The 71,674-nt window shown below is 41.1% G+C and overlaps 2 protein-coding genes across 9 annotated transcripts; one reads left to right on the top strand and one right to left on the bottom strand.

Moving 5' to 3' along the window:
• Positions 1 to 14,136: 14,136 nt before the first annotated feature.
• On the bottom strand, positions 14,137 to 27,640 carry Thap6 (THAP domain containing 6). Of its 4 annotated transcripts, none has more exons than XM_042257627.2 (5): positions 27,501 to 27,640; positions 26,638 to 26,740; positions 25,049 to 25,256; positions 23,524 to 23,646; positions 14,137 to 15,389 (listed from the first exon to the last, which is right to left on the bottom strand). In XM_042257627.2, exons 2-5 carry the CDS (start codon positions 26,715 to 26,717, stop codon positions 15,234 to 15,236), a joined length of 567 nt encoding a protein of 188 aa, XP_042113561.1. In that variant the 5' UTR covers positions 26,718 to 26,740; positions 27,501 to 27,640; the 3' UTR covers positions 14,137 to 15,233. The 4 variants fall into 4 exon arrangements, with proteins under 4 accessions (XP_042113561.1, XP_076402732.1, XP_006993568.1 ...); XM_076546617.1 differs by lacking the exon at positions 27,501 to 27,640 and adding an exon at positions 26,887 to 27,088; XM_006993506.4 differs by lacking the exon at positions 14,137 to 15,389 and adding an exon at positions 17,819 to 20,244.
• Positions 27,641 to 27,753: 113 nt separating this feature from the next.
• Positions 27,754 to 43,938, top strand: Rchy1 (ring finger and CHY zinc finger domain containing 1). 5 transcript variants are annotated; one of them, XM_006993505.4, is made up of 9 exons: positions 27,754 to 27,881; positions 32,343 to 32,462; positions 32,687 to 32,802; positions 38,187 to 38,265; positions 39,503 to 39,547; positions 39,646 to 39,704; positions 39,792 to 39,818; positions 40,831 to 40,951; positions 43,215 to 43,938. In XM_006993505.4, the coding sequence occupies exons 1-9, from the start codon at positions 27,786 to 27,788 to the stop codon at positions 43,341 to 43,343; spliced, it is 792 nt and encodes a 263-aa protein (XP_006993567.3). In that variant the 5' UTR covers positions 27,754 to 27,785; the 3' UTR covers positions 43,344 to 43,938. The 5 variants fall into 5 exon arrangements, with proteins under 5 accessions (XP_006993567.3, XP_076402730.1, XP_076402727.1 ...); XM_076546613.1 differs by lacking the exon at positions 27,754 to 27,881 and adding an exon at positions 28,181 to 28,301; XM_076546615.1 differs by lacking the exon at positions 39,503 to 39,547.
• The last annotated feature ends 27,736 nt before the right edge of the window (positions 43,939 to 71,674 follow it).

Genomic DNA, 71,674 nt, shown 5'->3' with positions numbered 1-71,674 from the left:
AATTAATTAAAAGCAGACTGGTGGGACCTTGCTTAAGAGATCCACCTTTTTTGTTTTGTTTTGCTTTTTTTTTGTTTTTTTGAGACAGGGTTTCTCTGTTGTAGCTTTGCGCCTTTCCTGGAACTCACTTGGTAGCCCAGGCTGACCTCGAACTCACAGAGATCCGCCTGCCTCTGCCTCCCGAGTGCTGGGATTAAAGGCATGCGCCACCACCACCCGGCTGAGATCCACCTTCTAAAGGTACCACTGCTTACATGGGGAGGGACCCATGATGGTCTACATGTGGCTGGCACTCTGCAGAATCATCTAACTGAATGAATGCATGGGCCTGTGAACACACAAATGTGAATGACTTTGGTCCACAGTGAGTGTGTCATTGCCACAAGACCAGGAATATCACTTAATGTCTGGGCTCTGGGCCAAAGACAGTGAGTGATAAGATGATTCTGTGTACTTCCAACTGGTCCCAGGTATGCTTTTAACTGTTCTTATTCTGATGGGGACATGTGTGTGAAGAGGTTTCCTAACGAAGCTTCTCCTCGCGCGGTGCTCCCACTCTGGCTCACAGGGAGCCAGTGCTCCTCCCTCCACTGCGTCCATTGCCTGTGCTTGCCCAGTACAGCACACAGCTGCTCACTTGGGATTGATTACCTTACTCTGGCTTCCTTCAGTGAAATCACCATTTTTTCCCTATGCTTCTGGCTCTACAAACCGCACACAGCATACTGTGTACAGCTTCAAATGCAGCTTGTTCTAGAAGCTCCAGTATCGGAATCTAGTGTGTGGAGTAACCTAAGCCCACCAATCATAGCATAGCATTCCTATGGCCAGAGGAATTGATTTAGGAATAGGTGTAGGGCTCAAGCCAAGTCCACCAGTGCCAGAAAAATCTTGTTCTAAAGCTGGGCCGGTTGCCAGGAGCATGTAATACCAGCTACCCAGGAGGCTGAGACAGGAGGACCCTAAGTTCAGGGCTGGTGTAGGCTATAGGATAAATTCAAGGCTAGCCTGGGCCACTGTGAGACCCTGTCTCAAAATTAAAAATACAAAAAAAAAAAAAAAAAAAAAAAAAGTTGGGGATGTAGCTTAGTGGTAGAGTGCTTGCCTAACATGCATAAGACTCTGGGTTCAATTCCTAGTACCACAAAACAGACGAAGTCTTGGTATTTTTGTATGGGTGACAGGAAAGGAAGCATACATTTTGCCTTTGGACTTGAAGTCGTCGAGAGACATGCCCCCAGGAAGGCAGAGGCTGCTTGATTAACAAATGGAGGGGTACTAGATTCCGATACCGGAGCTTCTAGAACCAGCTGCACTTGAAGCTATACACAGTATGCTGTGTGCGGTTTGCTGCCACTGATGGTGAAACATCACCCAGGCAGGCGGTCTGTAGTAGCGAGTCACTGGGCATGAGAATCATGTATGTGAAAGATCAGTAGGAAGAGATGAAAGTTTCTATTTCCGAATTTATAGATCGGGACCATGTATCGCTCCACGCATCCCTTCTGAGAGCGCAGAGCGGCTATGGTATGAGACAGACACCTGTGTAGCAGAAACACACGCATGCCTGCTTGTCGTGCCTGCGGGGGGTGGGGGGGATGTGACTTCACCCTGAGTGCTCTGCCACCCTGGGCCTGGGGGTAGCATCAGACAGATCCAGCTTGTGGTAATGAGTAATTGTGGGCTTTCCTCCTCCTTAGACCAGGATGACATCACATTCCTTCCTCACAATCACCCCCTGGGAGCTTCTGAATGGAACGGGCTGAAGTCTGGCCAGTAGGACACTGTGAATAATTCAACAACTCAACATCCAAACCTCTGGGTCTGGCATTGCAGGTCAGAGTTGACAAGAGTGAGATTTCTTCTTACTCCTTATTCTTCCAGCGGTGAGGCTTGGAAGGGGCAAGTTACTTTTCTCTGTTCAGTTTTCTCAGCTGTAGAGTTAGAATGACTGATGGCAGCCCCTGCCTTACAGGGTGGTTGTGAGGTCAATGAGTTGATAGACTGGAATAGAGATCGGCATCTTGTAAATGTTAGCTGTCTTTTCTATTGAAAAGTAAATCTCCCTCAAACAAGCATTTCTTCTTGAACATAGATGTCTAGTGCAAATCGCAGGAAGGGCAGAAACATAAGAATTTTGTTTGGTGATTGATTCCATGAGAGTGAACCAGTGACACTTCTCGATGTCCCAGACTGTACTACGTTCTGGCTTCTCCGGGACATTGAGCAGGCTGGAAAGCTATGTTTGAATGTTCTCGACAGGGTTGGGTTCTGCTAAGTGACTAGTTACTGACATGCTAAGTAAAACCTTCCGACCACACCTGCACAGACAGTGGTTTTGAGAATCTCAGTAGTTAAGCCTATACAGCTTGGGGAAGTTCCTTGAACTTTCCAGGTGTCACTGGAAATAGTAATTCAGGACAAGGACTCCAGGCCCTGGGGAAATGATGAAGGGAATGATAACAAGTTACCCCTATTTTTCACAGATGAAGTGATTAGATTTTAGTTTGTAGAATGCTTAATCTGTTTTTCTGTTACTATAACAGAATTCATGGAACTGAATAATAGTGTAAAGGAGAGGTCTGTTTAGTTCATGGTTCTGGGCTGGGGAGGTTCAAGATCTGGTGGTGGCTCCAGGGTCGCACAATAATGGGGGACAGATCACCAAAGTCTATTAAACCAGAAGCAGACTTTATTCCAGAAAAAAAAAGGGGGGGGGGAATCACTGTGGGGCACAAAAGCATATCAACTAGCTGAGACCACAGCTGGTGTTTGGGATACTGAGGCTGTGGCAATGGAAGCGGGTTCTGGCCCCCTTTTTATAGTAAAGTGGAAAGCATCAGGCATGGGGTGCATGCTAGGAGTCACGTAGAAACGTCTATTAAAACTTAGCTTGGGTCCAGGCAGTTGTTGGCTGTAAGGTGTAGTGGGTAGCCATTCCAGCTTGGATCTGGAAGTTCCAACCCCCATTGAGACTCTGGCAACTGTCACACCTATGAGACGGGGCCAAGGGAGGCGTCTGGAGACCCAAGACCTGGATGGGCGAGTGCTCTCTCTGTTCCAGGACCCTAGACAGTGGAGGTTGACTGAGCAGCGCTCCAGAGAACACTGCTGGACTGCGATACACCTTCCCCAGACCCCCACAATCTACCTATTCCTTCATTTGTAAGTCACCCACTAAATAAATCTTCCTTTTAACTACGTGGAGTGGCCTTAATAATTTCACCAATATCTGGCGCCCAACCTGGGGCACGAACCCACGACCCTGAGATTAAGAGTCTCATGCTCTAACGCCCCTTCTTCCTTAGGTTTCATATTTCTCAGGGTTATGGATGATGGTTATAGGGTTGGGGGTGGAAGAAAATATTAGACTCAGTATTCTCCTTAAAAAAAAAGGAAAAAGAAGAAATGGAATGGATAGGTATAAGATATTATGGTAGATCATTGTATATACTAGTAAACAAATTTAGTAAAATAGTAACCTTAGATAATTTTCACTGTAACTTGTACTGTTATGGATTCTTATATGTTGATACAAATGTAAACTATTTTTATATTCCTGTTTAAGGTAATTTGTATATTGATACAAATACAGAACTATATTTGTTATAATGTACATATATTTCTACTCTTATTTGAAATATTTTTATATTGATACAAATGTAAATTTATATCTGTCATACTTTTTTATGTATGTTCTACTTCTGTTTAGGATATTCGGTATATTGATATATATTTAAGATTATTGTCATATTGCATATCGCACTATATATTCCTACCTCTGTTATAAATATCTTGTGTATTGTCACAATTTTGAAGTCATCGTTCTTCACCATACATTTGCTTATAGACTGTTTACCTTGTTTACATGAAGCCTTAGTCCTTAGGTTATTTCAGTAGATAAGACTTATAGATTTATAGTCACCTATGCCTGTCATCTCTATAGTTATGTTAGTTAGGTTATCCAGATTTACAGATAGATAGGTCAGATGGACAGGTAATCTTCAAACACTTCATAGACCTAGAGAATATGGCATTTAAATAACTTAGAATTCTGTTGACATGAGACACAATTGCTCCTGGCTGCGCCAATTTGATCCCTAGAGAATGATGGGCTTCTAAGACATTTCCATTTGGAAGTTTGTCTTCTTGGCACAAAATGGCCTACTGGGCAAAGAACTGCCCTTGCCTTGATGGCTGACAGTACAAATGCTATGCTGTCCTTCCTGGACAAGTGGGACACAAGGAAAGCGACTACTGTACTCTGCCAAGACAGGGTAAGATAGTCTTTCAGAATTCCTGCTTCTGAAAATGGTCTGTCAGATACTCTAGGCCTGTAGCCAATTTGAATGCACCAACAATGCTGAGAAACATTAGGTGACTGTCCAGGCTGCCAGCTGTCCCTGTCTACTCTTGCAAGACTCCCGAAAGTTGCTTGAATCCATCTTTCATTTCTCAGGTACCATTATGCTCCTTCTCAGGTCTTTGATGGGATTGAAGACTAGCAGTTATAGTTACAAGTTAGTATATATAATATCTTAGATAGAACATATTAAATATTAGATTCAGGTTCTTTAGGATAGGACACCTTTTGGAATGATCTTTATAACATGCTATTTACCTATGCTCTATACTTCTCTGGATTTTAGTATGTGTTTCTTGCTTGATATTGTTTGCATTGATTGTAGTTACATCTTATCTAGGTCATTACCCCTCATTATTCCTGGACAATATTTGATAACCATTCCTTTGTATATAGTCTTATACTAGTTTAGAAGCTTCTTATTTAGACAAAAAAGGGGAGATGTAGTGGGTAGCCATTCCAGCTTGGATCTGGAAGTTCCAACCCCCATTGAGACTCTGGCAACTGTCACGCCTATGAGACGGGGCCAAGGGAGGCATCTGGAGACCCGAGACCTGGATGGGCAAGCACTCTCTCTGTTCTGGGACCCTAGACAGTGGAGGTTGACTGAGCAGAGCTCCAGAGAACACCGCTGGAGTGCGATACACCTTCCCCAGACCTCCACAATCTACCTAGTCCTTCATTTGTAAGTCACCCACTAAATAAATCTTCCTTTTAACTACGTGGAGTGGCCTTAATAATTTCACCAATAGTAAGGGACGAGGGGGTTAAAACTCCTGGCTGTTGACAGAGGAGCTGGCTGTAAGCAGAGAACCATTGTTAGAAGTTAACCTTCAGAGTTGATGACTGTCAGCTTTGATTTTTTTAGGTTTCCAATTTTATATTTCTGTATTCCTGGACCCTTTACTGGCAGCTGCATTTTGGGGAGAGCCTCATGCTGCATCATCCCACCTGTGGAGCCCAGCAGCACTGCGCAGCTTTAGAAAATCTACTTTTGAAATAATCATAAGTAGACTTCATTTTTATTGACTTGTGTGTCGAGTATACTTTATTTCTATGGCTGAAGGCCTGTCTCCACAAGGTATTCATTTCTGATTTTTGTGGTTGGCCTCCTGCATAGCCTATATACCTCATTCTTTATTTAATAAAAGTACTCTGTCTTATAAAGCACAAGGCCTCAAACTGCTGAGTCAGATGTGATGTCACCTTTCTAATGCACATGGTCTGCCACAAGGACCCGGGGGAGTTGATTATCTGACACAGATCTGTCGGGAACTCCTCTGCTGTCAACTGACCACAAATCACAGCTCTGGTGTGGGTCAAAGGCTGTCTAGCAAGCGACTCAATAGGAGCCAGACTTTGAGCTGCGACTCTTCCACAATGAGGTAAGGCACTTCTTCCAGGATGTCAATTAACAAACTGCTCCATTCACGAAAACCTATCATTGACTGAATCAAACTGTGCTTCATGATAGGATGGATCTACATTCTGGTGCAAGTTCACTTGAACAACAGTCTGTGACTATTTAATTAACATAATCTCGGGGTTCACAGTGTGATCAAATATTCCACAACAGGCTCTGATACTGCTTGTCTAGGTATTAGGTTCCTGCTTCTGTTTTAACAATATACCACTATCTTAGTGGTTAAAAACATGACAAATTTATATGGAAAACTATGTGGACTATTAGTTTAAGTTGTGTTACATTCATTTATACTGTGGAATGTTTGTTTAATGATGCAAAGTTGTGTTGTATTCTTTTATGTTGCACTTGTTTAACTCTTTAAAACTGTGTTACTTTGTCTGCCTAAAATACCTGATTGGTCTAATAAAGAGCTGAATGCCCAATAGCTAGTCAGGAGTAAGGATAGGCAAGGCTGGTAAACAGAGATAATAAATAGAAGAAATCTAGACTCAGACAGGAAGAAGAGGAACAAGAAAAGAAGAAAAGGAGGAAGTTGCTGGGGCCCAGCCACACAGCCACACAGCCAGCCACAGAATAAGAAGGGATGAAAGACACATAGAATAAAGATAGGTAAAAAAAGTTAAGTGGCAAAATGTAGTTAAAGAGAAACAGGATATTTTAAGCTACATAATAAAAACTGAGTAGAAACAAGCCAAGCTAAAGCTGGGCATTTATATGTAATAATAAATTTCTGTGTGATTATTTGGGAGCTGGGTGGTGGGCCCCCAAAAAGTTAAAAAAAAAAACTACAAAACTAAAATGAGATGACAGGACTCCATTCCCTGTGGAGCTCTGGGGTTGAATTTATTGCCTTTTCTTTTCCAGCTTCTAGAGCTGTCCACATTCCTTAGCTTGTGATTGTATCACTCTAGACTTTACTTCTACTGTTGTACTTCTCTGACCCTTCTGTCTCTTTTATAAGTATTCACATGCAGAGTCCAAGATAATTCCCAATAGCAAGCTCTTCAAAGAGCTGTAAAGTTCCTTCCACCATGAAAAGAACACATGGTATTTACAAGTTCTGGAGATTAGGATATTATTTTATCTCCCAGGGTCCCCATTGATTTTGTGAACTCCTGGACTTTGAGATCATGGTCTTTCCTCCCTTCAGGACTTTTTCTACTGCTTTTACACATATGTTGACAATTCTTGTATATATTTATCCATTTCTCTGTGAAGTTCTCAGTTTTTAAGCCTTATTTTTAAGTATATAAATATTAGGATTGTTATATCTTCTTCATTGACTTGTTATGAACTTCATTATTCCTATTTATATGCTTTGCTCTGAAGTCTGCCTTTTATTAATATAGCGATTACAACTTGGTTTTATTGGTGTTAATGTAGTATATCTTTTTTTAATTGAAAAAAAATTCTTTCATATAATGTATTTTGATCATGTTTTTCTCCTTCACCAATTCCTCCCAGATCCTCCCTATGGTGTATCTCTTTATATTGTGTTCCTTAATCTATTTGTATATGTGTAAAGTAGTTGCCTATATTCAGTATATTTGGGTTTTAAGCTTACCTGACAACCTCTGCCTTTTAATTTAAGTGGGAAGTTTAAAATACTTTAGGCATTTATCTATTTTTGAGACAGTTCTGTCTTGCTATGTAGCTCAGGTTGGCCTTTGAACTCTAGAATACAAAGGAAATTCCTGTCTCAGTCTCCTGGGTAGCTGGGACTATAGGTATGTCTTAGTTTGGGTTACTATTGCTGTAACAAACATCATGACCAAATTGCTTTTGGAGGAGGAAAGGGTTTATTTGGCTTATATATCCTGAATTCATAGTCCACTGGGGGAACTCAAACCAGGTGGGAACTTGGAAGCTGGAACTGATGTAGAGGCCATGGAGGAGTACTGCTTAGGCTCGTTCCCCATGGCTTGTTCAATTTGCTTATAGAACTTAGGACCACCAGCTCAGGCTTGGTGACTGGGTCTCTCCACATCAATTACTAATTAAGAAAATGCCCTACAAGCTTGCCTGCCTACTGCTCAATATTATGGAGCCATTTTCTCAGTTGGGGTTCTCTTCTCTCAGATGACTCTAACCTGTGCCAAGTTGACACAAAACTTGTCAACATAACATGTATGCCACTGTGTAGTTGAACTTTCTTTATACCACCAGTTCCTGAATAATGACATGAAGATTTTTTATTGATTATGAAAACTTGGTCTTAGCTTAGGCTTGTTCCCAATTAGCTCTTAAATTTTAATTAATCTGTTTAATTAATCTACATTAATACATCTACTTGGCTCATTACCTTTCCTCAGTACTGTATGTCTGACTTGCTCTGTGTCTCACTGGTGAATTTCTGCCTTTCTGATTCCTTCACCTGAATTCTTCTCTTTTACTACAAGTCCTGTCTATCTTCTCCTGCCTAGCTCTTTACTAAACCAACCAGAAAGGTGCCTTAGGCAGGTGAGGTAAAACAGAGACATCTTCACACAGTGTGATCAAATATCTCACAACATTTCCCCCTTTTTGTCTAAACAAAAAGGGAAGGTTTTAACTCCAGCACAGTAAAACTATATACAATAAGAACAATTATCAGATAAGTATTACATTCACAATTTCCAGTCCATTTGTATTTGGCAAGTTTGGAGAGAGTACTCTATTATCTATCCTATCTTTTTTTTTTTTTTTTTTCTGGAGCTGAGTACTGACCCCAGGGCCTTGGCTTGCTAGGCAAGTGCTCTACCACTGAGCTAAATCCCCAACCCCTATCTATCCTATCTTGTTGAGTCCAAAGTTTTATACTTAAACCACTTTCTATCAGAACTTGTATTACCAACCTAAATATATCTTTTTAGACTTTAAAACATTTTTAAACAACTTAAGCTTTTATGTCTCTCAACTTTACATATCTTTTGTATTTTTTTTGAATTATGTCACAAAGAAAATGGTAAAACTATAACTATCTAGTGTTCAACCCCATCAGAAACCCGAGAAGGATAAAATATTACCTGAGTAAACAGAAAGTGCAGAGCAAGCAACTTCTAAAACTATAGAAATGACAGAGACATCTGGCTGCCTGGACAGTCACCCAAGGTTTCTTTGCAATGATGGGTCATCCATCTTTGGCCTACAGGCCTAGAATATCTGACAGACTTTTCTGTGAAGCAGAAGTTTTGAAGGATTGGCCTACCTTGTCTTGGCAAAGTTTGGCACTCAACTTTCTTTGTGTCCGGCTTATCCAATTTGGACAGCAAACTGTCAGTAGTTAAAGCAAGGGCAGTTTCTTGCCCAGTATCCAGCTTTGCCACATTGAAAGCAAATTCCATATGTAGGTTCTTTGATGTCCATCATCTTCTCTGAAGTAGATTGGTGCTGCCAAGAGCAGATGTACCTCAATGTTATGAAAAGCCTTATGTTATTGAAATACTTTAAATGCCATATTCTGTAGATCTCTGAAGTGTTTGAAGACTACATATCTAAAATATATCTGTTTAACCTTGAAAACATACCTAACATGACTACAAGTTTGATTGTTATAGATGACTAACTACTGACCTGCATTTCTTAATTATCCTAAACATTTTGTAATAATAACTTTCAAGGACTAGAACTTTACATCCTAAAATGAGCTGCATAGGTACAATACCTTAAACAAGAGTAGAAATATTTATGTTATAACAAAAATCACTTTAAATTTGTATCAATATTCAAAAATTCATACCAGTGTAAAAATATTTGAGACTAGTAGTTGCTTTTTAGTAGATTCAATAATCTACCCCTTTAGCCTATCATTCCTACCCCCTTTTTTTACTAGATAAGAGAGAAAAAGGATAGAGGAAAGAAAAAGAATGAAATCCCTAAATCCAGCCTCCTTGTTTAGTTTCCTCCCTGACCATGACTAATAACAACCTGCAACTAATCCCCCTAAACAATGACAAACATCCATAACCCACTGAATGACCAAAACCTATCCATCCTACCTCTTGGGAATGTGGGTGTTGTGTTCTTAAAATTCCTTCCTGTTGTCTAGGGGTGACAGCATCTTTAGGAAACCCTGAGAAAACTAGGATAATGATCAAGTCCTGGGAGAGCTAGCTGTATTATTTGTTGTCCAGTCTCTGTGTGATGGGAAAGTGCAAGGCTTATCTGAAGTTCTGGCTAGAGTAGTCTATGAGTCTGGACCATCTTAGCTAGCCACTTTGAAGTTGTTCTGGATGCAGATTTTTGAGGAAACTGCAACAGAGGTATTCTGAAAGGCTGGATCACCTGGGCTACTTGTCTTCATTCGTGTCTGGTCCTTTTTTCTGAAAACACAAACTTTTAAAGTAACATACACATCTGCATTAACACAAGTATGGAATGTACAGTGTGCACAAATCAGCTAAAGATGATTTTCTGCTCTATGTTTGAGCAGGTAAAAGACATCTGTTAACTTTGTAGTCTGTTTGGACAGCATAACCAATCTGTAATATAAAATCTCCATCCATGCCATATGAAAGGATGGCATGTAATAATAAGTCATGATGTGTCATGGACTGGCCCATTGGGGGTACCACGACCGTAGCGGGACAAGGCCTTGGGTAGTCGGGAAGGCGAGGATTCGACGAATGACAAACAGGCAACACACTCAGAAGTGGTTTGAATCTGCTGCAATTTTACTTCTGCAAATCAGTAGTTTATATACAGAAAAGAAAACTGTCAAGTCATACAAGGAACAACAAGAGCTTGGCAATAATTCAATTACATCATCTTTAAAAAAACAGCAAGCACACAATTATTGATCGTCACTAGATATATCCCTTCATCCACAAGAACTTTATGACCCAAAAGATCAGTCTGTGTTTTTTAAACTTAGTACAGTCCCTAGACTTGTGAAGGCTTCTTTGTGGTTGCGGCTGTGTCCTTCATCTTTATCTCAGCTATTCACTAGTTTATTATGCTCTTCTACTTTTCTGGTTCTCATGACCCACTTAGCCAATTTGAATGCTGCAGATCCTCCCTAAGTCTTTCTTCAGTTCTTTACCATATATCTCTTCTAATATAAAACCTTTTTACCTGCTGGAATATGGACTCTTGTACTTTTACACCTGTAAGGGGAAGGGGTTCTGCTGTAGTCCTTAAGTTTCCCATGCTGAACTTCCTCAACAGAGGGGCCCACCATCTGCCTCCTACAACGTTTTCTGCCATAAATCACTTTAGTTGGGATTCCTAAAGGATTCCTAGTGGGTGAGTGTTCATTCCCTAGAAGTGCCTGAACTATTATACTTTCTATTATCTAGCGGCTTGGAGTCTTTAAAAAAATAGCTCATTTTGCTATATCTAAATAAGGTCCATGTCCAGCTTCCCCTCTCCTCCATAGTTCACAACCCAAGCATTCATTAATTTTGGCTGTGCTTCATAGATTAATTAGAACATTATCAGAAAAGCAGTTATTCACAACCCATAGCCCAGGGATCTCATGATCCATGAAGCACGTTTCCTTCGAGAAGGAGGCATAACACGGGCACTCTGCCAGGGACCTCCAGGGAGCTTAGTCCGGTGGGACATGTATCTCCCGTCTGTTATTATTGACATAATTGTTCATGTCACACGGATGACACTGGAGTTGGTGTGGCAATGATGACTCTACCCAACAAGATTTATCATGTTTCATCCAGTCTCAGAGCTGTTCCCGTGTAAAGGGATCCACATATACATCACCTGTCTTGTAGTTTTTCCTTCATGTTTTTTTGTAGCTGGAGAGCTTCTCTCCAGGTCCCGCCAAGCCCCAGCAGTCCCATAGCCCACTTATAAAATAAACACACAGGCTCTTATATTACTTATAAACCTGTATGGCTGTGGCAGGCTTCTCATTATCTACTTCTTCTATCTTAAATGAACTCATTTCTATTAGTCTATAACTTCGCCATGTGACTTGTGGCTTACCAGTACCTTACATCTCCCTTGTCATGGTGCATGTTTAAGCTACTATGGTGGGTTCCTGGTGTGCATGCTTGACCTGCAGTATGGCAGGAATGAGGCCTCTGCAAGTGGCACATTATGCTGCCTGGTGAATTTAGCCTTTGCTAATACAAAACAAAAAAAGAGGTTTCTGGGCTACACACTGCTTTGATAGAAGCATAGACCCACTATTTCTGAGAGCTGATGGCTCCCAGAGCTGGCGGAAAATGTACCACCGCCATGTTGGGAAGCTGAAATAGGTGGAGCCAGCAGCCACAGCACCGTTTCAGTCTAAGAATGCTGCAGTTTAAAGCAATAGGTTCACAATAACACTGATTCAGATGGAATAGTTTGCAATGTATATAAAAATGTACGAAGGCTTAAAAGAGAGAGAAAAAGGGATATATGCAGTTATATAAACAAATAGTTTTTAAAAAACAAAGTCTTTAAAGAGACAGTAAAGGTAATATAAAAATAAGCCACATAAAGATGGCTATCACACAGAGAATCTGGATTATGTTCTCTTTGATATTCATAACTGAAGAAAAACATTTGATTGTAAAAGCTGTTGAGTTATGCCAAAATGTATATTTTAAAAGTACCTTGACTTCAAAATTTGGATATAAGGATATGTTGCTTTGGAAAAGAGGCTCTGCTTTTATTTCCACAGAAAGCCAGAGGCTATGGATTTATTCCAGATTAAGATACATCAGGTTTAACCAGCCAAGACCCCCTGAAAGGTCCCTGATGACACCAAGACCCAGATGATCCAATATCCAGAACCATACACCGTCATGGACTACTCCATAATCCTAAAATTTTCTTTGTCTCCCCATAAGATACAGCTCTCCCTTCCAGCAGGAAGTAGTAAGAGAAGCTATGCCCAAATTCCCAAATACACTAAGCTGACTTTAGAGATGGAACTGGCTCACTCCTCTAAACCCAGGCATATTGCAAAAAGAAAAGGTTAAGAGATTCTTGTGTCCCAAATCAGAAGAGCCCTCTGGTGTGGGACAGAGAAAAACCAATATTTTTATTTAAAACACGTTGATTATAAATTCAATCTCTTTCTAAAAAAGAAAAGGGGACATGATATAGATATGATAGGATAAAAGGGTAAATTGCTGAACCTATTTTAAAGAGCAACAACTTGTTTGAAAAGTTTTACATTGGAATAGATTTTAGTTTATTGATACAAATTTAAAGTTAATTTTGTTACACTGTATATATATTTCTATTCTTGTTTGAGGTATTATGTTTAAGTAACTCATTTAAATTGTAATGGATAATTAAGAAATACAGATTAATAATTAGTCTTTCATGATAGTCAAACTTATAGTCATGTTGTTTTCTAGGTATACATAGATATAATTCAATTAGGTAGGTAATCTTCAAACACTTCAAAGACCTACAGAATATGGCATTTAAAATGTTTTAAAAATTTAGACTTTCTGGATATTGAGACATATCTGTTCCTGGCAGCATCAATTTACTTCAGAGAGGAGAGTGGGCTTTGAAGACACTCTATATGGAGTTTATCTTTGCCTTGACAAAAATAGCCATTTGGGCAAGAAACTGTTCTTGCCTGGACTGCTTAATCAACTGGACATGCAGGACCCATGAAAAGGTGAACACTAAACTTTGTTTGGCAAAATGGTTATTCAGGTTCCTGCTTCACAGAGGAAACTGCCAGACATTCTACAGGACATAGAGAGAAGTGACTCTAGGCCTGTGGGCTGAAGACAAATGCTCCAACTTTACAAAGGAATATTAGGTGACTGTCCAGGCTGTCAGCTGTTTCTGTCTGCTCTCGCAAGACTCTGGAAAGTTGCTTGCATCCTTTTCCCATTTCTTAGGTAATATTATATCCTTCTGAGGTCTTCAATGTAGTTGAAGACTAGAGTTACAATTTTCCTTAGTTATGATAAAAGATAAGTTAAATATGAAACCTTAGACTCACAAATATAAGATAGATAGAATATCTTCTTTAATTTTGCCAAATACAAAGACTAGTTATTATAAATAGACTAGATATTATAATTGTAATTCTTGCTTGATAATTGTTTTGTTATCTGTAATTTTACGATGTGAAAGTTAAATCCTTCCTTTTTGAAAAAAAGAAAAGGGGAAGTGCTGTGGGATGTTCTGTATGTTAAGTGTGTCGCTCTGATTGGTTAATAAATAAAACACTGATTGGCCAGTAGCCAGGCAGGAAGTATAGGCGGGACAAGCAGACAAGAGAATTCTGGGACCAGGAAGGTTGAATCGGAGAGATGCTGCCAGCCACCACCATGACAAGGGAGATGTAAGGTACTGATAAGGCATGAGCCATGTGGCAAAGTATAGACTAATAGAAATGGGTTAATTTAAGATAGAGGAAGTAGATAATGAGAAGCCTGCCACAGCCATACAGGTTTATAAGTAATATAAGAGTCTGTGTGTTTATTTTATAAGTGGGCTACGGGACTGCCAGGGCTTGGTGGGACCTGGAGAGAAGCTCTCCAGCTACAGTTTATAGCCAAGATTTTCAGGTCTCTCATAGTCAAATCTGGTCTCTATTAATTTTGAAGGAATCCATAACTTTGTTTTCTGTGGAAACAAAGGCATAATCTCTCCTTCAACACAACACATTTCCTGACTTCCATTCTGAAGTTAAGACAACCTTAAAATATGTAGGCTGGTTTAATTTAGTAGTTTCCCCCCCACAATCCAGTATCTCTCAGTAGCTGTTGTTTTTCATTCATTAGCATTAAAAAATTGAATATTAATAGAGCACTATATAGTGTCCAAACGTCTTGTTTCCCATCCTTAGATGGCTTATTCTTTTTATATTACTTTACTCTCTCTTTAAAAACTTTGCTTTATTATTTTCAACCTAATTCTTTTTTTTTTTCCTATGATCATCTTTACCCATTTTCTTTTATTTCTTTGTGGGAGCCCACAGAGGTTTCCAAGTAAGATCTGAGCTTGCTTTACCCAGCAGGCCTGCAAAAGGGGATGGCTTGACTAAGTGCATGATTACCAGGTGTGTGGAAGGGTCTGTACTTGGCTGTGTCGTATGCTTTGATCTAACAAGGGGGAGGTCTTTTGCCCCACCCCTTGGCATTGTTACAAAAATCCCTTTTGAAGAGACAGAAGGGACCAGTAGACTTTGATCCAAGTCCTTCCGAAGCTATCCTGTGTTTCTGTCCGTCTCATCTCTACTGTCTTTCTACCTACAAATTCCTTATTCCTCTCTCCTCCTCATATGAATGCTTTAAAAGGTGGGAGCTGGCCTCCCACATTTCTTTAGCACCTCAGGGTATTTTAAAGCATACTGTCCCTGTTCAGAGGTTTTCTTAGACTTGGCTTTCTGCACCCAATGGCTTCAGAAAATTGTTGCAAAAATGTTGCAAAGCCTTTCTGTGTGTTTGCAGGCTCCTTTTCCGACTCTGCTTAGCACATGGTGCTGGTGGCTGGCTCTGCCGCGCTTGGGTCCATGAGAGCCAAACTTAAAGTCCACAGGCATCAGTCCACCCCAGCTCTGTCTGGGAAGTTGCTGGTCCTGCATGGTGGCAGGCTTTTCTGTCTGGTGTGCCAGCTGCTCACAGGCACTATGCTTGGATATACAGGCTTGCATATTGGACGCCAAATGTAGTAGGACAGAAATTGGACCACCAGCTCCTGAAGAATGACACAGAGACTTTCTATTAATTATGAGAGCATGGCCTTGTTCCCAACTAGCTCTTAAAACTTAAATTAACCCATTTATTTTAATCTATGTTCTGCCTTATCTCCAACTTGCTCCACATCTCGTTGGCAAATCTCCATCTCTCTGATTCCTCCCCCTAGTTCCTGTCTCTCTCTGAAAGTCCCACCTATCCTCTCCTGTTTAGCTATTGGCCATTCAGCTCTTTATTAAACCAATCAGAAGGTCCTTAGGTGGGTGAGATAAAACAGAGTTATCTCACATACTGTGATCAAATATCACACACCACAGCACTCAGCTTTAGGCTACTCGCATTTATTGTAATTGATGTATGAAGTTTAGATAAGACTCTTTTGGTTATCATTAGAACAAAGGAAAACCAAAGAATCTTTTTGTAGTAATCAAGAAATAAGGGCTATGGCTCCGAGGGTAAGAATGCTTGTGATCATACATGGCAGCCTGAGTTTGGTCTCTAGAACATACGTGGAAGGAAAAAAACCAAACCAAACCAAAACAACAACAAAAAACACCTAACTCTCAAAAGTCTCTACATGCATGCTGTGGCATGTGTATTTCCATACACATACATAACCCCTCCCCCAATAAATAAATAAATAAATGCAAAAAGAAATAATGGCTTAAACCAATGAAATTGTCTAGGAGAGGGAGTGTGAAAAGAGCAATCCAAAGACATGGTGTTTGGACAGATTTCTAGTTACTTTGTTGAATTTCAAGACGTGAAAGATTATACACTTAAGGATAGGGAGGAGAACATTTTAAAGACATTACAGACAAAAAACATAAAAAATTAGAGACCAGCTGAATAGTAATGCCAGGTGCATTGAGCACATTATTTTAGGACTGTGGATAGTTTTATGGATCGTCTGTTATACCACTTCAGCTCCAGTTTCTTTATTCTCTGTGACAGACAGTTCTGAAGGAACATCTGGGTTGGAGTCTCCAAGAGCAACCCTAGAAAGATTCACAGGACTCAGCATATAGTTGTCCTTGCGGGTATTCCAGGAAAAGAAACAAACCCCCAAATCAACAAGGAGAAGACATACATGACATGAACTTAGGGAATCAGAAGCTTGCGAGAGTCCTCCCCCGGTGTAGTCAGGCATGACCCACAATCCCTGTGGAATCAAACCGTGACAGTAATGTAGGAAAGAGTGCATAGCAGGGAAGTGGATTCAAGTATCTGAGGTTCTATCGCAGGCGAGTCACACAGGCACACTTTGTCTAACACGGTCCCACATTTCAGATTCCCAGGAAAAAGGGAGGTATTCCATGTAAGTCCCTTTGGCTCTCATCCTATTTCCATTTCATCCATCACTCTGGCTCCTGGAAGAGTTTGATCTGTTCTGCAGGATCACAGCAAATTAAGGCAAACTGAATGAAGCAGTAGCCCTGGGAAGAGCTGGAGTATGGACTACTTGATCTTTGCTAGAGGTAGTAACACAGCTATGTGCTACGCAACTATTTGGCTGGTGCATGCTCTCCCACCCCCATTAAGGATCAGAAATATTCATATGCAATAAGCAGTAATATACAGTCTTGCCCCAAGGCTACTGATACTGTTGCTTCTGTTATAATGAGATCTATACTGCACAGACATCCTAAACAAAATTATATAATTGAAAACATGGATGAGGTTAATCCAATGAGATAAGCAAATACAAACGTAACATGCTAGTGCATGCCTATGATCCTAGTACTCAGAATGCTGAGGCAGGAGGGTCACATGTTCTGGGCCAGAATGGGTTACACAGTGAGACATGCCTCTAAAAGGTCTTTAAAAGAAGGGCAGGGACATGGCTCAGTTGGTAAGAGCACATACTGCTCTTGTAGAGGACCTAGATTTGGTGCCCAGCACATACCTTAGGCAGCTCACAGCTGTCTCTAACTCCAGCTAACATCCTCTTCTGGATTCTACAGACACCTGCACTCATGTGCACACCCTTTCTCATAAACACACAATTAAAAAGAAATCTTTTATAACTAAGTGCCTAGTAAATTCTCTTCAAGGCTTCCATGAAATATATGTGCTGTAAAGGGTGGGGCAAAAATCTGTAACACTCAGGAGACACAGTGATTTGGGGCGAACCAGGACATTCCCCTGAAGTAAAAGACAAACCATTCTACCTTGCATGCTTTACTCTGAGTTAGGGTGCACAAGGCCTGCCAGTCTTCTGGGTTCGAACCCAGCAATACTGCTCTTCCCCACACACTGGGGAACATGAAGAGCTGCCAGTTTGAAAAGCTAGCCGAAAGCAGGTCAGTTCATACTATGCTAAAAGCTGGGCTGATGAAGACAAAGAAAGCACGACCCCTGTGGATGTATGTGCTTTTAATCTTTCCCTGACCGTTTTATTTAATCAAGGTATAAGAAAACCACAACACATTACTAGACAAAGTTTTTATTTTTCAAATAAATAGCTTTCATTCCTCAATTATTTGTCAGAATTTTACTTTTAAAAACTAAAACTAAGTATATATTGAATACATTTTCACCTTTTCTCAAATTAAAGACTTGTATAATTATAGGTACCTTCAGCAACAAAGTCCATTTTCAGAAATTTAAACTTGACATGGAGAAAAGGCCACATCAAGGGCTTCATACCTTCTTTGGAAATCAAGTGTCTTCCAGGGTCCAGAGGCCAGTCTAGGTTTAGAAACTAGAGTTCTTCGGTCAGCTTCGGCTGCCTGAGCCCTTCAGGATAGCTCATGATTTAGCTTGTCTTTAGACACAGTTCTTCCCTGGAAGACTAGGCTGCAATCTCTGGGTGGAGGACTGAGGTAGGAAATGTGTCTAGGCATTTGTTTTAAGTGGCAGGTGGTAGGGATCCTATATTTTAAGTCTGATTTCTACTGGTAACCATTTCTCCAAGAGTAAAGAGCTCCTGATCCTTACTGATATTTCACCCAGTTACCAATGTCTCAGTGATACTAGACACAGTGAAAGAGGACAAAGACTGAGTTCACCATGACACAAGCAGCCAAGGTGACTGTGCAGCTGTAACAGGGCGGAGTCTGGAAGCTTCCTTTGGAGAGTCTTCCAGGCTTGCTTTACTGCAGGCAGCCAGGGCAGGGCAAGTCTGGAGTCACTGCCATGCTTTTCCTTCTCCACTGCCCAGTCACCAGCTTACACATACATGCTCACAACCAGGCTGAGGGCTTAGACTCCACCCACACTTCTCGTTAGAGTACCCACTGGGACTTAGAAATTAAACAAGGCAAATAAATAACAGGCAGACAATTAAAAAAAAAATCTGAGGGTAATCAAAGAACTTCAGTCATTTCAATCTCTTAGCACAATAATTATCTTTCAAATGTGGAGAAAAATCCATTTTAGCAGGAAGATTTACAATCCTACATGAAAATACAATATCTTAAATACAAAAATCTTCAACTGACCATATCCTTATGATACTAATATGAAACAAATAAAGTTACAGTGAACAAATAAATAAAAACCGGACGTGATGTTAAGACAATGAAACAATTGCTGAACACAGTCTAACGACTATGCACAGAGCTCTGAAGAAGGTTCATTTGAAGACCTGTGATTGTCCCACTTGGGTGGGACTTTGGCTAATACTTTTTATTCTAACTTACAGTATTTATGATTCTTAATTTCAGTCTTTTTTGGAAGAAATCAGGGGAGAAGCAAAATTTCTCGCATTGGGCTCCATCAGTAAATAGCTAAGACTCTTCTTTTGTATATTGGGTAAGAAGTTTTTAAACAGCTCTTTTGCATGTTCATTTATGAGTAATCACTGCCACTGGACAGTCATTGAGTCTCTGTTTCTATTTCCACTGCAAGATCCGCCCATTTTAAACAGCTTTCCTTACGTCTTACAGTTTTCAAAGTGCCGGCAATATAACCTTAAAAACCACAGAACAGCACTGCAAAGCTTTGCTGGTAGCAGCCCTGTGCATGGAGAGCTGAGTGAAAACAGCTGGAAAGTCACATTCTCGTGGAGTCCCAACTGCTCACCTGAAGTCAAACTTCTGCGCCTGCAGTCTTTGGTGTTTGAAGCTATTCTGACTAGTCCCTGTGAGGAGGAATGAAGTACTGTACCGAAAAACTGACATCCTGTCAGGAGTCGTCTCTAATTGGCTCTTAACTTAAAAGCCAATAAATCTTTTCCGTGAGCTATTCTCAGGGTCAGTGCTACAGAATGCATTAAAAAAGTATTCTTTAGTATGATCAATAACTAAAGCACCTTGGATTGGATGAAAGATGAATGTGTGTTGTAAACAAAATTCTGATGTTCCAATTGCTATAACTAATGTGGCCAACTTGATATATAGTTCCTTACTTTTGTGAGATCTAACCATCTTACAATAGTGACCCAGCACTGTAAAAACATAATTGTCACCAGTCACACAAAAGCATAACCACAACATATGTCTGCACATCTTCAGTGCGTTTTTGGCTAGCAGGGATCATGCATGATGCTGCCAGGTATCCGAAGTGCTGTCAGTGATGACAGGACTTAGTGATGGTGTGTGAGGATCAACTGAGGAGCATCATCAATGTCAACTGCAGATGGAACACATAAGACATCTTCACAAAATCCAGTCTTAGTCTGTGTTTTCACGACGACACCCCCAACAGAAAGCATCCAGTCTCCTGGCTGTTTCCTGGCTGATCAGACATTCGTCCTTCAGTTCCCTGATCGTCTTCCTCAGTGATATCTGAAAGTGTTTTTCTCGGTCCAAAACATTCCGTAGACTCTCCTTGGTATTCTCTAGCTCGATGATTACATGATCTAATTTATGCTTAAGTTTCTTTGGACTGTCCATAACACTATAGCTATGTTCCTAAAATATAAACAGTGGGTTTTTAAATAAGAAAGACAAGTGGTTAGACAAAAGCTTACCACTAAGTTTCAGTTATTTCTTCATTTATGAAACTTAAAGGAGACCATCAGAAGTTCAAGCACACAGGAAGCGGAAGCAGTATTAGGTGCCCAAGCCTCTCTTCTTTCTGAGGCTGAGCATATATCAGGAACATGGAGCATTGCTGATGAGAAACACTCTCATCTGGGGGTTCCTGCCTGCTATGATAAGCATGGCAGATGAAACTGCAATGGCTGCCACAGCACTTGCCAAACCTATACAGCTTTCATTCCTTTGTATGGTGCTGATAGACAGTTTATCGTTATCAAACGAATGAGTTATTTTTATTTATTCTTTTACACAAGGTTTCATGTATTCGAAGCTGGCCTTGAACTTGCCATATAGCTGAGGATTACTTTCTCCAACCTCTGCCTAATGCACGCATCCCCCGATGCCCAGTTTTACAGTGCTGGGGTTCAAATCTTGGGCTTTGAGAATGTTAGGAAAGGACTCTATGAACTGAGCTACACCCCCAGCTCCAAGATTTAGTGATGGTGTGTGATATAGTAAATTTTCCTTCATTTTGATGAATATTTTACTTCATAAGAGGTTCAGGAAAGGACCACTAGAGTGGCTGTTCAGGCTGAGTGCTGGGGATATGGAGAGGACTCCAGTCTTAGAATTTAAAAAAGATAATTTAATTCCCATCAGTGTTTATTTTGGCTGTGCTTAAGTATACAGGCAATACACTTTTTCATGTTCATTTGAAAACAAGGAAAATAACACTGACATAGAAAGGTACTATAAACTAATTCTGTAAAGTTATTTAATATTAAAATTACTGAAGAGGACTTGTGTGTCTAGCCAAGATGAAGTAAAAGACATGAACCAATGTGTGGTACAAAGACCTAAAAAATATTTGAGGACTATGGGTACTACACAAGAGAGGCAGCTTCATGGATGGAGAGGAAATAGAGGTAAGGCCTGCAATGGCTTCAGCTTGTAAGCCCCAGTGCAAGAATGAGAAAACCATGCAGAGCTTGGCATACAGGAGTGAAGAGATTAGGCAAAGCATCAGGGAAGCCAAGAAGGCCATTTTTGTCCTCTATTTTTACATGTGTGCACGTGGAAGCCTGAGGTTACTATCCAGACTCCTCCTCTATTGCTGGCCTCTAGTCATGGAGATAAGGATTCTCAAACAAATCCTGAGCACACCAATATGGCTACTCTTGCTAGCCAGCTTGCTTTGGGAACTGTGCCTGCCTTGTGAAGATGGAATTCCCACACTTATAAACACTGGGCTATCTCCTCTACCCCAAATAATACACTTCTAAATAACCCATGGGTTGAAGAACAAATTGAAACAGAAACTGAAAATATGAAAGACAATGAAAACACAACTTATTGTGGGATGTAATACTTAGGGAGAAATTAATACCATTGAATGCCTAGACTAGAAAGATACAGATCTTAACAGCAGTTTTCACCTTACTAGGAAAAAGCAAGAACAGTTTACTGAAATAAGTAGAAAAAATATAATCACAGATGAGCAGAAATTAGGGAAGTATAAAAAATGAACTGAAGTTGAGTTCTATGACAAGATGAAGAAAATAGTTAACCAGCAATGTGAAAAGAGAAACAAATGTCAGGAGGGAGAGTGGAGCATCAGAGCCTACAAAAGGGTCAGGAAGGAGGTATTACTAAATACCTTACCCTAATATATGGTGTAGCTGTGATGAAATGGACAGTCCTTGGAAGACAGAAGACAGAAGCTCCTATTGTTTCCTTCAACAAGCAAACAACAACAACAACAACAAACCCCTAACGTCCACAGTACTTCACTAGACAAGCCTATCTAATATTTATACAAAAATTTATCATTCTACAAAACTTTTTCCAGAAGTTGGCAAGATTTTCTCACTTTTCTGGAAGGTCAAAATTATTCTGATCTTAAATTTGGACAAATGAAACATTACAGAAGGGGAGGAGGGGAACCCTATAGACTAAATATCCCTCTTGAACATCCAAGGAAAGATTAAGCAAAAAAATTCCCAAGTTGTAAACAAAATACATGAAAACAACGATGCATTATGGAGTAAAAGGTTAGTTAGGCACTTGAGAAGTCAGCTGACATAACTTACCATATTAGCCTAAAAAAGAAAACTCGTTAGGATAGGGGATTGCCTGGGTACTGGCTCTCAACACTCTCATCACAGCCCTGGAGGCCAAGCAGTTCAGTAAAGAAAGGAAAGGCAACGGAAGACATTTATAGGAGAAAGGAGGAATTAAAACTGTCCTTAGCCCAGAGAACATGATGATCTGTGTGGAAAATCTGATGGTCTTAAAAAAACAAACCCTGCTACAATTAATATTTGAATTCAGCAAGTTTGTCAGATACAAGATCAACATAAATCATATTTCCTTTATTTCCATCATCTAGGAGCAAACAAAATGTAGCATTTAGATCGACAAGCAAACACAGAAAATACTAGGTCAAATCTGACAAAGCAAAACATCTGTGTGCTGAATGCTAGACGACGACGACAGTGCTGGGAGGTTACAGGCCATCAACGGGGGCACTCAAGTGCCGAAAGACTTCCTACTCTCCTAGGCTCTCAGTTCTCCCTGCGCTATCTCCAGAGGCAAGAGCAGACTGGTGGAAATCCCGGCATGGTTTTCTACATGTAGAATTTTACAAAGTAAGTTTAAATTCATATAAAAAAGCCAAGAATTTATAATAGTCAAAACAACTCTGATACACAACCAAGTGAGTAGACGAATAGTACCCGACTTTAAAAATTATTACAAAGCTGCTGCAGTAAACAGTTTCTGTTCAATGCCTGGCATTTATATGAACAAGCAGTCTGCAAATAAGAAAATACAAGCTTGAATACTCTGTATTGTGTGTGACTGTTTTTCAAGGAGACCTAAAGATACAGCTATTTTTTAAATTAGATATTTCCATGTAGGAAATATAGTACTTAAAGGGAAGAACTGTTTTATTGGTAGAATCACCCTTGTAAAAAGTATTCTTCAAACTAAGTTCGCAACTAAAAGAGTAACTACTTCTATATTGCTCTTATATACATTCCAATTACAATGATCCTGGGCAGCAAGCTTGTTTGGAAACATTATATATTAAAGACCCTCCTCCCCGACAAGTCTACATTCTGTTTTTTGCTATGATTCTGACATACTTGATCCTAGTGGAGAGACCATATTCATCTTAAAACAATTAACTCAGCAAATAATTTTACTTACAAAAATGAACTGAGATTGGAATTCTTCAATGCATGAGGCATCAACAAGCTGGTGACCATGGTTGGTGACGGGAAGGGTTTTGAGAATAAAGTTTTTCCTACAATGAAGTTTTTCTCTTTTTTCCTGTTAGGAACAGGTAATTAAAACCATTGAGATACTGTATCCATTCTTACAATTTGATTCCTTCATAACGTTGTGTAGTGAAATACCATATTTCTTTTCATGGAAACTGCCCAAGGGTTGGTAAATTTCATTCGGTATAGTTTTTTAAAAGAGCACCCTCCCCAAGCAACTGTAGGGTTCAACTATATACATAAAATTTCCCTAAAAATGAAAAGAGAGGAAAATGAAAGATATGTAGGCAGAAATTCCTGTAGCTGCTCCCAAATAATCACCCAGAGGCTTAATATTAATTACAAATGCTCAGCCAATAGCTCAGGCATGTTACTAACTAGCTCTTACATTTTCAGTTAACCCATATTCCTTATTTACACTCTGCCAAATGGCGGTACCTTTATTAGCAAGGCACTTTCATCTCCTGCTCCTTCTGCATCTTGCCGTTGACTCCAGACTCCGCCCTTCTTCCTCCCAGCATTCTCCTAGTCTGGCTCTCCTCCCTAACCTTACTCTGTTCAGCTATTGGCCAGTCAGCTTCTTTATTAAACCAATCACAGGGACACATATTCACACAGTGTAAAGGAATATTCCACAGCAAGGATACTTGCTACCAGCTGAGAAAAAGATGACAGAAGACCTGAATAAATAAGTTACAAGAAATAATAATGGTCCACAGTTCTTGAAGAAAATGCATTCTCAGCTTTATTAAGAGATATTATGGGCCAAGTGGCCAACTCACAGCACCGTCATTGAGAAAGAACAGGATTAGCTAGGTCTACTACTCAGCCCTTCTGTTTTCTCTCTGTAACCTCCTCTCTCTTTCCTTTTCTCTTATCCCTTTTTGTTTTTTCCCCCCACTTTTGTTCATATCTAAGATGTAAATTTTATATCTGTAGTTTCACCTGGAACCATCCTTTGGTCTGGCTGGCAGTTTGCTCTTGAGTTTCTGTTTTTTGGTTTTTGGTTTTCATTTTTCGAGAAAGTGTTTCTTTGTGTAGCCCTGGCTGTCCTGGAACTTTCCTCTGTAGCTCAGGCTGGCCTTGAACTCAGATATCTCCCTGCCCCTACCCCGAGTGCTGGGATTAAAACACGTGCCCCTACCACATTCATGAGTTCTTAAGGACTATCAATCTGAAACCTCAGTTCAACCTTCTCCGTTTTTAAGACGCTGGCTCTAAGGGAAGACAGTTCTTTCCATCTTACCTAAACCCTAGTCATGTACCAATGTTTAAGAGTGGCTGCTGGCCACATCATCTGCTGAGCATCACGGAAGCTAAGCTACAGTCTATGAAAACTCACAGAGTGCACTTGAGATGAAGGAAGTAACAGACAACCCACGAGTGCTGAAGAGTCTTCAGAACTGTCACAGGAAGCGAGTGCTCACAGCAAGCAAAGCTCATCAACAAACCTGTGAGTGATGTGGGGACTCAAAGACGGAAGGGATGACTCCTGGTTTCAGTTTGGTATTTGGAGCACTTCTGTCAAAATCTGTCTTCTTAAAGTGCCTTGAACACAGCACATCTCCTTTTTTAGGTTCCCAAATGCCTGCAGCATTCACATCCAGTCTTTTCATTGCTAATACCCATTTTCGTTTGATGTTTTCATCTGTGGGGAATCTAAAACAAAATAGAAAAATTTAAAACTAAATACTATTGATATGTATTTGAACTGAAATATTTAGGAAATCATAATTTCTGCTTATGTAACAAATTAATTAAAAAATTATTTTTGCATGTGCGTGTGTGTGTGTGTGTGTGTGTGAGTGCGCGTGTAAAGGCACACAAGCATCCTACAATGTGCACAGTACAGATGAGAGGGTGATTTACTGGAGTTTGTTCTCTCTTACCATCATGTGGGGCCCAGTATTGAACTTAAGTCATTAGGCTTGGTGACAACTACCTTTACCCTCTAAGACATCCTGCTGGCCTCATAACTCAGTTTTAATATCCAGATATTTCTGCCACCCAATCTTCAGACATATGACCTCTATTTAAAATTATCAATTTAAAATTTTATCATATCATACAGACGTTTCAGTGGATATTTAGTACTGGTAGCAAGTTCGGAAATGAAAGTTTTTTTCCCCGCTATCTACAAATCACTGGCCTTTTCCTTTCTGAAGTGACATCCAGAATTTATCCTGAACGAAGGGGGCCTCTTGCATTTTCACTTCTGTTCTACCGGAAAACTACTTGGTAGAGCAGCTAATATACAGCAGGTCTACAAATGCTTTATGAAAGCCTGCAGAGAACAGCTACAGAGTCTAGACTTCTGAAGATAGAACTATTTAGAGAGATAAGCAGGTCAATAATCATAGTTCTCAAAATTTCCAAGCTAGTTCAAATATATATATATATGTATATATTTGGATAAGGTAGGGTATACATACTATCTTTTTATTTCCATGCGTAAAGTAACTAGCAAAGTAACTAGATCTTTCCCTAGTAAAGACAAGTGCTTCACACAAAAGCTGCAAAACGCTTAGCACGTTTATTAAATCCTATTAGTCCCTTCCCATGGGTGTGAGAGGAATGGCCAAAACATGAAATTAGAATCCTCATGCTTTATCTACAATGCAGCTAAATAATCTTTGGTCTGAACTTGTAATTCATAGTTGAACAACTTACACCTCATCTATTTCTAAATAGAAGGGATGTGCATTTTAACAAAGATCCCTCATTTAGACTGTAAACTACATGTAAACAAAAGTGAACTTACTAGTTAAAATGCAAATAATATCAACAAAGGCGAGTTTGACAATTTGTGTGTGGGTGTACTTTATTTTTGGTGGTGGCATTAATCTCGTCTTTGATTCCTCAGCACTTAAAACTTGCACATTATAAAGGCGTACAGGAACCACTGCCAGTTCAAACTGCCAGTTCAAATTTAACACGGCTACCGTAAAAGGGCTTGGGAACTAGGGCTTGAAACTGCAGACTTAGGTAGAATCGTTCATTTTCAGTAAAAGTATTTGCCTTGAGCCCAGCCAAGTCTTACACATGAAATGTCAGTCCTTTTAACTTGGAATTTGGCAAACAGCGAGAAGCGCATCCAATGGCCGAGCAACATTTCACCATGATTTTAGCAACTCATAACCAAACTGTAAGAGAATGAAAATGCGTTAGTAACTTTAGGTCTAAAGCCAAAGGCAACCCCCTCATCCCACCCCCCACACACATCTGAAGTTTTGCTGGTAAAATTATTCTAAAGTTTCGGTATTTTACAAGTGGACATTTAGTTATGCACCTTGAGGTCTGAGATTTCAACTTCCGTAGGCTTGGTTATTATTCCTCCTGTGTTCTTACGGACCAGAGTTCCCCTGGCACAGACAGGTCTGTGCACCGAACCTCCTTGCAGGCACACGGTCTGCAATTCAACTTTCAGCTCGAGCGTCCCCTTCCCCAGGGTCACAGTACGCACAATGCTCCTTCAATGGTCCCTCCACATTGTGATCTCATTCAGTGCAGTGACTTTTTCTCCCCACCCCCCCGTTCCCCCCGTACATCTGTGAGTTCCACTGAGGCACGTCGTGGCGTGCCTACTGCTTTTCCACTTTCCGTCCCTGGGGCTCGGCGTTGGGAAACCGGGATGGAACGCGGGCAGCGGGCAGCGGGAGCAGCGACCCGCGCCGCCCCCTCCCCGGGCCGAGCCCCGCCCCCTTTGGGAGGCGGCCGCGAGCCCGGTCGTGGGCGGGGCCTCTCCGCACAGGCGCCGGCGGCCGAGGGCGGCCTGCACCGGGGTGGGGGGCCCAGCCGGCGCCGCCGCGGTCCGCTTTGCCCCGGGGGTCTGCGCAGGCAGCGATGCGGGGGCGGGGAGCCGGGGAGAGGAACAGCCAACCGGGGTGGGGGGGGAGTTATTACCGTTAGCAGCGAAGACGGCGACTAACGTCGACGACGGGCTTTAGCGTCTCACTCCGCTTCCGCCCGCTTCGGGCAGGAACCGGAAGTCTGGCTGCCCCGGATCACGTGAGCAGCCGCCATCTTGACCGTGGTGGCCGCCGCCGCCGCAGCTGCGAGGAGGAGGAGGAAGAGGAGGAGGAGGTGGTGGAGGAGGAGCAGCAGGCGTGGTGGACCGGCTCTGCTTCGCGGAGGCGTGGCTTCCAAGCTGGGGGAAGGTTCTGTGGCTTGCGAGGGGAGGTGGAGGAGATGGCGGCGAAGGCGGCGCGGGAAGATGGCGTCCGCAGCACCCCGGAGCGAGGGCGGCGGGGCTGCGAGCACTATGACCGCGGCTGTCTGCTCAAGGTGACGACTTTAGAAAGAGCTCTCCCCGATGAGGTGCCGCCGAGTTGGGCTGGGGCCGGCGGGGCCAGGCGGGCAGCCGTGGGCATAGGTTGCAGACCGAGCTGCTTGTTCGGACCCCTTGAGCGTCTGGAACCGGGCTCCCCTTTGCAGGGAGCGGTTTTTTTTTTTGGGCAAGGCGAGCAGGAGGAGCTCTCTGTACCTGCCCTCAGCTTTTGTGCTTTGCAGAGTTCTTGCTGTTTGGGAAAGAGCTTGCCCCAAAGTCACCCAGTGGGTTTCTCCGTCGTTTGCGGTTGACAGGAGAAGGAGGCAGTGTCAGGCCCGCCCTGAGCGGTTCTCCAGGACCACTGTCACATGTGCGTGATGGTAACGAGAGGAGGACAAGCAAGGGGGGAAGATCAGAATATAATTTCTGTTCGTGTAGTAAGTACACGGTCTGTAGGCTGTCGGCCTCATTTTGTCGTCTAGGAGTATGCCCAGACCTGTCAAGGAGGAAATATAGAAGTGTGATATGAGACACGCTTGTGTAATGGCCATTAAACTGGATTTCGGAAAAGTGCCTAGTACGCATATGCTATTACGTTTTTGTTGTTGCTGCTTGAAAAATGTTCTAGTCATCTGGAGTTTTTAAAAATGGCCCTCGCACAGTTAAGAGTTTCCTGGTTTGTTTTTTTTTTTTCTCCGAGACAGGGTTTCTCTGTGTAGCTTTGCGCCTTTCCTGGAACTCGCTTTGGAGACCAGGCTGGCCTCGAACTCACAGAGATCCGCTTGCCTCTGCCTCCCGAGTGCTGGGATTAAAGGCGTGCACCACCACCGCCCGGCTTTTTTTTTTTTTTTTTTTTTTAAGAGGCAGCATGAATACTTTGTTGAGAAAGCCTGATATGTGAGCTGGGGGTGTAACTCAGCAGTACAGCTTGTGCTTAAAATGCTGGCGGCCCTGGTTCCAGCCTTGAGAAGTCTCCTCCCCCTGGAAAGAAACTTGACTGTTGGAGACCTGTACCTTTCCCCCCATACCTTAGTTCTGCCCCCGATTTGCTCTGTAATTTTGAGCAAGCTGCTTTTTAAATGGCTTGAGTATAAAAATGGCAATTTTAGAGCTTCTGTTTTTCAGGGCTGGTCTTAGTGGTAAAGGTCTGTAGTTCTATCGGACATGTACTTCCAGCTATTTGTGAAGCTGAGGCAAGAATGCCAGCCTGGAGGTGCCATTGCCAAGAAGAAAAAGAAAAGGGGTGGGATGGATATATATATAATTGGTGGGATGTATGATATATATATATATATATATATATATATATATATATATATATATATACATACACACACACACACACACACACACACACACACACACACACATATATATATATATATATATATATCTTTGGTGGGATATATATATGTGTGTCATTGCTAGAGTACTGACCTCACCAGAGAGTCTATAGGTTCAAGCTCCACCACCAGTGGGGAAAGTCCCTCTTTTATTAACGATACGATGATTGCATACTGGAGTGCCCATGTAGTGTTTAGGAGGTGCATCCCCAGAAATGAGTAGTAAATATTAACTACCACTGTTAGTCATCATCGTTGTCTTTTTTTGTCTTTTTACTTTACCAGTCAGCCCTGCTGGTCACTGACCTTGAAAGCTAGGATTAAATGATAGGCTTCGGTCTGTAAGACAACTTAAACTCTTTTCTGTAGGCCACGGTTTGGTAAACATTGTTTCATTGCGTTGGATGAAATTCTTTCAGACTGGTCAGATATCAAATGTTGGGAAAGTAGTTGAATACTATTCTTTTGATTCCATTTCTACTGAGATAGTTTCACAGTTTCAAAGTGAGCTATGGAACTGAATTTAACATCTTGCCCTTCCCCGGCCCCCTGCAAAGAAACTTGCACAGCCAAAGTTGTGTTTCATAGCACTTAAGCTGCCTTTCCTGAGTGTCAAGCATTGTTCTTTCCTCCTCCCTCTTCCTACATAGGAGAGGCCAACTGAGGTGTTTCAAGGAGCAAGTCATCTGCTGGATCAAGCGTAGCTGTTCAATTAAGATAAAGGGTGACAATTGGCCTTTGATTTGGCAAGGGGAAGGTCACTGTTGGTCTTGACAAGAAAAGTGTCAATGGAAGGATCCAGGGTAAAGCTTTATTGGAGTGGATACTGGAAAGAACATAGAGAATTTGGGATTTTTATTGCAAAGGAGAGCAAAAATGTGGCTGTTTTGCTGAAAGATGTGTTACAGTATGCTTCTGTCATTTTGTAATGCAGCAGGAAAAGGGAGCATTCTAGGACTACTTACTGTTCATGAGTAGTCAAAGTGAAGTCCTGTCTTAGCAGGAAGCCTGGGCTAACTGTAGAGTCCTCTTAAAAGAAGACAAAGCAGAGCGCAGTAGTTTGCTTCTGTATTGCTGTGATAAACACCGTAACCAAAAACCACTTGAGGAGCAAATGGCTTATTGCTTACACTTCTTGTGACAGTTCATCAGTAGGGGAAGCCAAGGCAGGATCTCATGCAGGGCAGGAACCTGGAAGTAGGAACTGAAACCAAGGCCATGGAGGAATGCTGCTTACTACTTACTGGCTTGCACTCTATGGCTCGCTCAACCCCAAACGATCATCTAGATCACTGATTCTCAACATGTGGGTCATGACCCCTTTGAGGGAGTGGAATGACCCTTTCACAAGGGTTGTATATCATATTTCCTGCTTATCAGGTATTTACATTATGATTCATAACTAGCAAAATTATGGTTAGGAAGTGGCAAGGACATAATGTTATGGTTGAGGTCACCACAACATGAGGAACTGTATTAAAGGGTTGCAGCGTTAGAAAGGTTGAGAACCACTGTGCTAGATCTTAAGGCTTAGACTCTAGAAGAATGAGAACATTAACTTTGAAATGGTGGTAATAAAATATCTTTTTCTGAGTGGTTAATGAAGCAAGAGTAATTTGAGGTGCCAAGAAAGGTGCAGAAAATTCGAAGACGTTTATGTTTATTGATCATTACACCAAGAAATTAAGAGCAGGAAGTCACCCGACAGTGGAGATGTGAAGACATTTAAAAAAAAAAAATAAAGCTAGTTTAGTGATAAATTCTAGTTCAATTTTCACTACTAATGTAAAAGTGAATTCCTTTAATAATGATATCTCTGTTTAAGGGAAGAAATCTTAGAGTTTTCCTGATTATAGTCTTCAAAAGTTCACCTGGAGATCATGAAGGGGATTGCCAGGAATCTCAGAGTAATAAAATTTAAAAGCTTGGGGTAAGGCATGCAAAAGCGTGTCCTCTGTTGCACAATAAAGCCCTGAAATTAAAAACAAACAAAAAAGGAGACCAGAGAGTGTGGTGGTGTTTTTCTTCAGCTGTAGTTAGCTGCTTCTGATGCATGTTAGTGGGTAGAAGTGGGATTTTTTTAAAGTTGTCTTCCAGGTAGGCTATGTGCAAGGGAACACTTGGAGGTAGTTGAAAAGAGGAGAGTTAGTGGCTAGGGAATTGCATGCATGGAACTGAGATACAGAGCTAGTGTAGTCCTTTCTCTGGAACAGCGGTTCCAAAGCATGATGACTGGATTCCCCAGGAATCTCTTAAAAGCTACTTTGTGGATACTCTGTCCAGTGTGTTGACATTTGTACTGATGGTGGAAAGCAGTGGTTGAAAACTGTGTGTGACTCAAGCAGCGATTTTGTATTGTTATTAGGTACACTACAGTGTACCTATAGTTAGAGCGGGTTTCATTTAAAAATGTCATTGGTGAAGCACTCAAATTAATACTTACCAAATCTTAGCTCATACTCATATACATATCTTTTACTAATATTCAAAAAATGGAAAACTTTCTGCAAGCCCTTTGATTTTCTTGAGTAAAGGTTCTTAGGCATTTGGCTTGTGAAGTGAATTAGTAGCTTTGTTCATGGAACTTTTTTTATTTTACTTGAAAATAATTGGTTATTCAAGCTTGAGTATAAGAATATGGTAGACATTGTGTCGAAAGTGGGGAAGTAGGCAAGACTCAAGTCTACTATTTGGGCTGAGAATGAGATTCAGTTGTTGTGGGGTTGATTTTTCTGTCTAGAGAGTCCTGCCTTTTATAATGTTTGTGTTTTTTTTTTTTTTAAAGATTTATTTATTTATTATGTATACAGAAGAGGGCACCAGATCTCATTACAGATGGTTGTGAGCCACCATGTGGGTGCTGGGAATTGAACTCAAGACCTCTGGAAGAGCAGTCGGTACTCTTAACCTCTGAGCCATCTCTCCAGCCCCCTAATGTTTGTGTTTTAAAGTTGTATTTAGAGTCACTCAAACAGTTATTGAAGGGGAAGATTATTAGCATCAAATGTGCCAAGAAATGAATGCTAGCCGTGGATCCAGTGGTTGTAATCTTTGACCTTGATCCAGAGAAGGAGGTAGGAGTTTTCTGGCTGTGTAATTAATTGTCTTCTGTTCCCTTTGTCCCCTGGGTGTTAGGCGCCTTGTTGTGACAAGCTGTATACTTGCCGGCTGTGTCACGACAACAGTGAGGATCATCAGCTCGACCGCTTCAAGGTGAAGGAAGTGCAGTGCATCAACTGTGAAAAAGTCCAGCATGTAAGAGTTTGACTGCTCCCTATTTCTTCTTAGAGTCTATCGATGGGTTAAATCATGTAATCAAAGGTTGGAAATGAGACTTAACTCTAACTCTCTGAGTAAGTGCCATTGTCCAGTTAGGTGTTTAAATATATGAATAAGCTAAACATGCTTTAATATAAATTCCAGAGATTTAAATGGTTTTGGTAAGTTACTTGAGGTGTTAATTACTGTGTCCTTTTCAGGCCCAGCAGACTTGTGAAGATTGTAGCACATTGTTTGGAGAATATTACTGCAGCATATGCCATCTTTTTGACAAAGATAAGAAGCAGTATCATTGCGAGAACTGTGGAATTTGTAGGTACTGTATATAAAATGTCCTAATCATTCCCAGTGCATTTGGCCAATAATAGTGTATTAGTTACTTTTGTGTTGCTGTGATAAAAACGTCATGAAGAGGAAAGGAGAGTGAGCTATGGTCACACACACACACACACACACACACACACACACACACACACACACACCACGACACAGGGGACAATTTTGCAGCAGGTGGCAGGGATGGCAGCCGAGAGCTCACTCACATCACTGCACTGTAAGCAGGAAAGAGAGAGAGAGAGAGAGAGAGAGAGAGAGAGAGAGAGAGAGAGAGAGAGAGAGGAGAGAGAGAGAGAGGAGAGAGAGCGCGCGAGAGCGAGCAGTCACCTGTGTCTCAAAGCGCACCTTCAGGAACACATTTTATCCAGCAAAGGCCACACCTCTTAAACTTCCCCCCAAATGTCACCACCAACAGGGAACCAAGTATATAAATACTGGAGCTTGTGGGGGACATTCTCATTCAAACCAGTACAAGTAGTTTAATAAATTAACTGGTTTTGAGATAGGATCTCACTGCTCACTTTAGTTCATGCTGCCCTCAAACTCAGAGGCCTGCCTCCCTCTGCTTCCTGAGTGCTGGGTTAGAGACTTGTTCCACCACTGCCTCGACACCCCCCCCCCCCCCCCAGTGAGACCACCATCTAAGATACAGTCATTCGAAAGTAGTAATCTGATTTATTGCCTATAGGCTCCTCCTTAGAGTTCAGTACAGTGGGTCTTTTTGTTTTTGCTTGTTTTTGAGATTGTAATTTAACACATTTTTCTTTTATCTTCCCTCCCTTGAAACCCTCATTTATGCTCCTCCCCACTGCCCTTCAGATTTGTGACTCTTTTTTCACAATTGTTATTGTGTGTACATATACATTCCTAAATATAATCTGTTGAGTCCGTATCATGTCACTTGTGTGTATGTCTTCAGGGCTGACTCTTCGGCACTGGACAGCCAATGGGTGTGGTCTTCCCTGGGGAGGACCACCTCTCCTGCTCCCAGCTTTTCTCCGTTGCCTGTAGTTCTTTGTGTAGGGTTGAGAACTTGTGGGCTTTTCCCTTGTGAAGTTTGGCATGTCCGTTGGTGTTCTCCTTGTTGAGTTCATGTTTGGGTGGTAATGTTGGTGAGACTTTATGGATTCTGTTTATTTATTTAGGGATAGTTTTGCCCTGAGAGAATATTTTGGTTGTGAAGACAGTTTGGATTGTCATGACCAGGGAGAGGGTAATCCTACAACATTGACTGGATAGAAGCCCAGAATGCTATCAGAACTTGCACAGTGTGCTAACAGTTCCCTGTCAGAAGAACAGTCTGGTCCAAAATGTTAGTAGAAGCTAGGTAGAAAAAAAAAAAAACACAGTCTGGAATGTAGCATGCTATGTGCCTCTGCATTTATCTTTTTTATTTTACTTTTTGCCATTTTGAATGAGAAAAAGAGAAATTTGGTCTTCTCAACTGTGATCAAGAAAAACTGAAAAAGTCTACAAAGGTGTCTTCATGCTTAATAGCTTTGTATAGATGATATAATGCTCCGAGCAGGACAAAAAGGAAATTGAAGGATCTTGCACACAGTGGTGACTTTTCTGTACTGTCCTTCAGTTATTTCTACCATACTTACAGATTTCTAAGAACGTTGTGCCTTTAAGTTTGATCATTGTCCTTATCATATGGGAGCGAAGTTGTGAAAAATCTGAAGTATTGAATATTTAAGAAGTTCTTAAATGAAAAATGTTTCATTTTTATCTTACTGAGAATCAAAATCATGTAACTCATATTTGAGATGAATGATTATGATTACTTCAAGTATTTAGTAGAGGTTAGCTCATTGTTTTTTTAAAGTCGTTGAAGTGTCTATTTAGTAATTGTAGGTTTTTTGTTTGTTTGTTTTTTGTGGCAGGGTCTCACTGTATGGCCTCCTGACCTAGAATTTATTGTGTAGACCAGGGTGGCCTGTAACTCAGAGAGATCTGCCTGCTTCTGCTTCTTGAGTACTGGAATTAAAGGGGTGCACCTCTGTGCCTGGCTCAGCAGTTGATTTTTTTTTTACCTAAAATTTTATTTATTTGATGTGTATGGATGCTTTGCCTATACCCCATGTGAGGGCAACAGCTCCCCTGGGACTGGAGTTACAGTGAGCTGCCTTGTAGATTTTGAGACTGGAGCCCAGGTTCTTTGGAGCTGTTGTTCCAGCCAATCAGCCGTTGCTTTAAGCTGTGCCTATGGCACACTGAAGATTCTTCTAGAGGATTATAGATGAATTTCTAAAAGGTCTTATTAATGAAAACAAACCCGGGAGCCAGATATTGGGGTGAACACTGAAAGATCAGAGAAACAGAACAAGCCACAGCCAACCTCACCTTGCCAGTTTCTCAGCTGATCTTGTTTCCTCAAACTGAAAGCTTCTGAGTCCTCACCCGAATGGATCTCAGCTAAACTGCTGCTCAAAAGCCTAAAAGCTTAAAAAGCTAAAGTTCCTGGTCCTCATGCCTTATATACCTTTCTGCTTCCTGCCATCACTTCCTGGGATTAAAGGTGTGTGTCACCATGCCTGGATGTTTCCAGTGTGGCTTTGAACTCACAGAGATCCAGATGGATCTCTGCCTCTGGATTGCTAGGATTAAAGGTGTGTGTGTGCCACCATTTTCTGGCCTCTATGTCTATCTAGTGGCTGTTCTTTTCTCTGACCCCAGATAAGTTTATTAGGGTGCACAATATATTGGGGGACACAGTATTACCACAGATTTATAGAACTTGAGTTTTCAAAGATTTATTAAAAGATAGGAGAAGTAAAACCTGTTACATAGATTGATAGATGGTACCTCTATACAGAAATATGTGTGACATCAAAGATTCCTTTTCATTTATTTTGAGACAGAGTCCTGGTATTAGCTTAGGCAGACCTCAGACTTGTTACTCTTCTATTCCAGGCATCCAAGGGCCATGATTACAAGTGTGTGCCACCATTCCAGCCACTGTTGTTTTGAAATAACAGAAATTCCAAAGGGAATCTAAAATCTGTCCATGCATTTGCAGCACAATTGAAATGATCCTTGTACTGTAACTTTTTAAAAAAATCACGTCACTTCTAAATGTACAGCAGTCCTCTGTTGTAATGTAAAGATTGGATATTTATGAATGTGAGTCAGGAGCAAAAGTGATAGTCTAAATTGGGAAGGGGTATTATGATAGTTGATACCATGCCTTTAATCCCAGCACTGGGGAGGCAGAGGCAGGCAGATCTCTATGAGTTCAAGGCCAGCCTGGGCTACAGAGCTAGTTCCAGGACAGCCAAGACTATACAAGAAACCCTGTTTCAAAAGACAAAACAAAACAACCAAAACCCAATGAAACAAACAAAGATAATTGATAACTTATTTGGAAAACAAAACTTGATCCTGAAATATGCATATACTTTATAATATGATTTTAGCATTTTGAGACAAACTCAATAGTGGTTTGTGAAAGGCTGAATGTTATTTCTCGTGGAAAAGCCTGACTCAGGTAGTTAAATAACTTAACACATTCTGACTCTAGGTGTTTTCTTCTTTGATTCTGTGGACTCATATTCTGGGCAGGGGAAAAAGACTGGGTCTGTGAGGAGGAGGCATGCTGTTTCCCCTTTATGAAAGAATAATTCTCATTCAGTCTTCATTCGTTCAATTAATTTGTGTGCCGTGGTGTACGTGTGGAAGTTGGGGGATTGCTGGAAGGGTCTGTTCCCTCCTTCCACTGTGGAATTTCAGGGATTGAACTCAGGTTGTCGGGCTGCTGGCAGTCTTTACTTACTGAGTCATTTCAGAACTCTTCTCATTCAAGAAAATTTTATTCTTCTTTTCACAACATTTAAAGAAGCTGGGAAATTGTCTTTTTTCAGGATAGATCTGAATAACTGCCTTTTAAATAAATCTTTTATCGTAAAAGAAGCAAAGAATAGAAATGTAGGGACCAGCTAGCAATCTTATCTTTACCATTTATATTATAAATTTTATAATGAACTTCAACCTGAGGAAAATAGAAAAATGGATTATTTTAAGTGTTAGCATATACAATGGAGAATGTGTTTATGGTCTATAGTTTACAGAAATTTTTCCTAAATAATGGACAAAAAGCATAAGCTATGAAGGAAAATATTGATGGCCTTTAAGTTTTACTTTTGTTTTTATTTTAAATTGTGTGTGCACGTATGTGAGTGTAGGTGACCTCACTTGGAGGCTAGAGGTCAGATCCCCTGGAGCTGGAGTTACAGGAGGTTATGAACTGCCCACCATGGGTGTTGGGAGCTGAACCTGGGTCCTCTGCAAGAACAGTATTGCTCTTCACCACTGACCCATTTTTCAAGCCCCATGGCTTTTTTAATACATAGAAAGTAACGGTGGATCGTTATGAAGAGATAGACACAGAGCAGAGAGGAATCATAGCATGCATAATGAAAAAGATGACTGTCCAGGCTGTATAAAGCTTCTTTTAAGTCGGTAATGGGCAAATCCCCAGGTAGAGAAATGAGCGGAGCACATCAACAGAAATTTACCTTGATAATGTGAGAAATGAAATTTACAATAGCATATTTTTTTGTTGTTGTTTTGTTTTGTTCGAGACAGGGTTTCTCTGTGTTGTTTTGATGCCTGTCCTAGATCTCACTCTGTAGACCAGGCTCAAACTCACAGAGATCCACCTGGCTCTGTCTCCTGAGTGCTGGGATTAAAGGCGTGCACCACTACCGCCTGGCTAGAATAGCATATTTTATCTATCATATATGTGCCCATGTTGTCCAGCTTGTGAGGAACATGGGTCATGCATGTCGAGTGTAAACTAGCAGTCTTTGGAGGGGTCAGGTTGTCAATATCACAGTTGATGATCCAGTACTCTGTGACTCAATAGTGTCAATTTTAGGGATATTGAAAAAAATAATCTAAATATGGGTTAAATGCTAGCTGGACATTTTTTTTATTATATCATTGTAGCAAGTAAAGATTCTAAATTTTATCAATAAGGAAGTATTTTTGAAAATTATGATCCATCCATACTGTATGACTGCTGTGTGGCTATTAAGAAGAATGAAGTAGTTTTCTATGGACGGGCACAATTCTTGAGATCTATTACTAAATGTAAATAAGTTGCAGAACAGCATCAGTAGAATTTTGTAAGAAATAGGTCAAGTTGTGTGTGTCTGTTCTGTGCATCTATGTCCCAACTTTACAGAAGAGTCTCTTTTGTTTGTAGTGGTTCCCTTCCGACATTGGAAAGATGGGGGTGTCTCCATATTCTTCAGTGTGGTTTGAATATTTCTACAGTGGGACTGAGTTTGAGTATTATATAGTGAACAATTATTGTGTAATAAAAAATAATCTTTTGGCCTTCATGTTATGTTTTGTTAGGATTGGTCCAAAGGAAGATTTTTTTCATTGCTTGAAATGTAACTTATGCCTAGCTATGAATCTTCGAGGAAAACATAAGGTACATGATTCAGTTTGCATAATTTAAAAACTATTAGTGTTTTTGAAAACCAGCTTAAATTCTAGTATGTTTAGAAATATGCTAATTTTCATATATTACCAACTGCAACTTTTTTTTTTTGCTTTTCTAAAAAGTAGAATTAAGTAGAAATATATGCCTCAGAACATTGGGTCTATAGTTTGTTTACTATAATGTAAGAATGGCTATAGCAGTTATTAGCATAATTCTGGCAGCTTCTTAGTTGGTCCATAGATTCTTATCATTGATACTGCTTCTAAGATTAAAATGAAAAAGCTAAGTGATATAACCTATTTAAATAGTGTTCTAAGAATACTTAGAAAGTATTGTTTGTATTTCCTTTCATAATTAAGACTTACAAGTGTGGATATAGGAATTTTGCTGTAATCTCAGACCCTCTCTTATTTAAAAACAATCTAATGAAATGCTGTATTTGTAGTACTGATTCTATCTACTGTAAGAACTTAAAGAATGGAGGATCAGCAAAGCAAAGTATAAAAGTACAGGACATTCCACTAAGAGACTAATAATAGCTTTCTGTCTGAAGGTGAGACAGACACACACACACACACACACACACACAGGGAGAGAGACAAAGAGAGAAGGAGAGAAAGAATGTGCAGACTTAGAAAGAGTAGTGAGGAAGATTAGGATAAATAATAAACATTAGAGTGAAGCTGAGTAAAGAGAACTCCCAAGATACTTAGCCTCTGCTTAAAGGAATTTGATGAGCAGAATGGGAATTGGTTAAAGATTGAGTCTGACTGAAAAGTTTTAGGGTGATTGCAAGAGAAGCTGGCTGCGCTTGTGGCACGTGCAAGTAGAGGGACCTTGTCTCAGGATAAACAAAAGTCATTAAATTAAATAAATGAAAAGGACCGGCTAATGAAGGTAGCCTGGAGTCAGTAGCCTCATGACTGTTGGCTCTGTCCTGGTTTCCATGGCATATGTAGAATCCGTTTGTATACACATATGCACACGTGTGCGCAACACATGCACACCTGTGTGCACACAGCCAGCCCATTGCATATTTACCTCATTTGCAGTTAATTCACTCAGGGATGGCATTAACTGTCAGAAACACCCTAATTCCATAGATGTTAAGGTGTGGATTTGTGTATATAGTCAGCTTATTTAATTTAACTTTTTTTTAATGCTGTCATAGTTGACATTTTTATCTTCTAGTGCTTTTGTTAATGTAAGATTCTCCTTTCAACAGTGTATTGAAAATGTTTCTCGGCAGAATTGTCCAATCTGCTTGGAGGTGAGTGTGGACTATTTTTCACTTTGGAAATCTCTTGGATTTAAAATCCTTAGGTGTCTCTGTCTTTCTGCAGCACAAGTCACTCTCTTTCCTTTTAGGACATTCACACCTCCCGAGTTGTTGCTCACGTCTTGCCGTGCGGGCATCTCTTACATAGGTAAGACAACTTCTTCCTGCTTGCAGCCGTTTGAAGATAATGGAGGTAGTTTTTCTTCAACTGAAATGATGTTCTGTTTTCTTTCAGAACGTGTTACGAAGAAATGTTAAAAGAGTGAGTTTTTTTGTGGATTTTAAAACTACAGTTTTAAGAAGTTTGTTTGTGAGGAGGGTGGTGGGGAGGTGGGCAGACACGATGGCTAGGTACACTGCTTCCGGGGTGGCAGACACACATGGAGGGAGCAGAGTGGAGAATTGGTGTTCAGCTGGCCATGGCATCTGGGGAACAGGACTGTATCTCTGTCCCCATGTTCTTATCACGCCTATTTTCTCCCATAGCTTGAGGCAGGCACAACATCTTGTTTTCTAGCCATATCTGTTGGGGAATATAGATGCCACTAGAATTAATCACGGTGTTGTGAAGGCACTGAGGAATTGTGTCCACATTTTATTAGTTCACTTGTTAATGAACTACAAAGGAAACCAGTACACTTTCTTTAAAACTGGAACTAAAAGCCGGGCAGTGGTGACGCACGCCTTTAATCCCAGCACTCGGGAGGCAGAGCCAGGCGGATCTCTGTGAGTTCAAGGCCAGCCTGGACTACCAAGTGAGTCCCAGGAAAGGCACAAAAGCTACACAGAGAAACCCTGTCTTGAAAAACCAAAAAAAAAAAAACTGGAACTAAAATAAGATGAGAAATAGGAAAGAGTAGAAATATGTTTTGGTTCTACCAATTAATATTCAGAAAATAGACAGGGATCAACTTTTGAAAAGTTTTAGAAAGGAAGTAATAATATGATTGGAATAATTTTTAAGGAATACAATTTCTTTGCATCAGTGTCCTACAAAATTAAAGTTGTTTAGTTAATGAATAGTTTAATTGGTATTTTTAGGTAAAGACATAGTTCTATAAAGAGTATTGACTACTTCCCCATTTTAGAGAGTTGAGGATAAGAACTTAGGATTTAAAAGTATAAGATACAGAATTTGATATTTATCTTTTTTAGTGCATAGATTTTTCAGGTTCCTGAGAAATTAACTTAAAATGTAGACTACTAGCCTGTTTGGTTTCTGTGCCAGGGAGCTGCGTCGTCATATATATAGATCCGTTTACTGTCTCTTGCAGAGGCTACAGATGTCCGCTGTGTATGCATTCTGCCTTGGATATGACTCGGTACTGGAGACAGTTGGATAATGAGGTCGCACAAACCCCTATGCCATCGGAATACCAAAATGTGACTGTGGATGTGAGTAGAATCCATGCTTAGAACTTTTTAGATTTCTTGCTGTTATTCCTTCTATTTTTACCTCTTTGCTTAAATGTATCTCAGAATTACTGCTTTGATATAGTGCCATTGGAATTAATTAAAGCAAATTATTTAAATTATTTAATTTTAATTATTATTATTTAAAAATTTATTTTAATAAATTATTTAAATTTTTTTTATATTTATATCAGACTAGGGGAAGAAAAAGTCCTAAGAATACCTTTGTGTAGTTTTTCCCTCAACACTAGATGGCAGGCAAAAACTTTGTTAGGAATTTTTGGCAAATTGCTTGTCAGAGTCAGACGTGGATTGCTGATGTTTTATTTTACCTGTATTTCACTTAAATTATTCAAAATTTTGTTTCAAGAGAATGCATTTGCTGGTTTTTGAAAACTCGCTTTTGGGTTTTAATGTTTACTGCCCATTGTAGTTTGTCGAGGACTTGATTTGGTCTCCATTAGCTTATTCCCTTTGGCCCCACAGAGAGTTGAAAGGGGCTGCTGTGTAGCTTATTCTCAGCATAGTATTGGGTTTAAATCAAAGTTGGAAAATTAAATAGCTTTCTGATGCTTTCATAATTTTTGGACATAAAAATATTCTGATTGTCTACAAATACTTTAGAACACAAGGATGAAACAAAGCCAAATAATTATTTTAATATTGGATATGTAGCTTAGTAGTAGTTAGTATGTACAAGGCCATGGATTTGATTCTAGCATTGTAAACAAACAAACAAACAACAAAACCCCTTCTGGTTTATTCACACTGGAAAGTTCCAAAATTAATGTTGGTAACTGAATTGTTACTAAGGACAGTGGAAGATCTGTTAGGTACTGACTGTTGCGATGTTTAGCAGAGGCTGAAGTGCTTTTTTTTTTTTTTAAATAATAGCTTTATGAAGAACATCTCACATACAGTGGGGGCTAATTCTGTAAAAGTATACAATTTGAGGCAGGCGGATCTCTGTGAATTCAAGGCCAGCCTGGTCTACAAAGTGAGTTCCAGGACAGCCAGGGCTGTTACATAGAGAAACCCTGTCTAAAAAAAGCTTAAAAAAATGTATACAATTCAGTGACTTTAGTACATAAGGAGTTGTACAAACAGTACCACAGTATTAAAATATTTTTGTCACTTATAAAGAAACCCTATGCCCAGGACTGAGGAGATGGCTCATTTGGTAAAGTGTCTGCCACCCAAGCACAGTGACCTGAGCATGGTCACTGTGTGTCTATAACGTTGTCCTTAACCTCCTTAAGGAGGTGGAGGTAGACAGGTCCCTGAAAGTCACTGGCCAGGCAGCCAGCCTAGCTGAATCATTGAGTGTTATGTTCAGTGAGAGATGGTCTCAAAAAATGGAGAGCAGTGAAGGAAAGACATCTAACATTGACCTCAGGCGCCCATGTGTAGCCAGCCACACATGCACATACCACGTGGACATACACACCACACACATACCACACACACACACTACACACACACCAAAGAAACAAAACCAGACAACAACAAAAAAACCTCAACAACACTGTACTTACTAATAGTCACTTATCAGACAACCTCTAATCTCTGCCTTTTAAGTAGTATTTTTAGAAGAGTAGTTTTCCAAATTATGTTAAGAACAAATGGAATTTTTTTTTGCTTATGATGTGTGTATGCTAAGACTGCTGTGTAGTTATATGTTGATATATTCTCAGGTGGACATTCTGAGTTTTCAGTGTCTTAACACCAAAGGCATTGAGTCTTTATCATGTTAGGGACTAGCAGGAGGCTTCTTGGCTTTACTCACTTAGAAAGAGCTCTTGTTCTTGATCATTCTTGAGGCATAGACAACCTAAAAATTAAGCAAAAATATTCCAATGGGTAGAAATTTCAATTTTATTAGTTAAGATAAATTCTGAGTACAAGTGAAAATAATGAAGTCATTATGTATGTTATTTTATATTTTAAGTATTAGGTGTTTGCGACAAGTATTAGATCTGAGTATGTCCATGTTAATTTTCTTGCTTGTATTATGTATACTTTTAGGAACTATTTTAAAATGAGTCTTCTGCACTCATTCATATTTTCTGAATTCAAAGCTACCTTAATAACCTTTAAAATATTCATTGGAGAAAAGACATTTTCACTGCAGAAATGCTTAGACACATACATGCATTTCACACCTTTCATATGACTGAAATGATTGTTAATACAGACAGTGCTGATGGTAGTTACAAGGCTTAAGTCCTCACTCTTCATTTTTCAGATTCTCTGCAATGACTGTAACGGACGATCCACAGTCCAATTCCATATCTTAGGCATGAAATGTAAGATTTGTGACTCCTACAATACCGCCCAAGCTGGGGGCCGAAGAGTTCCAGTGGATCAGCAGTGAGCAGCCTGTCCCTGGCTGGAGAACAGACCTGTGATGTAGATAAAGCTCTGTAAAAGACCCTGTTGTCAGAATATGTCCTAACGATGCATTAGATATGTTTTATTATCACTGTCGCAATAGCAGGTGGTATCATATGGACCTAAGGATTCAAGATCTCTGGATGGAATGATCATAGCTCTCACCTGATGCAGCTTCTGCAGATGTGTTGATTGGAAATTCCTTTAGTGTCAAGTTCTGAAGTCGAAGTCAATGATGTTTGCTCCAGATATAGGCACATTCATAGAAATATTTTATATTTTCATGGACCTTTAAGTGACACTATGCACGCAGAGTTCATTTCTAGTTCTTGATAGAACTGCATTTAATTAGTCTTTGATTTTAAGGACTGTAATATAATTTTTAAGTTCTTATTGTTAAAATCTAATTACATATGCTTTTGAATTGTCTAAGACAGTCCTTTGGGTCCAAAATTTTATGTAAAAAACAAACTACTAATAAAATTATATTGAGAAATGGATTTACAGATTTTTTTCCCCAAGCCTGTCTATTTTTGTTTCTATTGTGACAATATAAGTTATTTTATAATGTAAAAGAAGTTCTCCTCTTTCTTTGGAGGTGTTTTTATGTATGTCTGAGTGATTGGGAAAGGTGGTATGTAAAGTAATGACACTCTTCCAAGGCTTTAAGGCAACTATTAACATTGCAAATAATTTTTTTCAATCTGTCAAAACTACTTCTCCACAGAGTAATTCATTCAGCAGATATTTACCAAGCAGATGTAAGCCAGTTGTGACTCTAGATGCTTTAGAGATGACAATGAACAGTATATACAAAATTCCTACCCTTGTAGTGGTCCATTCTGCCATTTCTCATATTTCACCAACTGTTTATTAATGCAAGCAGTATATACATTCAATATAAACAAATGAATTATTTTCTAAATTCTCAGAAGTAAGAGATGAATGAGTGGGATGAGCTCTTCCTGGCAAGTGCTCTCATTTCAAAAGACTTTTTTGTGTTTATGTAATAGAATTAAATATACCTCTTAATGAATGTGCCAGCAATGGATGAGTCATCTATGTCGACCCTCTGGTCCTCAGGCTCAAGGGACTACCTAGTGGGGGTGGCTGGAAAGAATGTAAGAGGATGAGGAGGAAGGCTGGGAAATTCTGTTTTGGTCATGACGAGGCTGTTGCACACATGAACGCAGAGCAGCTGTGGTGGCCTGCTCAAGAACTGTGTGAGGTTAAGCCAGTCCAAAGTCCTGCTTAATGGAGAAGTGATTCCTGAAACCCTACCCCTTAGGGGTGGCTGCTGATGGAGGGGGTTACCTTTATTAGAGAGTATGGGTTGCTGGTAGGTTGGTTATTCATGCTCCAGTGGATGTCCCCACCTATGTGTACATGGACAGCACTGTGTAATTGGACCCAGTGGGTTGTTATTAGAAAAAAAAAAAGGTAGGGTCAGCTGGAGAGATGGATCAGTTGTTAAGAGTACTTGCTTCTCTTCCAAAGGGCCTGAGTTTGGTTCCCAGTTCCCAGATCAGAATTTCAGGGTTTCCAACACAAATCACACCCGAGTATATACATAAATTAAAAAAAAAAAAAGACAGGGACCATTTTAGTCTATAACTTAGAAGGTAGAGCCAGGAAGATCTCTGAGTTCAAGGCCATCCTGGGCTACACAGAAATACCCTGTCTCAAAATAAATAAATAAATAAATAAATAAATAAATAAATAAATAAATAAATAAATAGGAAGAAAGAAAAGAAAGAAAGAAAGAAAGAAAGAAAAGAAAGAAGAAAGAAAGAAAGAAAAAGAAAGAAGAAAGAAAGAAAGTTGGGATGTGATGTGTTAGGGGATCTTGGTTGGAATGGATATGACCCAAGTACGGTGTATACATGTATGAGATTTTTGATGGACTCTTATGGATTTTTTATATTTAAGAGGTCATCTGAAGACAGATACTCTCTTTTGATCTAAGGCTTGGATACTGTGCCAGCTACTTTTATGTCAACTTGACACAAGCTAGAATCATCTAGAGGGGGGAGCCTCGATTGAGAAAATGCCTTCCTAAGACTGGGCTGCAGGCAAGCCTGAAGAGCATTTTCTTAACTAGTGATTGATGGAGGAGGGTCCAGCTTATTGTGGGTGGGGCCACTCCTGGGATGGTGATCCTGGATTCATAAGAAAGCAGGCTGAGCAATCTACAAGGAGCAAGTCAGTGAGCAGCACTTCTCCAAGGTCTCTGTCAGCTCCTGCCTTCAGGTTCCTGTTCTGTTTGAGTTCCTGCCCCAACTTCCTTCGATGATGAGCAGTGATGTGGAAGGGTAAGCTAGTAAACCCTGTCCTCCCCAAGTTGCTTTGGTTATGGTGTTTCATCACAGCATTCGTAACCCCAACTAGGACAGAAACTGGTACCAGGATAGTAGGGTATTGCTGTGACAGACCTGACTATGTTTTTTGGGAGGATCATGGAAGGACTTTGGAACTTCAGGTGAGAAAAGTCACCTGAGTGTTGAAAGCCTTGTTGAACTGTTCTGTGAGAGCCTGGAAGGTAATGTTGAGAGCAGTGCAGATGATGTGAAGTTTCACAGGACTTGGAGAGTCCCTTACTGACTGTCAGGGTCATTTGCTGTTTTGGTTTAAGAATTGGTGGTTCTGGTTAGCTGGGACTGAAGAATCAGCTGTGATCTGCAGGATACCAGGACCTGCTGTGTTCAGATGGTGACTATGCTCTGGTTCTTCCTTCTTGAAGTAAAGTATTTAGTACATTTTTAAAAAATTATTATTTTATAGGAGGCCTCAGCTGAGAGACTTTAAAATTATTTTTATTATTTTAATTATGTGTATGTGTGTGTATCTATGTGCACATATCACATGAATGCACGTGCCCACAGATGTCTGAGATGTCTGGAGCTGGGTAACAGGTAGTTAGTTGTAAACCACCTGATGTAGATGCTGGGAATCAAACTCAGATCTTCAAGAAGAGCAAGCAGTACGTGCTCTTAACCACCGAGCCATCTCTCTAGCCTGAGACTTTAAACTTTTAAAAAGGAGATTTTTGAGTTTTACTGAGACTTTGGATTTTAAAAGAGACTGGATATTTTTAAAGAGACAACATTTTTGAGACAGTGTTCCTCTGCGTAAGCCTGACTTAAAGAGACAGCTTTTAAGGTGTTTGAATTTGTAAGGCTGTGGGACTTCTTAAGTGTTGAACATGATTTTATATTGTGATGTCTTTATTAATGTGCGATCTTGTTGATGAAGAAGAAAAAAATGGTTCTGGCTTAGTGGCAATGTGTTTGTGTGTCAAACTGACCCGGGGTCAGTGGGCTAGTTCCACTTCGGTGATGTGGAATTGTAACCCACTATTTACCCTTTTCTTCCCCAAGTTGCTTTAGTCATGGTGTTTGAGCATAGCTATGGTAATCCTAATTAGGACAGAAATCTTATTGTTTTTATTCTTCTATTGCTGTGGCTAAATTCTCCAGTATTCTGTTGGGAAAATGTGGTGAGACCAGGAGGCATCCTTATCTTGTTCTTGAACTTAGAGGAAGCACTTTCAATTTTTTACTGTATGATGTTAGCTGGGAACTTAAAAACAAACAACTATTATTGATTCTTTGCAGATTTCACATACATCCCAGAGACATTGGCCCCACCCCTGGAACTGGAGTTACAGGCAGTTGTGAGCTCTCTGCTGTGGGTGTTGGGGATCCCACTGGGGCCTTCTGCATGTTGTAGGAGCTCTTACCTGCTGAGCCAGTTCAGTTTGCAAAGTCTCCATGGGAGTTTTTATGTTATCGGCTCACAATCTCCTTGTTTTTGGTCTGTTCAGGGTTCTCTTTCTAATTTAATCTTGATAGATTGTAGGTTCTTAAGAATTGATCCTTTTCTTCTAGGTTATTCAAATTTTCCATACTAGTCTCTTCCTGTACTTTGCATCTTTTTAATACTAGTGGATTTGTCTTTCATTTCTAGCTTTATTTGAGTCTTTCTTAGCTTTCTTACTTGCTGCTTTATAGATAGAAGAATCTTGAATTTTCAGTGAGAGGTAATAATTTGTTCTCAAGTTTTCACTTGTATGTAAGAATGTGATTAGAAGTAGGTGTGATTTGCAAGTAAAGATACATGGGTAAAAGAGTTTACTGTGTGACTCACTGTATCACACTACAGCTTCCATGACAAGATTGATTTTTTTCCTTCTCTCTCTCTCTCTCTCTCTCTCTCTCTCTCTCTCTCTCTCTCTCTCTCTCTCTTTCTCTTAAATTTTATTTTGTGGGGGAGATTACAGGGCAGAGGATGGACATGAATGGAATGGAGATGCATGATGTGAAAGACAGTAAATAAAGAGGAGGAAAAAGTGTGTGAAATGTGTGTGCACATGCACGCGTGTGCATGTACATATATGGACAAAAGTCTCTTTGGAAATTTTCCCCTAGAAATGTTTATTTTTGGAACATAATGATTGAAATCTGATGTTACCATAATTTTCTTGAGGTAGAAATTCAAGGATTAACTAAATCCTGCTGGAATCTGCCCAAGAGACCTTTATTTATTCAATCCCACAAAATGTATTTTACACCAGACACATGCCAGGTATCTGGTTATGTGTCTTTCTTTACTCTAAATTGAGTTTCCCCAGGCATCACCGAACAGGCCTCTGTCCACAGGGCCCATCTCCTGGGAAGGGGGCAGCGAGTCCTAAGCATTGCAGCTGCCTGGGGAAATCATCGATCCCCAGAAGGTCCCAGACCATGGACGTGCTATGATCTTTTCCTAGATCTCACCAATCAGATGACTTCTTCCTCTGATAGAGTGGGATGAATGGGAGGCCCAAGGAGAAAGATACATTTATTCTCAGTACTATTAAATGGGGACAGAATTTTCTGTTTGCTCAGCTGAAGCAGGAACAGAGGACAACACTGTATTCCAGAGACCCTGATACAGTCCTTTGGATGACGTGAATAACCTTTCCCTAGGATAGACTAACACTGACCTGACATCCAGGATTTGTCTGGTGAAGTCTGAATGTGAAGTCTGATGGAGGCTAAAGTGTGAGGCCCCAGGGACTGTCTGGAGCATTCTAGGTCCTCATGGTTATGAGGGCACATGCCTCTACCTGTTCATAACACTGGGGAGTCTCTTGCCTGTGCTGGTAGTGAGCTGTACAGATCCCTCTAAGTCTCCAATCACAACAGGGCCTAGGCACTACTGTTATCACTTGGAGTCAGAAGCAGGAGAACCCAGGCAGGGTAAACAGTGTTGAGTGATTGGATCTTGCTCCTGACTCTGTCAGGAGGGGCTCAGAATGGGTATTTCTTCTAGCACCACATGAGGAGTTTGGTCCTACTGTGTATTGCCTGCAGCCTAGAGTTCTCCAGCTCCCTCCTGTTCTGACCCAGACCTTTCCATTGAGGATGAGGAGAACTGGCCTTGTGTCTCTTATGAAGAAAGCACCCCCACTCCCCACATCCCAGTGCCACCCTTCTGTTATGGTGTTACTCATCAAGAGACTAGTCTTTGAGTGTGGAACATTGAGGGTCTGTTCAGCCCTGTAAAACAAGTGCCAGTTTCAGGGGCTGTGATGGAGGGCATTGTCTTGGAGGTTACTGTAACTTTGATTTCATAATAAATTTATCCCTAAGAATAAATTTTCCCCTAACTTTAGAAGAGAATCCTTTTCAACTTTGGACAGATTAAACTTTGTGGGCAAGAGACTGACATTATTTCTTAATTTCGTTGCTTAGGAGGAAGAGAGAAATTTTCCTGGCTATCAGGAAATTTTTTTTTTAGACGAGAGTAAGAATAAATATTAATGTATTTAAGGACGTTTGCTCCCTGCCACCAGTAGTCCTAGCTAAAAGTGGCTAAGAACACAAGTTTGTATCTCGGCTCTGCGGTGTGACCTAGGACGTCATACTCCATCTTTCTCTGTTTGATGGGCTGTTTGTCAAGGGTTCCCCCTGTGAGGGCTTAGGCAGGAACAGCCGTGTTTGGCTGCCATGGGATCTGCTGACTGGAGATTCTCAGCACAGCCCCTGCCCCTTTCCATTCTTACTTGCTACACACACCGGCTGGATTGCCGTTCTCTACGGTTGCTGCTGTGTCTTGCCTGCTCTAAACCTTTCCCCCTCCCTCTAAAGTATGCCTTTGTATCTGGTAAGAACCGGGATGCTGGAGGAACGTGGAGGAAAAAAGCCCTAAGGGGACCTCCGATTTTGTTTCCTGACAGCAGAGGGTGCCATAATGTCGCTCACGACAGAAATCTATACATGATTACTTCCCCCTTTATTTTTTTTTTTTTTTCCTGCCTGGCACTTAAAATAAGAGTCTCCTGGCTGGGAGACCAACGTTGAGGACTTTTATTGTCCATTATGCAATAGTGACATGAACCGACACCAAGAACGCACTCTTACTGAGTGGCTTTCAATTTTAATCAGGCATGTCTGTTACCACTGTATTTCGTATTTTTCTGTGTTTCTTGCAGAGGTAGAATATTCTCTAGAGTATGTGAGTAAGCCAAGTATGAAGCCACATGTCTGTCTTAGTCACCACCCTATTGCTGTGCTGAGGCACCATGACCAAGACAACTTATAAAAGGAAGCATCTGCTTGGAGGCTTGCCCACAGTTTCAGAGGGTTAGTCCAGAAGCATTATGGTGGAGAGCATGGGGTGGGAAGTGGGGGGCACTGCCGTAGGCAGTCATGGTGCTGGGGCAGTAGCTGAGAGCTCACACTTGATCTGAAAGTTGAAGCCAGAAAGGGACACCGAGCTTGTCGGGGGGCTTTGGAAGCCTTTCCCACCACCAGTGTCACCCCCCTGGAGCGGGCCACCAACTGGGAACCAAACATAAGTGTAGCTGGAGTTTTTCTGGTCCTGCCTTGCCCACAGTCAGGACAAATCTCTCTCACCTGTCAGTCCCACAACTGCTCAGACCAAGTAAACACAGAGACTTATATTGCTTACAAACTGTATGGCCGTGGCAGGCTTCCTGCTAACTGTTCTTATAGCTTATATTAATCCATTTCTATAAATCTCTACCTTGCCACGTGGCTCGTGGCTTACCAGCGTCTTCACATGCTGCTTGTCCTGGCTGCGGCTGGCAATGTCTCTCCCACTCAGCCTTCCACTTCCCAGAATTCTCCTCTCTCCTTGTCCCACCTATACTTCCTGCCTGGCCACTGGCCAATCAGGGTTTTATTTATACAGAACGATATCCACAGCACATATGAGCCTGTGGTGGCCATTCCCATTCAGACCGCCACAGTGCTTGTAGTTCCAGCCCTTGAGGATTGCCTTAGGCCTCGCTGTGAGATCCTTTCTCAGAAAACAGGCCAAACAACAGACAAAACGTAAGCCAAAACAAGGGGAAAAAAACGCACAATGGATAAAATGGCTACTGTTGGACCAAATACGTTTTGGAGTGGGCAAGGGAGGATGGAGGAAGAATGGTACTGAGCTGATGGCGGTTGCGCTGCTGAGTGCTGGTCTGGTGTGAATTCGGTGCTGTGGGAAATCCGAAGGACTGAGCAGAGCATCCTCTATGCAGGCCAGGTACCGCTCGGCTTACCAATAATCGTAGACTAGTCAGAGCCCGGTAATCAAATGTGCCTACCAAGGAGGATGCAAAACATGGCAGATAGGCTTGTCTTCCAATGGAACACTGGCAATCCTTTCTGAAAATAAGGCTTTTTTTTCCCACTGAGTTACACATGTTCATTATAGAAAATTAGAATATGGGGTGTGTATAAAAGAAAGAAAAACAGTAAGTGCTCTTCCCTTGGACCACCCAAAGATAACCCTGAGAGCATTTTCATTCCATACAATCTCTTTTCTAAGTATTAAAAAAAAACCAAAAAACCAAAACAACAACAACAACAACAAAAAAGAGCAGGTTTGTGATGATAATACAATGCATGCTTGTGTTCTCCACATTTCCGTATGATAGAGCAAGCATATCCAGTAATGCAGTCTCTCTGTAAGCGTGGTTGAAATGCCTTGTGCAAAGTTTCAGTTTGTAGAAGTTGGACACTTAGAGGATTACCCATACTTTCCAAAGTATGCAGAAGTGAGGAATGACATGCGCGTTTCAGGTGCTGTCCTTAGCAAACAGGCCTTATTTTAAAGAGGTAAGACACTAGTGCTTTAGCAAGGTCGAGTAAGAACTCCCCAATATGAGAACTAATAATTCAACCACCAAATGGTTCTTCCAGCAGCCAGCGTACAGTGGGAAGCAAGTGTGCAAGATGTCTCCTCCCGTGGAGCTTACATTTTAGAGCGTGTGTGGGAAACGTAATAAACAAGGTGGAATACTACTAGCTATCAGAAGTGAGGGGCTGATGGGGCTGAAGGGGTGGCTGTGGCTAAGTGCACTGGCAGTTCTTCCAGAGGACTCGGGTTGATTCCCAGTACCCACAGGGCAGCTCACAACCATGCATAACTCTAGTTCCAGGAGATCCAGTCTCCTCTGAGGGAAGCAAGTCTGTATGAGGTGCACAGACATACGTGCAGACAACACCCGTCCACGTGAACAAAACATTGAACAACAAAAAGAAATGAGGCACTGATTAATGTCTGCTGAATGAGTGCGTCTTGAAAACGTGCCAGACGAAAGAGGCCGATCACAAAGGGGTGCACACGGTTGCATGATTCCATTTAGATAAGGTGTTCAGAATAAGCAAACCCAACCGGGCGGTGGTGGCGCATGCCTGTAATCCCAGCACTTGGAGGCAGAGGCAGGCAGATCTCTGTGAGTTCGAGGCCAGCCTGGGCTACAGAGTGAGTTTAGGAAAGGCGCAAAGCTACACAGAGAAACCCTGTCTCGAAAAACCAAAAAAAAAAAAAAAAAAAAAAAGCAAACCTATAGAAACAAATGTAGAATAGTGCTTGCCAAGGGGCTGGTTATGGAGGGCAGTGGTGACAGTTAATAATGTTCTAAAAATCAAGTGTAATGATGGTTATGTGACCGTAAATACACAAACATCCCATTGAATTTATATACTCGAAATGGGTGAATTATATGGCATGTTAGTTATAGCTCAATAAAGCTATTGTTTGTTTATTTACTTAAACAATACTCGCCTCCAGTTAAGAAATGATTCCAAGGCCTAGACAGATGGCCCAGCAGTTAGGTGCACTGCTTGCTCTTACAGAGGACCTGGGTTTGGTTCCCAGCACCCACATGGTAGTTCACAACCATCTGTAACTCCAGTTCCAAGGGAATTTGATACCCTATTCTGGCCTGTGTGGGAACTAGGCATGCATGTGTTGCTTACAAATACATATAGGCAAATACTACATAATAAAAATAAATCTTAAATGATTCTAGAATGGCATTATTCTTGGGACTTACATGAACATAATTGTTGGAAGCTGGGTTCTGGACAAAACTGGGATTTGATAATTATAATAGCTGGAATCTGGCCATAAGATGGTCTATTATATGACTTGATCTATTTTTCCACATATCTTTTTCCATAGTAGACATTAACAATGTATTAAAAAACTTATTTGGAGATTGACTCTGGGGCGATAACCAGCAGTTCATCACTTGAACTGGAATGGTACTGGTTAATAACCTAGGGTTTAGTAGCAGGTCTCTGTATTTTGAATCTTGGCTTTGCTGTGTGACCCTAAAGTGACAAAGATTCACAATTTTTCTTTTTTAAGGATTTACATCTTGCCTTTTTTCCTTTAAGCAGAATTTGCTATTGCTCAGTACTTGCTGCTCATCTACAGGGAGATAAGTGCTGTGGATGTGCCCAGAGGAGAGTGTTGCTTGGATACCACCGCAGAGCAGGAGCTGGCGGGTGGGCTGCCCTGAGGAGCCTGCGGTACCCGGGCAGGCACTTAGCATCATCGGAACGGGCACTCCCTCCAGCTCCACCTCACCCTCACAGCTGACCCCCGTAGCCAGGCCTCTGCAGATGGAGGAGACAGAGGTCAGAAGAGATAATTGTGCTCCTCACCTGGCCATCGCATTAAGTGTTTTCTTCTCTGGTGCTTGAGAATGACCTCTGCCCTGAAAGCAGGGAGCAGCTGCCTGTAGCCAGGCATGGCTCTCCCTTCTGGCTATGTACAGATGCATTTGCGAGCTAATGTCTGCTTCTGGTAGGAAAGATTTCCCACTTCTTTTAATCTGTTGTGAGGGCCGGGTTGTTGATTCTGATCCTGGCCCTGGCGTAGAAGGGTCCTTAGACTACTTCCAGTGAGGTATTCCTGACTTCATACAAGGAGACACGAACGTTTTTATCTTGCCTTGCACTACCCGTCTCTCACTCTCTTCCTCTCCAATAAACCCTGAGATCATCCATGCATGCGCTCAGTAAGCATTTATTGATTTCCTGTTACTTAAAGAATGTTATACTCATGGTTTGGGGGAGAAAAAAAAGAAAGGAAGGAAGGAAGCCAGGTGGGGAGGCTAGCTACTGTCTTTGGGGAAAACCAGTTGGAGAATTAAAATGACTATTCAAAAATTTTAGTTTCTTATAATACTTTTCTTATAACACATAATATCTACCTTGCACTGTAGTCTCATGTGTGCAGTAAAAAGTCCTTCCTGACCTAAAGTCTCGTTTTTTCCTCTAAGTAGAATTCCCCACCATGAGAAATACACTCTTGGTTTTGATGCTCTGTACCCACCTGACACATGCCTGGCACCTCTGAGAGCATCTCTCTCCCTCCCTTCCTCCTTCCCTGTTCCTTTTTCTCTTACCTTCTTCTTGGTACTTGGACTGTGTTGGGCATAAGCCACCTTTGTTGTTGTTGTTGAGGTTTTGACTCTGAGGTGTATCCATCTAGTCAGCATCACCTCTCACATCTTCCCGATTGCATCCTGGGAGAGGTTAAGATGCAGGAGATGAGCCCGAAGACACTGCCAACACCAGATGCAATGAGAAGTCTGGATCTCCTCCAGAAGGTAATGGCAATTGGATACTTACTGAGTGCTTCCAGTGGGCAGCCCTTGCCAGCACTCAGAGTACAGCAGGATTCGGAGACCCTGATAGATGGAGCCTTACCCACAAAGAGCTTATATTCTAGGGGAAAAGAATGGCAATCTAAACAGGAATGAGGACAGGGAAAAAGGACTGTTAGAGATGTGAAAGTATTGTGAGGAAGTGTCGGGGTGGGCTGGCTGCCTTAGCTGGCTGGGTTGGGTGCACAGGTCGTTTTGGAGACACTACACTGGAGTGAGGTGTAGGAAGTGGGAAGAGAAGCGTGCAGAGATGGAGTGAGGCAGACTGGATGCCGCAGAGAATTCCAGCCACACTTAGCAGCAGATGCGGGGCCTGAGTCAGGGTTGGGCATCTTGAGGGACAAAGGAGAGGCAGAATGTGGGGACCCCAGGCCTGGGTACTAGTAGGTAAGATGTGTCGCAGAGTTTAAAGGGTGGTCACTTCATGCGGTCTTTGAATAACGTGTTAAGAAGTGAAGATATTTTTCTTGTTCAAGTGGGAAACTGGAAAATTTCTTTCGAGGAAGGTCATCTCATTTACTGATGGTCTGGGAGGTAGACTGCAGAGAAGCAAGACACAGGCACAGACTAAGAGGATGCATGGTCGTGGGTGAGAGAGGCTGTAGGGGTGAAGCAGAGGGCCACACTGCCAGTAGGGAGTAGAGAAAAGTTCACTGTTTCCCCGTTCCCCTGCACAGTGCACAGCAGTGGTGCACAGGATGCAGGCTGATCCAGGGAGCTGTGTTTACATCCGGGATGGAGCTGCTCAGAGTTGGAGGGCGCCGAGTCTCACTTCACTGGTAAACACTCCATGTAACAGAAGACGCAGAGCTGAAGAAAGAGACTTTGCTGAGTGTTCTTCTGTAATTCTTTCCTGCCAAGTAACGGGAAACCATCAGACTCTCGGGGAGAGTCATTAGATGCATGGACAGAAGAGAAAACGGCCAAGAGGCTGTGCCTGTCAGTTATCCTCTCTCCAGAAAAATTTGGCTCATCTTCCTCACACTAACCAGCCCTCCCTCCCTCCCTCCCTCCCTCCCTCCCTCCCTCCCTCCCTCCCTCCCTCCCTCCCTCCCCCATCCCCTCTCCCTTCCCCATCCCTTTTCTTCCTTCCACTTACCTCCTGGTAAAGATTTTGTACAGACTATTGATTAGACCCAGGGTCACTCTTTTTAGTTTCATAAGACCAGGAATCCTTCAGCTTCTGAGAGCTTAGGAAGGTAATTATATTTATAACAAATCTGACCATGTATAAACAGAGCCTTGCTGGCTTACCACCTCAGCCAGTTGTAACATGTTCTTATTTAAATAACAGTGATGGAGGAAACCTAATTTGGAGGACTTAGGGACTTGGGTTCAAGATATGGCTTTGACACGAGCTGGGAGTTGACTAGAAAGACCTATTTTCCTCATGAATAAAGTGGGATAATTATAATAGCCTCTTCTGCTGCTCTCTCTTCCACCCCACATTCATACTAATTATTGAACGTGATCATTAATAGTAATTATTTACAGAGTCATAGCAAGCACTCATTAATGTGAAGATATCATGAATCTACACCAGCGTGGATTGATGCAAGGCAAGGGAGCTTGTGTTTGATGCTGCCATTTTTCAAGTCCTAGACTTGTGTTTTAACAGGCCATCATGTTGGATCTCCATTGCTGTAACACATTACCCACCCCCCAAATAAACAATTTAAAAGGAAGAAAGATTTATTTTTGCTCATTGTGTGAAAGATTTCTGCCCCTAATATAGCTGGCTCCGCTGCTGTTGGGTCTACGGCAAGGCAGAAACATCATGGCGGAAGGGAATGGCACAGGACACTGCCTACCTCATGGCATCCAGGAAGCAGAGAGCAGCAGATTGAGACTGTGCATGCAAGCATCCGCTTCCGTCCCTTCTGGGTCCCTAGGCTATAGAACAGTACTGTCCATGTTTATAGTGGGTCTTTCCCCTCAGGTGCTATCCCTACATGCTAGCTGTCATTTGAAATGGCCCCACAGGCATGCAGTTGGTTGATGAATCATGTAGACATTTCTGAGTCTAACTAAGTTGGCAATCAAAGTTAACCATTACAGGTATTATAATGGAAGTTTGGAATGAAACAATACAGGTCCTAAACTCTGTGAGGTGTAGATCAGGATTTACAGGTTCAGTGGTTTGCAAACTCATTTATGTTTAGTATTGAAAGAGTCCAGAGTGGAGAGATCTTGAAGAGAGAGCTGTATTTTGTGTCCCAACTTCACTCAAAGGGGAGTGGTAGGGACATTTGCATGTTTGTCTCAATTCAGAAGGTCTGATGGGCTCACAGAGACCTCCTCAAGAGGCTGATGTGGCTCAGGGATTCTGACTGGGCAGATGGGTCACATCTGAGAGTTAAAGGTAATTCCTCACTGTCTTACTACTAGGTCCCATATGCTTTGGTCACATGACTCAGCCCATTTCTCTCTCTCGTTCTCCCTATCTACCTTGGTCTCTTCCTGGTTTCTGGAACATTCTGGATAGTCTGTAGTTCCTCAGCATGCGTGTTCTTTTCCCAGATAACTGCATAACTTGCTGCTCTTCAGGTCTTGATTAGTCATTTCCAGCCACTGAAAACTGTAATTCCTCTTCCAACCAAGGAAAACTTGATCAAGATATATAGCAGTGGGAGACTTCAATGTCTCGTTCAACTAAGCAGATTTAGCAAGTAAATTAAGTAAGCAGCAGGAGAGCCAAGTGCTACTTTAAATACTGTCAATGTAACTGGCATTTGCAAGAACACACATTTTGAATTGAAAGTATTCTTTTTCATTTGTAGTTGGGTAATTTATAAAACTTGATCTTCTTGATCTCAAAGAAAATCTTAAACAGTAGAGATTCTGCAGGTCACATTCCAGGATTAAAATTTAATAAGAATAGAAAGATAGGACAGTGACCTGATTTTTTTAAATCACCTTATAATACATACTATATGCCTGGATAATCTCTAGGAATCAATAAAAGAATACTTCATGCCAAAAATCAATGTACTTTGCAAAAGCTATTCATGCCCAAAGAAAAATGTATAACTGTGGTAGTTTGGATGTAATTTGCCCTCATAAACTCATAGGGTATGGCACTATTGGGAGATGTGGCTTTGTTGGAGTGGGTGTGGCCTTGTTGGAGGAAGTGTGTCATTGTGGAGGTGGGCTTTGAGGTTTCATATATGCTCAAGCCAGAACTAGTATCTCAGGTTCACTTCCTGTTGCCTTTGGATCAAGATGTAGAATTCTCAGCTCCTTTTCCAATACCATGTCTACTTGCACGATGCCACACTCCCAGCCACCATGCTCCCTGCCAGGATGACAATGGACTAAACCTCTGAAACTGTAAGCTGCCAGCCACCTCAAGTAAAGGTTTCCTTTATAAGAGTTGCCATAGCCATAGTGTCTCTTCACAGCAATAGAAACCCTAAGACAGTAACTTTAAGTATTTTTATTAGCACTATGTAAGACAGGTTTCCAAAAGAACTCAGAACTCATTTTAAGAAAAACAATTATAACACTAGAAAAGTAATAAAGTTGAAAACTATAATGAACGGTTGTGAATCATATTTCTCTCTCTGCAGCTGGAGAGATGGCTCAGAAGTTAAAAGTACTGGCTGCCTTTGCAGAGACGCAGAGGAGGGAGACATTACCAAGCAGGAGGACCCCCTGAGATCTGGCTTTGGGGATCAATAGAACACCTTGTAGGTTCAGGAATGTCCTGGATCTGGTTTGTCTGTGCTTGCAATGGTACCTCTGTTGTTACCCTGATTTGAGGAAGAGAAGGATTTTAGGCAAGCCTTTTTTGTCAATAGAGGAGAAAAATTTTAAAAAGTATTAGTATAATATAATATAGCACTAATCAATAGTCATACTTTGTCAAATATTTTTATTTTAGACACATGACAATGAACTAAGGGCATATATTGTATACGATATACTTTATTGTATTAGCAAATCATATTATTTTGATAGGTATAGAAGAGTATTTGGTGAGTGTTAATATTGGCACCTAATTCAAACATAAATAAACTAAAAATAGGACAGAGTTCTTTATTGTTCATTTTTGTTGACAACAATTTTATTTGTCCTGTTACATTATATTTTCATTTTTTATTGTTACAGATTGAATATTTATACTCTACTGAGTTCATATGTTGGACTCCTAATGTCCAAGGTCATGATATTAGGGAACAGGAGGGCTTTGGGGCATGGCTAGGTGATCATAAGAGCAGTACTCATGAAATATTAGTATTTTCATGCCCTTATGAAAGGGACCCCAAAGAGCTCCCATACCACTTCTGCGTGAGAAGACACAGCAAAGTTTTAGGTTGTCTGTGAACCAGGAAGTGGGTCCTCTTTAGGTCAAATGTCAGCACCCTAATGTTGACTTCTAGCCATCTAAAGTTGTGTGGAGTGTATTCCTATTGTTTGTAAGATACTCACTTCATGGTCCCTGCACTAGAACGGGCTACCGCTCTCATCTGCATGATGACTACAAATACTCTCAATGCTCTAAATAGCTTGAAGAGCAAACTGCCTACTGAGCCAAAGGTTTTTGGAATAAGAGAATTCCTCTGTAGTGCAAAGTATTCCTAAGATACCCCTACCTCATGCGATAGGAAATATTTAAGATCTTCATTGCTTAGTTGACAAGCATTAAACTGAAGGGCAAGTTCATTCATTCGATGCCTGATGCCTGACACTTCTCTACATCCCCACATCTTTGTTAGCTCCTATGGCTTGCTGTTTCACATTCCATTACTGAATTAAAGCATACACCAGCCATTCGCCAACATCTGACAGCAAATAGTACCCTAAAATCATATTGTGAAATATTTTTCCATTAAAACGGAGAACTAATCAAAGATGTGTTATCATTTAAATTTACCAATTATTGGAAATTCCTGATACAGAGACCATAAAAGCAATAAATGGGGGCTGGAGAGGTGGCTTAGTGGTTAAGAGTACTTCCTGCTCTGCTAGAGGACCTGAGTTAAGTTCTTAGCACTCATGTCCTGGCTCACAACCACCCATAATTCCAGGTGCAGGAGAACTTGACACCTCTGCCCTCGGAGGGCAACTGCACTCGTATGCACATACCCACACACGTGCACATAATTTAAAGTAAAATAAATCTTAAAATAGTGATAATTGGTATCAGTGATAGGAAAGCAAGACAATAACAACAAATAGCATATGGCTGATGATATGATTTCATATTTAGGAAGTACAAGACATTAGTAAATAAAACACAAAAATAAAGAGAAAATTTGTTTAGGTAACTGTTAGAAGATTCATGTATCAATCCTAGGAATCTGGATGCTGAAGTGGGGGAACTGCCATAAATTCAAGGCCAGACTGGGCTGCAGTGTGACTTCCTACCTAAAAATAACTTTTAAAGATGAGTAGTCAGTAATGAGTAAGAAACATAGCATTTATATAGATGGGAAAATCCACACAATACTTAGAAACATGTTTTTTAAAGAAAAGCACAAGAATTATAGGAAGAAAATCATAAAATTTTATTACGGGACATAAAAGACGGTCAGAACAAATGACAAGAAAGGCAGTGTTTGTAAATGAGAAGTCTGTTCATGTGCAAGGCCCCACGTTTTCTCCCTAGCACCACAACATAAATAAAGGAGTAAGCACACAAATACATGAGTCCCGAAACATTCCAGCCATGTTTATGAGTTGGTAGAAATCTGAAGACTTTCAGGACACTCTTTGTTTAATTGCCTGTGTGAGGCTGATTTCTAATTCCTGGCCACCAGGCCCTCCCAGGGGTGGATTCCTCCTGGTACTTCTGCTCTGACATTTCTACCAGGCTGCTGGTCCATGAGGATGCCTTCCTCCCTCGCTCCCTCCTGTCTCCCTTTGCCACGATGGTGGTGGCAGACTTAGCAAAGCTGCCCTCCTCTCCTGCATGGTTGCCTCCTTAGCTCTCGCAGACTCCACATCTGCTGTGGACCGTCAGAACTCAGTCTGTCCTGGGGCGAGGATGCCCAGTTTGTTTGAGTTCATTCAATACAGTTAGGGCTGAATTGTTTGGGGGAAGGAAGGAGGGACAGAGAATGAAAGGATGATGAAGAGGAGAAATAATTTCTTTTTTGTCATATTTAAGTGACTCTCATAAAATCTGACATACAGGGCTTCCATTGTCCAGTTCTAAGATTATTTTTTTGTCCTGATTTTCTTCTTAACCCAGGTGTTATTTGTTTATTGAAATAAGACAAGATTTCTGGTCTTACATGATTTTACTTGATTTTTCCGGTCATGTTAAGTGCTAACACTTTTTTTTTTCTGGCGTAACAAAGAAAGCCAACAAGTATTTGTATCTCTAAGATACATTTAAACATCACCAGGGTAACACATTAACGGAGACCAATCAGCATTACAAGCTTCTTAGAGATGCAGAACGATTGCCCTGGGATGTAACAAGGTCTCTGAGGTCTAGGTGTCTTAGAAATCTTTGCCAGATTAATGCTGTCAGGCCAATTTGATCCCACAGAGAAGCTGTGCTTTGCTGGCCGCTTCCAGGGAAGTGGGGATTTGCTTCTCATTCTACCAAATCTCTTCCATCAGTGCCTCTTGTTTTCCAAGGCTGGAAGGTGAAACATTTGAGAAGAAGAAGATGGCACTTCTCAGAGAAAGCCCCAAACTCACAGTTCAGGAAGTATTATGTAATTTCTGCCTCTGTCTTTAAGAGTGTGAGTCTTAGCTTCCGACTTTACAGTACGTTGGCTATAGCCTTGTAGAACCAGTGATACCACATGGTATTAGTGATCCCTCTCTTTCTCTGTCTCCCCCTCCCCTTGCCTCTTTCTTTCTCCACTCCTTCTCCATTTCCCCTTAGAGGTCTACAGCATGGGCAGTCTTGTGTATGTACTATTGGTTTGAGTTTATGTACCTATTAATTGGAGATTATAACATTCTGTTTCTTTCCCCTCTTACTTAGGCTATCAGTTGGTATGAGTGTTTGTGTCTCCCTCTCCCTAATTCATGTATTGAAATCTAATTCCCAATATGACAGTAGCAAAATGTGGGTGCTTTTGCAGGGTGCTTAAGTTATGGTGTGGGGCCCCTTCATTGGGATTAGTGTTTATACAAAAGAGGCCCTTTTAAGAAATGAGGACATAATGAGCCAGTGTGGTTTGTGAGGAGCTGACGAGCCTCACCAGACACCAGACATGCCACCACCTTGATCTTGGATTCCTGGGCTCCAGAACTGTGAGAAACGTTGTTGCTCACAGGACTCATGCCTGGTATATGATGCATCATGAATGAACAAGGTCAGAAATAAGAGTTTAACAGTTTCCAAGGAGAATGATTAATTTCCTTCCACTGTTCCATTAGTTATTCTGTGTATTTTAAAGCCTGTGTTGTTAAATGCATTTTGTTCATGCTCACGAATCTTCTTGGCCTGTTGTCCCCAAGCCAGTGTATAGACTCACTATTTTTAACAACTTACAAGATCTTTTGGAAACTTCAGTACCAAATTAGATATATTTAATTGCTTCTGGTTCATTTCTAGCAAGTTTATCTTTTTCTCTATCTCATCCGCCACAGCTTTTCTTTTACATTTTAACTCATGACTCAGCTTAAGAACTAAGATGGTGACAGTTGGATCAAATTTATCAAATACTCCCATTTCTTCTGTCCCTCATCACCGCATCACAGCTCCCCCCATCACCTGCTCCTCTGCCTAACTTTTGTGTTTGTCACTGTCTTGTTTTAAAAATAATTTTGCCAAATATATGTATATATTTTGGGCTAAGTATATCTGATACATATATATATATATATCAAATAGATATCCATACAAGCACACAGTAAGTATATATGATAAGTAAGGGTGCTGTATATACATCTATATACATATTTGTGTACATATAAGTCAGAAGAATACAGTATTATCTGTTTTTAAATTTTAAAAAGAATATATGTAAGCTTCCAGGACTTGTTTTTATTGCTAACATTTGACAGATTCATCCAAGCTATAGTAACTGTTTATTTTCACTCTACAAACTCTTCTGCAACTTGAAGACATCATTCTATCCCAACTGTTAAGATTTTTTTGCTATTCCAAATAGTGCTGTCATGAATATGTGTGTATATCAAGACAATGGTCACAGCAAGGGTTTCTGTCATACATGTTGTGTGTGTGCTATGTCAGAAACAAACGGACATATTTGTGTCTTTCCATAATGTCAGAATCTATTGGCTAACAATAAATTCATAAGTCAGTTTAGTTGGTAGTTACGTATCAAATACTCCCATTTCTTCTGATACACTTGACCATTGGCATGTTTTGTTCTAATTATAATTACTAATGGTAGCTCTCAGATCGCACATTACACACATGAATGTATGTCATGGAATCATGGCACAAAGGAACGTCTGGAGGACAGATAAGCAGTATCCCACAGGGACACAGCACTGCCGGAGCACAGAGTTGTTCACTGCAGTGCAGGGTGGCGGGTGTTTCAGACGTCAGTTTGAAGCTGGCTGAGTGTCAGGGCAGGAGGATCTGTGGTTGATCTGAAGCTTGGGCACAGGGGCAGAGGTCCCTCACTGGCCATGTTCCCATACAAAGCATGCGATGAGTGACTGGGTGACAGATCATTGTGTTTGTCACATCTCCCAGGTGAGAGGGTTGGATCTGTGTGATGGATAAGTTCTGTGTCTGGTGTTTTTTATGATTTGGTACATTCACAGGTGTCATTAATTATGGTTATAAATAAATCATGAGTTTGTGTCTCCTGGTGTGCTGATGGGGTAGTTAAGGAGCCGTTCTTTCTTGTCACTTATACTAAAAATGGAGTAACTCAAGTCAAAACTGTTGCTTTATAAAATGAAATAGCTTAAGGCTAGGCACAGCTTGAAAACTGCTGTTCCCTACAAAGCTGGATAGCCCAGAGCAGAGTCAGCCTCTTGTCAATGTGTGTACTTAGGAGTGGGATTACTGAGGTGCATTCTATGTAAATGCTCAACTTTTATTCTCTGTCTGTCTGTCTATTCATCTATCTATCTATCTATCTATCTATCTATCTATCTATCTATCTATCTATCTATCTATCTATTCATCTATCAATCATCTATCTATCTATCTATCATCTATCTATTTTCACCTACTTATTTTTGCTGCTTACAAAAGATTGTAAACAATTGTGAGGGAAAATGGGCTGGATATTGAATTAATAACCAATGCTGATGATTTAATCAGGTATAGTTAAGTAATGAAATTTCCAAATGACAAGGCTTGGAGGGCATGCTGGTTGGTGAATGTCAAGGCGTTGGGAGGGTTGGGATGTGCTGAAGACTGCATAGATGCTTTGCTACATCTTCCTCCCCACTTTGCCCAGTGCATCTTCCATTTGGCTCTTCTTTCCTGTGGCCTGTGTAACAAATAAGCCGATGTAAGTAAACTCTGTCCCTGCTCTCAGTAAGCTGTTCTATAGATCACTGATAATTCTGGGGCTGTGAGGAGGCCATGCATGGTGGTAGAGGATAGGATGGCAAGCACTGGAGTGTGGGAACTCCTCATTTTCCTCCCTCCCTCCCTCCCTCCCTCCCTCCCTCCCTCCCTCCCTCCCTCCCTCCCTCCTTTCCTTCCTCTCTCCCTCCCTTTTATTTCTTTTTTTGATACAGGATCTTCCTGATTTCCAGCCTGGCCTCAAATTGATGACCATCCTGCTTCAGCCTCCCAAGTGCTGGCATTACTACCACACCCAATTGGAACTCCAAATTTGAATCTAAGCCGAACTTAAGTGTGAGTAGCCTGAGACCCAATACTTGTTCCTAGTATGCGAAATGAAGGGAAATAATAGGTGAACATTTAAAATTGTGGGTTCATTGCTAACACCTAGTAATGATTGTTAAAACTGAAATGGCTTGTGAGATCTCCCAGCTGACACACAAAGAGGATGAGAGAACTGGTTGGTGTGAGGAAAAACTTACATATTTCATGTATGAAGTATTATTTTTAAATATAGCTTAGTAATATCCAAACTAAGAGTTATATTTAAACTTGTTATAATTACTATTAGTTAGGACTTATTTTTGACAGTTTATTTCATGTTTTCACTTTGTTTTTCTTTTGATAAGGTCTCTTTTTGTAGTCCTGGCTATACTGGAACTGGCTAGGTAGATCAAGGTGGCCTCAAACTCACTGAGATCCCCCAGTCTCTGTCTCCTAAGTGCTGAGATGGAAGACATGCGCCATCATGCTTGGCTCTACTATATTTTATTTTTTTTTTAAATTTTAGACATTCTGATAGGCCTTTGTATTTTCCTCATGGCTAGATTTCAGACTACATTATATCTATTTATTTATGTCTGTACACATTACTTATTGAAATGCCTGGTTACAGCTTTTGTCCATGTCAAAACTGAATTGTTTATAATTTATGAGTGTTATGTGTATATTTCTTTTTCAGATATGTTGTTTGTAAATATTTTCTCTCTTTTTTTTGGTTTTTCAATTTGTCGTTTTCTTTAAATTTCTTAAAAAAATGTATTTTATGTGTATGACTTTTGACTTCATGCATGTCTGTGCATCATGCATGTGCAGTGCCCATGGAGGGCAAAAGAGTGGGTAAGATCCCTTGGGAGTGCAGTAACAGACAGTTGTGAGCCACCACGTGGGTGCTGGGAATTGAACCCAGGTCTTCTGGAAGAGCAGCCAGTGGTCTTAACCATGGAGCCATTACACAAGCTCCCATTTGATGTTCTTATTGTTAGTCATTCCAAAGGCAAAGGTTGAAATTTTGGCGTACCGCAGTTCATTAAGGCTGAGATGTCCAAGAGGGAAGTGCTAGCTGATTTGGTTCCTGATTTGTGGGCAGCTATCTTCTTTTTACATCCTTATATGGGAGGGACAGAACTCTGGTATCTTTTTCAGTCCTTGTAAGTACACTAATTGCATTATGAAGGCTCCATAATGACTTCACATGAACCTAATTGCCTCCCAAAGGCATTGTGGGTTAGGAATTTAATACATGAATTTAAGGGCATAAACATTTTTGTTTGAGTTGTACTTAAACATTTAATTTTTGAGTGATTGTTCATTGATCATTTGTAGAAATACAATTTATTTTGTATATTTATCTTGTATTCTATGACCTTGGCCAACTACTGATGACTTCTAAATTATGCTTTTTGTTTGTTTGTTTTGGAGTCTTTTAACTTTCTGCATAACTAAAATCACATGCTGAATGAAATGATGAATGGGCATGCTTGTCTTACTCTTGACTTTCATGAATGCATTCAGCTTGTCACCATCAAGTACAAGGTTAGCTGGGACATTTGCAAATGATTTTTCTTAAATAGAGAAGAGTTTCTCTCTCTCATTTTTTTAAATGAGTACATACTGAATGTTGTCAAATGATTTTTATCATACATTGTGATGGTTAATATTCATTGCTACCTTGACAGGATCTGGAATCACCTAGGAGATACACTTTGGTATGTCTGTGAGACAGTTTCTAGATTAGGTTAATTGAGGTGGGATCCCTACCTTGAATGTGGGGTGGTACCATTCCATGGACTGTGGTCTTGAACAGGATAAGAAGGAGAATGTTAGCCAATCACCGGCATTCATGTCTCTGCTTCCTGACTATGGACACAATATGACTATCCTTTTGCTTCCTTGTCTTCTCTGCCATAGATGCTAACCTCAAACCACGAGCCAAGAAAAGCTCTTCCTCCCTTAAATTGCTTTTGCCAGCTAGTTTATCTTGGCAATGACAAAAATAATTAACACATGCATTAATTGATGCAATCATGTAGTTTTCCACTGTTTTTAGTTCATTAATATATTGATTACATTGACTTTAAAAATGTCAAATTTATCTTGTATACTTGGAAGAAAATTCACTTAGTCATGTTGTGTAGTCTGTGTGTGTGTGTGTGTGTGTGTGTGTGTGTGTGTGTGTATGTGTGTGTGTGTGTATGTGATATCTTTGTATAGTTTTGTTTCCTAAAATGAATTGGGATGTGTTTAGAATTTTTTTTTGCATAGAGTTGGTGTTAATTTTTCTGTAAACATCTGATTAAAATTTTCAGTAAAACTTTTTAGGCCCAAAGAGTCCTGTCCTGTAAGCTCTAGTATGGTAAGTCTGATCTCTCTTAAGTCAGCAAGGCTGGTGGTACTGGGTTGTAATACACAGCAGTTGCTTAGATGTCTCCTCCCTTGTCAGGTTGTCCTTTCCTGGTCATGTCATGATAGAACAACCTTTTGTTGCTGTGGTTTTATCTGGGTCCATTATTGTTGGCAGGTCCCTGGCTTCTTCAGTCCCGATCCTGGGGCATACAAGGCAAAAAGAAAATTCATTATCCAGCACTGTCAGTCTTTGAGTCTTTAGATCCCGTCTCTGCCTTCCCTCTGCTTTCTAGAATCTTATGTTAGTTTTAGACAAAGAAGCCAAGGTTTTTGGTTGTCTTGAGAAGCATAGGGCAATTTGAATCCCCCCTCCCCACTTATTAGAAGTAGAAGATCAGAGTGGGGAATTTACTGAGAGGAAAAAAAAAATCTCTATTGAGAGATGTTGTTGTAGTTACATTCTATTGCTGTGACAAAGCACCCTCATCAAAAGCAACTTTGGGAACAAGGAATTTATTTGGTTTATACCCAGTCATAGTTCATCTCTGAGGGAAATCTGGGCAGCAACTGAAGCAGAAACTTCATATAGAAACCATGGAGGAACACCATTTCTTGTTTTACTTGCAAGCTTATGCTTAGATAGCTTTTTTAAAAAAAAAATTATAAGTTGATTTAATTTTACATGTCAGCCACGGATTCCCCTGTCCTCCCTCCTCCCATCCTCCCACCCTCCCCCCAGTCCACCCCCATTCCCATCTCCTCCAGGGCAAGGACTTCCCTGGGGATTCAGCTCAACCTGGTAGATTCAGTCCAGGCAGGTCCAGTCCCCTCCTCCCAGGCTGAGCAAAGTGTCCCTGCATAGGCCCTAGGTTCCAAACAGCCAGTTCATGCACTGAGGACAGGACCCGGTCCCACTGCCTGGGGGCCTCCCAAGCTTTTTTTTTTTTTTAGTGCAAGGACCACCTGCCTAGGGTTAGTGCTGCCCATTATAGGCTGGGCTCTCCTATAGTAATTAGTAGTCAAGATAACTCCCTAAGGCGCGCCCCCAGGCCAATGTCATCTAGAAAATCCCTCATTTGAGACTCCCTTCTCAGGTGACTCTGGACTGCGCCAAGTTGACACTTAAAGCTAGCTGGGACCAATGTTAACTTGTCCAAGGTCATATGGAAAATGATGTTCAGAACCGGGCTCACAACCTGTGTGTTCTAGATGTCAGGGTTGAGGGACAGTCCCTTCCAGCATCTCTTTTTCTGTGCGCTTGAGTCTCATTTCTAGTATCCGTGGTGGTTTGAATGAGAATGGACCCAATAGGCTCATATAGTTGAATTCTTGGTCCCTATCAGATGGTGGAACTGTTTGGGGGAGGACTAGGAGATGTGGCCTTGTGGGAGGAGATGTGTCAATGAGCCTGGAGGTTTCAAAAGCCCACACCATTTCCAGTTAGCTCTTTCTCTCTGCTTTTTGCGTGTGGATTAGAGGTGAGTTCTCAGCTACTGACTGCTCCATGTCTTCCTGCTTGCTGCCACACTCTCTGCCATGATGACGATGGACTCTAACCCTCTGGAATCGTGAGCCTTGGTAAAGTCTTTCTTTTGTAAGTTGCCTTAGTCATGGTGTCTCTTTACAGCAGGAGAGAAGGATTATCAATGTCATATCCTATGCTCCCCACCGAATTTGTTTTGGGAAGTCATGCAGCTCCTCATTTCTTCGTATTACTCAGGTATGTAAGATAGGTATCCTTTGCTGGGTCCCCCAAGTCTTAGCCCACTGTACATATGGTGTGCCGTCTTATGCCTCTGTGATTCCCATTTGTGTGCTAAACAGATGTGGATGGTCAGTAGCCATCGGCTGATCCTGCTATTTAAAGCCCACGATGACAAACACCGAGATGCCTTGGGGAGGAGAGATCGCCCCCTTTGTTTTATTTAACATCATTCTCTGCATCGTTCTCTCGTCGCTGATACAGTAGATGGTGGTAGTGTTCTTTGACCGCCATCCCCGCCTTGAATACCCTTTCACTGTTTTTATGGACTGTCTGGTTTTAATGTCCACTTTCTAAGCCAGTCCTTGCAGCCTTTCCCTGGCTCCTGGAATTTCAGTTCCACCAAAGGTAAAACAAACAAACAAACAAACAAACAAACAAACAAACAAACAACAACAAAACCCCTAAAAGTATGTGGCACTTCATTCTTATGTGATTGGTTAACAACTCTGAGTAGAAGCAACTTGGATATGTAATTTCTTCCATTACACAAAGCGGATGCTGTCCATGCAGGACTGTGCAGGATGGCACCAGCTGGCTTTCTCATTTCTTGTCCCATCACCCTCCCCTATCTTGTTTCCCTTGGGAGCCCTTCCATAAAAACCACCCCTACCCAAACTGTAATCTCAAGTTCTGTGACTGGGGAGCCTGACTTAAAACATCTATCAAAGGAGTCCGAAGGTGGTCTATGTGGAAGTGAAGGTGTGTTGCATTGTTACCATGGTCACTGCTGCTGAGGAGGATTGGGGAGGAATCTCAGCCATGAGCTTGTTGTTATGGAGACAGACATACTGGGCTTTATCACAGTGCTGTTTTTCTCCAGGTATGATGTTGCTGTGGAAACACAGAGCCCAAAGCCTCAAAGAACACCCATTTCTGATCTCAACTACTTTATCCATCTGCTTATGTCTCATTAGAAAAAGTAGCTCAGTGCAATAGGAGACATTCATGGTATCAGCTTTCAACCCAGCTCTCTAGAGAAAGTCCCCAATCTCAGACTTTTTTCCTGGGTGAGAGAGAATCTTGGGCAATTTTAAAATGAGATTTGCTAAATTAGATGGACACAAATTCTTTTCCTGTGATGCATGATTTTCAAAACCACGGCTGGAAATTTCTCTACCACACGTTCATTTCAATTCAAGATCAAACAGATCCACCTTAGACCCAGTTTTATTTTGAGCCTATAGATTCTTTTAAAACTAGCCTGTGTTCCCATAAATGAGAATGGTCATGCTAACCCATAGATTAACCCAGTCAGTCTGGATGAGGCAGCTCTTGGTGGTGACGGCACTAATGTAGAACTGAGTGTAGGTATGGCTGTGGCCCCAGCCTCCTCACCCCCACAGTGGACCACAGACTGTCTCAATTATGGCACACTAGGTAGAGACAATTTCGTGGTTAAGGGGGTTGGGCTTTTGCTCTAGGATAGTTTAGGTTTAATTTTTAAGGAAAGATTCGTGAAAACAAGTTGTATAAAAAGTTCTGTGCTTTGTCACTGAGAAATGGGCGATGATTTACAGCTTTCATAGTTGTTGCTATGTTGAAATTAAACTCTGCCAATTCCTTAGAATTTCAGTGTCTTCCCTGGCATTTTGCTCTCCACAGCTCTTGAAAGCATCAGCTAGCTCATGGAGTCCAGATCAGATTTCGGAGGAAAGCAGTGGGTGCAGTTAGGAAGACGGAAATCATTTTAGGTGTTGCGCACAGAACACACTTCCCTAACAGTAACCGAGGGGGCTGAGAAGTAAAGAGCAAGGGGCAGACACAGCTGTGGTCTTTCAGGGAGCCAGGGAGCTGCTGATGCTACCTCTTCAGGGGTAAGGAGAGAGGAGCCAGCACTGCTGGGCCCATACCTCTTTTGAGGCTTTCAGAGGGTGGATTTCAAGGGCAGCTGGAGGCTTTTATTAACATTCTCCACTTTGAAACCCACATATTTGCCAGGCTAGTGGAGGAAGATTAATTCCACCCCCTTTCTGCCTTCTAAGACTTGAATGACTTGACAACAATGATTGTACCTCATCGTTACAAAGCAGACCCAGGACCATGCCAGCAATGAGTACGTGGCAGTTAATTCCTAGCCTTCTAGCCCCTGAGCTATAAAGGCAAACAAAGAAGAGGACAGGAGGGAGTGGAAGGCTGACAGATAATATCTGGTTATTCGTTTATTTATTGTTCCGTTACCAGTCACCTGGTGTGGCTTCCTCAGTACTTGGAACTGTGATCTGGATTGTGATGTGTGCCAACTGGATGTCTTTAACCAGTGTGTGGCAATGGATTTTGCCCTTGCTTTATGATTTGAATGGAGACATTCATCATGTATGCCCTGCAGATTGATCTGGTCCACTAAAACTCAGCCGGCATTCAATGAGCATGGAGAAGCGGGTCCCAGTGATGACAGTGTTATTACCTACACAGAGGGCAGAGTAACAGTCACAATCCCAGTTCTGGTGACAGCAGCAGTGATGTCAAAGATGGTGACAGCTGCTTATCCTCCCTCCTGGTCCCCTTCTAAATGCTTTTCATCTAGGAACCAACTTGATCCTCATCCTCATGTAAGATCAATACCATTATAATGTTTACTTTTTAGGGGAAGGCACTGATGCATCAAGTGATTAAATAAAATTTCTAATATCATGCAGCTGGTGAAGCCATACAGGAGTGAATCCCAAACTAGCTCCGAACCACTACAGAACAACTTTCTGAAGCAAAGGGAGGTTAATCTATCCAGTTTGGGATGATTGTAATTCCAGATACTTAGTATCTGGTGTTGTCTTTATTGGATGGGGTTCTGCCTTCTCTATTTCTTGGTAGATCTTATGGTGGCTGTGTGTTGCCAAACTATAATCCACAGAGCCACAGAGGGTAGAGTAAGGAATTAGGAGGGTCAGAATTAGATTCCCTAGGAAAGGAAAATAGAAAAATATTTATGTATGGATTGGGATGCAGCAGTAGAATTATAATGACCAATTCAGTAGCTTCTAGCCAAATGCTATAACTGTGCACTTGAAATATGAGTAGTCTGAATTACAATGTACTGTGGGAATGAAATACATACCGGGTTTTCATGTGCTATGCACAGAGAGGTGTTCTTCTGTACTATAACTCTAAAACCCCGTTTCCAGTCTCTGTCTTAATGTTGCTGAGTGATATTGGCTACAGAAAATTTAAAAAGACAATGCTGTGGGCAGGAGGATGAGTTGGGGCTGATGTGGCCTGTGGAGTTTGGGGCTCTGAAAATAGTCTGGAGTGTCTTAGAAATGATAGTGGCATTTGGAGGTGAGTAGCCGGTCAGTCTTGCCAGGGAGTTGTGTTATAGTCAGGAATGGTTAATTACAAGCTATCCACCCTGGAAGTTGTTGGATGATACAAGGCTGTCACTTGCTAGGCAGGTAGAGAGTATAGTGGAGTCAGGTGGGGGTGAGACCAGTGTAAGATGATTTGCTAAACGGTCTTATTAATAAAAAACCCCGAGCCAGATATTGGGGTGAAAACTGAAAG

Source organism: Peromyscus maniculatus, chromosome 10, assembly GCF_049852395.1.
Source record: "Peromyscus maniculatus bairdii isolate BWxNUB_F1_BW_parent chromosome 10, HU_Pman_BW_mat_3.1, whole genome shotgun sequence".
NCBI classification, from domain to species: domain Eukaryota; kingdom Metazoa; phylum Chordata; class Mammalia; order Rodentia; family Cricetidae; genus Peromyscus; species Peromyscus maniculatus.
The sequence above is the reverse complement of the archived record's forward strand: the minus strand, read 5'-3'. Positions and strand labels throughout refer to the sequence as shown.

Excerpts from the sequence above, each read along its gene's own strand:
- Thap6 (XM_006993506.4), bottom strand. The coding sequence starts at position 26,717 with ATGGTGAAATGTTGCTCGGCCATTGGATGCGCTTCTCGCTGTTTGCCA. Across the intron at positions 25,257-26,637 it reads AAAGGACTGACATTTCATGT|ATTCCCCACAGATGAAAACA; the intron begins GTAAGACTTGGC and ends ATTTTGTTTTAG. Across the intron at positions 23,647-25,048 it reads AGTCCCCACATCACTCACAG|GAAAAAAGAGAAAAACTTCA; the intron begins GTTTGTTGATGA and ends TGTTCCTAACAG.
- Rchy1 (XM_006993505.4), top strand. The coding sequence starts at position 27,786 with ATGGCGGCGAAGGCGGCGCGGGAAGATGGCGTCCGCAGCACCCCGGAG. Across the intron at positions 32,803-38,186 it reads GAGAACTGTGGAATTTGTAG|GATTGGTCCAAAGGAAGATT; the intron begins GTACTGTATATA and ends ATGTTTTGTTAG. Across the intron at positions 40,952-43,214 it reads ACCAAAATGTGACTGTGGAT|ATTCTCTGCAATGACTGTAA; the intron begins GTGAGTAGAATC and ends TTCATTTTTCAG.